The sequence below is a fragment of the Hemicordylus capensis genome, chromosome 1 (assembly GCF_027244095.1).
Source record: "Hemicordylus capensis ecotype Gifberg chromosome 1, rHemCap1.1.pri, whole genome shotgun sequence".
Classification (NCBI taxonomy): Eukaryota; Metazoa; Chordata; class Lepidosauria; order Squamata; family Cordylidae; genus Hemicordylus; species Hemicordylus capensis.
In genome coordinates, this window is record NC_069657.1 from 424,157,141 (window position 1) to 424,229,229 (window position 72,089).

Genomic DNA, 72,089 nt, shown 5'->3' on the forward strand with positions numbered 1-72,089 from the left:
AGCTATCTGCCTGGGATAACAAAATCAAAGCTGCTTCCAAGGACTTGGCAGGCCCCAGGACATGGTGGGTGGGGTGTGTACAACTTCTTTGATGATCACAAATTGTACAGGATTGAGACAGAAAGATACCACTACCTTGAACATTTCTGTTTTAGCATTTCTAATGATTTATTCAAGGCAATCTTTTAAATCTGCTGAATAAAATATGGCAGGGGGGGGGATAACTTCTTGTTATCTGATCTATAAATCTGGTGTTCCTGTCATTATCCAGCTGACACAAGACAATCCCAATTCATTTTTCTTCTGATCTGATGACATATTGTGATAGCATAGACAACGTATCATGAATGTTTAAAAGGAGATCACATTGTGATGCATCCATTATCTTTATTTTGGAAATTGAGGTGCCTTCATATGATCACAGGGACTCTTGGGTCTCTGTACCATTCTCTTATAGCAGAAAGAGTTGAAATGTAGGTCTAAGGAGCATTCTACATTTTATGAGCACTACTTGGATGCCACTTTAAATTACCCAAATAGTGGATGTTATCAAATGGGAAGTGACTGGAAAGAATAGCTCACTATCAAGCCAACAATTTTCTTCACGCCAGTGCAAGTGCTGAACATGGAAAAAACCACACATGCCATATGCAAAACAAATATCAGAGCTGTGGTCTGAAAGCACATACGCAAGCCTGGGTCTGATCAATGCTTGGATGAGAGACCACCTGGGAATCCTATATATGTTACCTTGAGCTTTAAGATGGGGAAAAGGCAGCATGTAAGTGGGTTACTATGTGATAAAAGCCTCAGTGTCAGCAGCATTTCTCTGAAGAAGCATAAGAACATAAGAACAGTCCTGCTGGATCAGGCCCAAGACCCATCCAGTCCAGTATTCAGTTCCACACAGTGGCCCACCAGATGCCCCTGAGAAGCCCACAGGCAAGAGATGAAGGCATGCCCTCTCTCCTGCTATTGCTCCCCTGCAACTGGTATTCAGAAGCATCTTGCCTCTGTGGCTGCAGGTGGCCTATAGGCCTCAAACTAGAAGCCACTGATAGACCTGTCCTCCGTGAATTTGTCAAAGCCCCTCTTAAGGCCATCCAGGCTGGTAGCTGTCATCACATCCTGCAGCAGAGAATTCCATAGGTTAATTATACTTTGTGTGAACAAGTGCTTCCTTTTTGCTAGTCCTAAATTTCCTGGCAATCTGTTTCATGGGATGACCCCAGTTATGAGAGAGGGAGAAAAATTTCTTTGTATCTACTCTCTAAACACCATGCATACATTGTAACCATGATGGCAGGCGTTTCTGCGAATAAGGCTACTATCTCTTACCCTAATCAACCTCATCATGTTGTGGGGCTAAAATAAGATAGTGTCATGTATGCTAGTCTGAGCTTCTTAGAGGATATGTGGGGTATAAATGCAGTGACGAAACTACACACATGCACTAATATTCACATGTTCATATTCCAAGTTTGTATGCATTTCTTTCCGACATCTCTATGCTTCCTGGTTGTAAAATATATTTAGTTCTAGCTTGAAAACTGAATCTGTAAAAATGGCACAGCAGAGCTCATTAGCTATCGCTCCACTGGTTTCCAGATCAAATTCCCTCACATCATTTCATTTCAGCACTCATGTCTACAAGCTCAGTGTGGGGCACAAAGCCAAAAGCACCATCTAATAATGAGGGTTCCCTCCACCCCGTGCCAAACCTCTGTCAAAACTGTTCTGCTTCTGACTGTCGGTGGGGCCTCGTGAGTGAAGTCCATACAAAACACTCCATCTACATAAGAAACTAGATGTCAGGGGGGAAGTCTTCTCTCTGACATGTTAGCTTTCTGTGTGCAGGAATTGTTTTTGTATGGAAGAATATTCTATTATATGAGCCTCCATCTGTTAACTGAAATGCTTCAGCCCCGACACAAGTGTATCGCCTTGGTGAGAACTAGGCCTCAGACCACCTTTCAAGCTTTACTGTCATATTTGTCTTAGGTTCATTGAGGCTAACAGGACTATCTGAGGACAGAGCCTTTGACAGCTGCACTCGAACTGCTGAACCAAAATAGGACCAACGCACTCTTAGTTTATTTGTCAGTAAAGAGGGCACACAGAAAATATCTACAGGGAATACATCTGTTGCATAAGAGGGGTTATCAGTATAACAGCTTCCTTTGGGAGCGAAGATGGGCTTGCACATACACTATATGCATTTTATTTGTTAACAGCCCAGTTCAAAGAGCCAGCCTACTGGATTATTTCAATACTGTAGCCCTATTCACATGTTTACATCCCATACACATATAATCTGTGTACATTGTATGCACATACAGATCGGTACGCACATACAGTTATTCACATATTATACTGAACACATACACAGTAGCATGCTTCCTATCTGTGCTCTGCACTGAAGAGGCCTGTACCCAGGTCGACTTTGAAAATGAGCACAAGATGTGGTCATTCACACAGACACATGTATAGACATCTGTATGTGTGTATTATATAGCATAATGTCTGAACAGGGCTCATATGAAGTTACTTTATATTTAAGTCAGTCACACCACTGGTCCACCTAGCCCAGTGCCGTCTACTCTGTCAGGTGCCAGCAGCTCTCTCAGATCTTAGCAGGCACAGTCCATGTTTTCTGGTATTTGTAACAACAACAACAACAACACATTACCCCTATTTGCCTTTGGAAAACGTTGGAACATAATTTTTATGTTGCAACATAATTTTTAAAACGATGTGCATAAACGCCATAATTTTTTAAAATTATGTGCATAAGATTTCTTCAGACTTCAGGCCCTCGGCCTTACCTTTGGTCTCTATAAATTAAATATATAGGAGTTCATTTATTTATTTAAATACTTATATCCTGCCTTTAAAAAAAGAAAAGAAATCAAGGCACCTAACAATAAAAAATCAAAATGCCGCAAGAGAAAAATCTAAAAAAAGGAATATATTGCAGCAATCAACTTTAAAACATTAGGAGTGAGAAAGTGTTTTTAAAACCCTACTAAAGAAGCCTTTCAGGCAGCAGAAGTAGCTCAAGAAACATTGAGAAAGGCTTGCTTGAATAAACATGTTTTAAATCATTTAAAAGACTCCAGGGGGTTGCCATTCAAAGTTCCAAGAGGTGTGTGTGTGTGTGGGGGGTGCTATCATCAAGAAGGCCTGCTTGTGCATTAGCAACAGCTGAACTTTGGGAGGGTGGTGGGATGCATAAGAGAGCCTCTCTAAATAATCTCATGGGGCTGGCAGATTCAAGCAAGAGGGGGGCAGTCTTTAGGTATATTGGCCCTAAGTCATATAGGGCTCTAAAGGTCATAACCAGCACCTTGAATCATGCCCAGAAAAACACAGAGAGGAACATAGGAAGCTGCCATATACGGAGTCAGACCATAGGTCCATCTTGCTCAGTATTGTCTACACAGACTAGCAGCTGCTTCTCCAAGGTTGCAGGCAGGAATCTCTCTCAGCCCTATCTTGGAGAAGTCAGGGAGGGAACTTGGAGCCTAGATGCTCTTCCCAGAGTGGCTCCATCCCCTGAGGGGAATATCTTGCAGCGCTCACACTTCTAGTCTCCCTTTTGTATGCAACCAGGGGGGATCCTACTTAGCTTAAGGGGACAAGTCATGCTTGCTACCACAAGACCAGCTCTCATGATCAGTGAGACCCGCCAGAGGGGGTTCTGCAGGGAGAGTGGGCTTAGCCTGCTCTCCCCACAGATGATCACTACTGCAACCCTGGGCGGCAGGATCGGCCGCCCATATGACTGCTGGCTCCGTCACGGAGCTGGCAGGGGCTGCAGGGATTGGGGGCTGCCTGGCCCCTGGAAGTTCCAGGATGCCCCGTGCAAGTGCGTAGGGCATGCTGAAGAGACCCCCAAGCCCAGGAGGCTGCTTGCCGGCTGGGGGTCTCCTCATGTGTTGCCGCGGCATGGAGCCGCACCACAGCAAAACACGATCAGGAAGCCCGGGTTAGCGGAGCTCTTGCTCTGCTAACATGGGCTAAGGGGAGGGCTACTTTGGCGAGCTAGCCACCAGGGAACCACCAGGATCACCTGAGAGCGCGCTGGTTCTCACGATGACTGGGAAGCGGGCTAATCTCCCTTAGCTAGCTTTCCAATGATCATGAGAATATCCTCAGTGTTAAACACATGTGAGTTAAACATATGAAGGGGTAGGTTGCATTGGTTCAGCTCCAGTCTAAAGGTGGGCAAATTGGATGGCCATCTGGGGCACCTACTTGAAGGAAGTGCCAAGCTGAGCTTAATGACTCACTAGGCCTTTTCACACAACCATCAGGATAGGAGCCTTGTACTCTGGTCTGCCTAGTTGAGTGAACTCATGAAAATTCCTCCAATTCAGTTTGCTTAAAGCAAGGTAGCCCAGCTTTTGTACCCTACTCACAACCAAGGTAGGAGGAAAGGAGAGCTCTCCTACCTTGCTTTTCTGATCATGTGGATCCACTCTTCTTCTATCAGCAGCAGGCCTGGAAACAATAGAGAGCTGCCATGCATGAATGTGCCACTCTGCAAAGCACGCTCAATGATCCTATACTTGCAGCGGTTTCAGCAGGGCTGAGCCTACCTGCTTCTTTGTGGCCAAGCAGAAGACAGCTGCTGATGTAATGAGGCTTTCCAGTCCACTGGCAGCACAGAGCATTCTGGTAAGACCTGTAAGGCCTTTAGAGGACTCTATGCTTCCAACCCCGATTTCAGCAATGGAGGCCTCACATGGCTTGCTTGTGTGTTTCCTGGGTTTGCGGACCCAAACAGAGGCTTTGATCATCTGTTGCTACTTGGATAGGAGCTCTCTATCTCCACCCCAGTCATGTGAAAGGCCTTACTGTTTATTGAATATGCTGTCTGTTCTAAACTTTAATTTCTTGTTCAAAGATCAACAGGTGGCTTGGTTACTGGGTATACCACTTTTCAACAAAAACAGTCTCAAAGCAGTTTACATGGCAAAAAGCATGAGAAAAATGTTCTCTGTCCCAAAAGGCCTCATACTCTAAAAAGAAACACAAAGGAGGCATGAGCAAAGCTAAGGAGAGATGCTATGCGGGGCTGAATATGGGCAGTTGCTCTCCCCTGCATAATACAAGAGAGACATCCTTTAAAATGTGCTCTTTGCCCAATTGTTGTTATTGTTATTATTGTTGTTGTTTATTTAATTAATTTATATACCACCCTTCCAAAAATGGCTCAGGGCAGTTTGTTAAAATAATATTTTATTTTATTGGGTTCTTTTATCAAAGCCTAACCTTGCCTTGCAGGATCAGATCAAGCCCATCTAGTCCTGCAATTTGTTTTTAACAGTGACCACATATCTCCTGAGAAACTCACCAGTCATAAAAGAGATGGTCATCTGTGGCTTCCAGCATGTGGAACTCCAAGGTATCCTGTTTGGGGTCATTTGAGGGACAAACTGGGGAGAAAAGATTGGTATTTTCAGTTTTAGGAGTGAGGAGAGAGATTGCATGGTTCAGGTGCAAGTATGGCCTCTTTCTGATGGAGAGGGAACAGGGAACAGGTGTAGGGTGGGCATGTATGGGAGGAAATCTAGGAATCTAGATGTCTCAGATTTCACTTGTCTCTTTGCTGCAGTTAAGAGGCTCAAGGTGCAGCCTCTGGATTCCAAAAGAGGATATTGTTCTTCTCCGCTTAATCCATAACTGCATAAGCTATATCCCAGCTGAACAATGTTGCATAAATTTGTCCGCTACTGTGGACTCATGTCATTAAAAAGCTGCTGCAGCTATAGCTTGTTTCATTTGTTCAAACTTAGCAGTTAAGAAGATGATGAGACAAAGAGATTACATCCTGCTTTATGTGTGTTTACACCAGGGATTCTCAAATCTGGGTCCCCAGATGTTGTTGAAGTACATCTCCCATCATCCTCAGCCACAATGGTCCGCTGCTACACATCACTGGCTGCCAATGCAAGGATAACACATCAGTATTTCTCAACATCCATCCATTCATTCATTTATCATTTATTTATTTATCATATATTTATACCACCTGATATATTAATCTCTAGGCTATGTCCCTTCCCTAACATGGAGGAAAGGCAGGAGGAACGCTACACAATATTTTCAGCAATAGGTCCTGTGCTCAGTGTAATGTCTTGTTCAGCCCTCAGACCATTTGGAATCTAACATTTAGAAACACAGCCTGTAGGTATCATAAGCTACTCAACAGGCCTGGTCACATGACCACTTGGTGATGGGTTGGAGGATTAGAGAGCTCCTATCCTAATAGCAGCATACAAGTAGGACTTCTGTTTGAATTTACAAACCCAGGAAAAACACAAGCAAGCCAGGCAAGGTGTCCATTGCTGACATCGGGACCAGCAAACATGGATAGTATTCCAAAGGCCTAGCAGGCCTTCCCAGCATGCTTTGCACTGCAAACCCTCATTATTATCATCAGCTGCCCTCTGGCTATGAAGGAGCAGGAGGTGGACCAAACCTTGCTGAAGTGGCAGCATCAGGATCACAGTGTGTGATTTGCAGAGTGGCACATCCATGGATGGCAGCCCCTGTAGCTACAGCTCTCTATTGTTGCCAGGTCGGCTGGGTTCTGGTGGCTGGTTAAGAGGTAAGTGGATCCACACAACTAGAAAAGCAGGGTAGGAGAGCTGACCACTCCTACCTTGGTTACAAACAGGGTACAAAAGCTGGGCTACTTGGCTTTAAGCAACCTGAGTTGGAGAGATTTTCATGAGTTCAAACCATCATGCAAACCAGAGTAGAATCCCTCCTGCCCTGATTTTGATGATTGTGTGAACAGGCCTAATGTATCTCAGCCAACATTCAGCTGGCCCAGTCATAAAACCCGAGGAAGAGCTCCTAAACTAGAAGGATCCACATAACAATGTCCTTTTCTGATTAAAAGCCCCACAACAGTACAAACAGCCTTTGGCCACTGTGGCTGGAGACGATGGGAGTTCTAGTCCAACAACATCTGGGAATCCAACTTTGAGAATCCCTGGCTCAAGGGCCAGACCACGTTATGTGGCAGCTGCAGGTAATGACAATCTAACAACCCCTTTGTCACGCCCTCGATCTCTGACAGTGAGGAGGAAGGGGAAGCTGTCAACTTTCCAGCCGAGTCAGGAGTGTCTGAGGGGCAGAGCCCGGCTGTCAGCGTTCATGAAACGGCTGTGGTAGATCCAACTAATGATTTAGAGCAGGCACAACAACCCGAGTCAGCAGAAGGCGTGAGAGACCAATCGGAAGAAGAACTAGGCAATGAAACACTGACACCACAACAACACAGGCGCAATAAAAGCAGAACGCAATTAGAATCTATTAGAAGGAGCAAACGCCTCTTGCTGAAGACTGATAAGCCATGAATTATTGCCACCTGGGAGCTATAGGCTTCCACTATAAATCCTGTCACCAGCCGTCTACTCCTTGCTGAAAAACAACGTACGTCATTCAGTCGACAGCGTTCAGCCAAGCCGTGAACTTCCCTGGCATTTGGCCAGACCTTGACACCCTTCTCCATTGCAAAGCACCCTCAGGAAAGGGCACCCTGAAAAGGGGAGGGGTGATTAATCCTTTCACTGCCAGTAACATTTCCTCTGATACTCCTTCTCACAGCTGCTGCACCACTCCCCCTGCCCTGAGTTTGACTGTTTTTTGAATATTATTAAGGAAGGGCATCTCATTGACACCTCACATTCAAACAGATGGCAATCTTTCCTTTACTGTGGTTATTATGGACCAGCAGTATGTCTAAACAGAGATGGACAACTTATCTACACCGCCCAGACACTTAACCATTTTCTGGTCCATCTGGTAGCTAAAAACTATGAATATGGGGATTCTGAATACATGGAGGAATTTGCATTGGCAGAACAGACAGACTGGTATCCGCAAGCTGTTGGGATGCTGGGATGTTTAAGAGAATGTCTTCTTCGCTGTGAACCACACCACCCATTGAGATCATCAGGAGAAGTTCATCTGCAGTTGCCACCGGCTCATCTGGTGGCTACTCGGGGACAGGCCTTCTCATTGCTGCCCCGGGACTTGGGAACGTGCTCCCTGCTGAAATAAGAGCCTCCCCATCTCTTACAACTTCAAGGCACATTTGTTCACCCAGGCTTTTAATTAGATACTGTTTTAATAGTTTGATGGTTTTTAATAGTTATAACGTTTCAAATTTTAAATTGTTGTAATGTTTTAACCTTCTTATTTGTTGTTTTTATTTTTTTGTTGTAAACTGCCCAGAGACTTGCATTTTGGACGGTATACAAATATGTTGAATGAATGAATGAATGAATTCCCTTTGTCTGCAGCAGGAATCTTTGTATTGTGCAAAAACTGCATGAGTTTCCAAGAGGAGTTGGAAGGTGGCATGCAGACTTTGTGGTCCTAGTTTGTCCATTGTCCAGGGCTTTTTATGCAAGGCCAGAAAACAGAGGTATATTCAACAGTGAAGACTTACAACATCTTTCTAATCTGAGCATCTGCCTACTGGAAGCAGGTAAAGTTCTAAAAGAAAAAAGTAGCAAACCCTCAGGACCTGACCTATATTTTCAAAGTACTGCTTTAGCCCCACAGTTCTTGATGCTGCTTCGAGTCCAGCTAAACTTATGCTTCTTTCCTCTGTCTCCACATTCAGAACAGCCAACTGCTGTTTCTCTGATCTTCCCACTAACTGAAGGGAGTTGCATTCCAAAGGCAGAGGAAAGACATTTCCAGTTATCAAAGAAAATGAATACCATCTTCTAGTTAAAAGAAGGTCAGGTTCATGTCCAAGATACTCCACAGCTCATCCTGTGGAAAATATAAATAGGCAGATTAACAGCAAAAGTATTTTTAAAACATGTTACAAACATACAAGGTGAAAGATACATGGCTACCTTTTTCATATTTTTGAAGGTGTTTTGATTTCCCAAGAATGAACAATCAATATTCCACCATTTAGACTATACTATCCCCCTTTAGACCATGACCATTAATGAAACAAAAATACAAGTCCTTTACCCTAAACCAGGGCTTTCCAACCTTGGTCTTCAAGTGTTGTTGGACTACAACTCCCATCACCCCCAACCACAGTGAACTTTGGCCATTGTGGCAGGGGATGCTGGGAGTTGTAGTCCCAGTAACTAAGCTGGGTTTTTTGCAGCCCCAAATACACACAGACATCAGTCAAGACATTAATTCCCAGAGGTTCTAACCCTCAACCTGCTGTTGTAGGGAAGTTTTCAAAAACATTTAATTCTAAAATAGTATACATTTCGTATATCCCTGCTAACTAGGCAAAGAGACACCTTTCAAAGTGGTTGATTGATTGATTGATTGATTAAGTGCTGTTAAGTTGGAGTTGACTCTTAGCAACTACATAGATTCCCTTCAGGATGATCTGTCTTCAACTTGGCCTTTAAGGTCTCTTAGTGGTGCATTCAATGTTGTCATAATCGAGTCCATCCACCTTGCCGCTGGTCGTCCTCTTCTTCTCTTTCCTTCAACCTTTCCCAGCATTATAGACTTCTCAAGGGAGCTGGGTCTTCGTATAATGTGTCCAAAGTATGATAATTTGAGCCTGGTCATTTGTGCTTCGAGTGAAAATTCTGGATTGGTAGCTCTCTTATATTTAGCAGGGGGAGAACAACTGGCCCAATCCAACCCCAGCACAGCGTCCCTCCAGGAGGCTCATAAGTTTTTCTACTAAATCTTTAGCTATTCCCAATTCCCCTGCGTTTCTTCTGTTGCAACCAATAATTTCTAACCAGTCTCAAATATTCAGCCTCTTGTTAGACTGCTACATACCCCATTCAAATTATAAATATGATTTGTGCACTCACTGAACACCATTCCCTTCAGCTGCATTTCTCTTTGTCTGGAGACTGTGCAGGAAGACTTCACCCTCGTGGCCATTGTTGCTGCTTGGCGAAGGAAGTCTGGGCATATCTCTTGTGTCCCAAACTAAGTGGGCCAGCTTGAACAATACTCCCCACCCCCACCCCACTGAGCCTTGCAATTAAGAAGGGTCGGGGGATGTGCCAAAGGCACTCCCTGGTGGTATTCCTTGCCATCCTGATGTCCTGCTGATGAATTCCTTCATTTCATGGGAGGCTAGTTCTTTGGAACCACCTCTCTTCACACAACCCCAATACTAGTTTAAAAAGTAATATATTTGAGTCATGTGTAGAGTGGCAATGTGCAACCAATATGCAATGAAGGATTAAGCGAGGACATCAGGATATCTGGGAAAGATGTCAAGACGGGCATGCTCTCATTATCTCTACCTTCTTAATCATGGGTGCCAGGGGGTTTTTTGGGGGGGAGGTGGAGTAGGGGATATTGTCCCAACCAGTCCATTGTCCCTCTGTAGAAGTGTTCCTTTGTTTGTTTTTGTTCTCTGGTTATCTTAAAAATAATAGCTGCATGGAGACCCAATCCAGACTGGGACTGTGGTGCATAGAGAGAGGGTGTTTCACCCTTTAATTCTGTATTTCCCACCACTGAAAACCAGGCCCTCAAAGCAGCGATAGGTCCCCAAACACGCCAGTTGCTGCAATGGCAACTTCAGGGGCCCAAAGCAATTTGGGAAGGGGAGTTCTGGTGGGGAAAGATTGCAGAATTAAAGAATTAAACACCATCTATCTCCATGCCACAGTCCCGAATCAGACAAGGCTTTTGCCCGCTGCTATATTTGTTAAAACAACTCACAAACCAGGTGATGATTTGTTTAAAGCCACATCTAGTTTAGCCCTTAGACTAGCAAAATGTTAAGAAGGCAAAAATAAGGACAGTGGTTTACCCATGGCAGGTTCTGGAAAAAAGAGATGGTCCCTAGTAAATAAGGGGACCTGGAGTGCATGATGCATCGATATAAAATTTCATTAGGAAATGTGTCAATCCTTCAAAAACAACATGGCAGTGGTTGCTAGGAACTGTACTACCTAATCTCTTGCTATAGGGCTGTTTGAAGGCTACCTCTAACAGAAGGCTACAGTTCAGCTGCAATTTTGAACAGTTACTGGGGAGTATGGCTCATTGATCATAGTGGGGCTTGCTTCCAAGAAATCTACTAGGGATTTCACCTCTCTCTCTCCCCCTCTCACTGATGAGGATGCACCATGCTGCCCTAATTATTATGCCCATTTCTCTATAACTATCTTATGCGTGTGACACATGGACACCAGGTGAAAAAGGTCTGAATAGCCATTTCAAAAGATCCTTAATATCCTATTCAAAATAATTTATTGTAATACAAAAACAAAATAAAGACAAGTAAGCAATTTTACATTCTGCAATGCAACTGCATTTTTAGGTATAACATACGTACTATTAGTATACATTAAATAAACATTCTGGTAGGTAAATAGCGCATCATATTCCTTATAATGGATTTGTAAAAACTACAAGCATGTTCCACGGAGAATGTCAAATGCTGAGAGCTCTTTAAATAATGAAATTTGTGCTGAAGATACTCTTGGATGGGTCCCATTTGCCTTCAGTGGCTCTAGTACAGAAGAATTCTGTTGTACCCTCTATTCTAAATTTCTTTATAAAACAACAGACACAATCTACCAGGAAATTTCCATGGTACAAGACACACTGGAGGTAAATCTGCTCTACTGATCCTTTTAGGAGGACAAGAAAACATTTTGTTTTCACCAGTCTTTTAAAATCTTGTTAAAGCCTTCCTAGCAAAGAATGCCTTGACCCTTTTCAATTTTCTTTTTAAAAGTGGCCAGTTGAATCTCCCTTGAGAAGGAGATTCAGGGAAAGCAGCCACCACAGATCTGCTTCGTGCAGGGATCTCCTTTGTAAGAGGTTTTCAGACAGAGGCTGGATGGCCAACTGTGAGGGATGCTGAAGCAGTTTCTTGAGCAGGAGGCTGGATTAGACTTTCTTTCCAACTCTAAAATGTAATGTTTCTATGACAATCCTGGTTTTGGTAAAAGCTTTGAATGGAAGGGAACCTATGGCAGGTCCTTTTCAGATCTCTCAAGGCATGGAGGGATCATATATCAAAAGAGGAGCTTCTTCAGGGATCACACAGCTGATCATTCAGGGCTTTAAAGGTCAAAACCAGAACTTTATTGTGCCCAGAAACTAATGTTAAGCACTTTTATGGGTATACACATGCATGCCTGCTTAACTCCTGTTGATACTAATGATACAAAAGCGTTAAGATGTATCTTAAATCCAAGGGGATGAAGGGACTATTAAATTTATCTAGGTTGCTATTTGATGTCATTTTTCATTTGTTCAGATATTGGGCATGGGCTGGACTCAGCAAAACTGAAAACTACAAACTCCCCTTCTGACCCAGGCAGAAGGGTCAGAAAACTCAACATTAAAAAACTAGAAGACGGAGAAAAGTGTATCAACATGATCACACTGTACTGCACGGTACTATGTATGAGAGCTTTGAGTTCGTATGTATTTTTCACTAAGTTTTAAAAACAGACTCCTGCATTTGTTTCTTTTGTTCATATAATGAGTATGTTGCTGAATGACTGAACACTGAGAGAGAACAGGACACAATATATTATACCCAGTCACGGTGTCCATTTCACAAGTAGTCTTCTGTATTAGTTATCAGTTTCTTTCCAGGCAACTGGATGTTGAATTGCCAATCCTTTCCCAGAAAAGGCTCTTAACAGTTGCTCAACAAGAAGAAAACTGGAGAAGAGCAGTTCTTTCCATCATGGAGAGAAGTGATGGGGAAAGCCACACATTGCTGACATGCAAGCTCTTAAGAGCACAAATGCCTCTGTAACTTTAGGAGGTTTCTAACTCTGGGCAAATCTTGAGTAAGCCCCATTATTAAAGCTTTAAGCATTGATTATTAGGGCTGCATAATAGTGATTATGAGCAAGAGTTTGCCTTCAAAAAGGTTTCAAAATTGCTTGTCCAGTATGCCTGTAGATGTTGAATAAATATGATTTTTCTTTTTAAAATGATTACATAGACAATGTTTAGGTAAATTTATTTTGGGGGATGCAGGCACATGAGTCTCAAAGCTACTACAGTGGTCACTGAGCATCCACGAGCACTCATCTTATTAGAGCAGTTACTTTGGTGCTTGTAAACAGCTCACACTTAGAACAGAATATGGTTTGAATATGGCTACTGAATGTGGTCCAGTAACATGGATGGCCTTATCTAGTGAGGGATGGATCTACTATTGAGCAAATGTGTGCAATGAACACAGGTAGCTACTAGAGGGAGCTGTACCCAGATTTTCACCTTAAATCATAATTTCCCCATAGGGATCAATGGGGAACTTTAAAATATTAATACCTCCCAAATGGCTGTGCAGAAAGCTCTAAAATTTCACATGGAGCTCCTACATGATGGTAGCATTAATTGTGTGGATCTTCAAGGAGCTCAGTCCACCCATTAATATTTAATTAATTTTTTTAAAAGAGTTTTAAACACAATTGATGCTACCATCAAATCCTTGAGAAATTTCGGGGCTTCTGCCCAGCCATTTGGGAGGTATTAATATTTTTGAGCTCCCCACTGATCCCTATGGGGAAATTATCCAATGGAACATAAATGATCCATGTTCAGTTCTTGCTCTCAGGCCCCTTCAGAGCTTATTATGCTATCTACTGTTTGGGCACACATGGGTTCACTCACCCCCTCACATGTGAAACTTCCCTGTGTTCTCTGGTGACTGATCAGGACCCTTGATTCCCTTTATTTTGCACATCATTTTAATTTTCCATATGTAAGCAAGTACTACAGTTGTGCATGGATGTGCACACAGACACATACAGTTTCTTCTGGAGTTAATTATGTAGGGCATAATTGGAACATTAAAAGCTGCCAAATACTGAGTCAGAGCATAGATCCATCTAGCTCGATACTGTCTACAGAGACTGACAGCGGCTTCTCAAAGTTACAGGCCGAAGTCTCTCTCAGCCCTATTTGGAGATGCCAGGGAGGGAACCTGGAACCTTTTGCTCTTACCCAGAGCGGGCACCATCCATGTTACAGTGCTCACATGTAGTCTCCCATTCAAATGCACACCCGGGCAGACTCTGCTTAGCAACAAGAACAATTCATGTTCCCTGCCACAAGACCAGCTCTCTTGCTGGGGCTACACAACTGAGACACACGGTAGAACTGTGCTTGAGATGATCATGACAGAAAGCTGTCTTGAGTAACGAGGATGTAAATAATATAATTTTAAAAACAGCTTCCAGATGCCAGGCATTCTCTCCTCACATTCTTAAAAAATGGAAATGCATACAAACAAGAAATGCTCCAATACATATTTACCATAAACATTTTGCCATTTGGGGGGGCCATATTTTTTGCCTTTAAAAATAAAAATTAAAAAATAAGGTGAACACATGAAATGCAAATATATAGAAGATTCTGAGTCCCTATAAAACAAAAAAAGGTTTCATGTCAACAATGTCTGTCAGCAGTCAGAACTGGCTTCACTGTAACTACATTTAATGTTTAGCAGCATAGATTTTTGTGAAAGCTTATCCAAGTCATAATCATGATGCCAGTGAGCAGTACTATATAAGAACAATAATTCTTTTATTCTTGTTCTACATTTACAAGAGAGTACATAATGCTTTTCACATAGCACAACTTACATTCAGCTAGAGAGCTCCTTTTTCCATATCAGTGGAGCTGTGTTTTAGTTTCATTTGTTCAGTCAATAAAATACATTAAAATAAATCAGTCTGCAATGGCTTCCTTCAATAAGGATTATCATCTAACACAGAGATAACAAATCCCATTTGATTGTGATATATAGAATATGTCTCAGAATATGCCAGCATCATGAAGCATAGCTAATGGTGAGTTTCAGTAAAATGTAATCCAACGTGTCTCAATTTTTTGAAGGGGCAAAATGTTACTGTTCCTGGTTGCAGAGAGGTGTGACTGGCTTCAGCAAAATGATTAGACGTTAGAGCAGGGGTAGGCAAGCTTGGATCTCCAGCAGATGTTGAACTACAACTCCCATCATTCCCAGCCACAATTTATTGTGGCTGGGGATGATGAGTGTTGAAGTTCAATAACAGTTGGACAGCTAAGGTTGCCTACCCCTGAGCCAGAGAATTTTGGTTACTTGTTATTAGTAACCAAAGTTACTTACTTCTTGTGGTTAGATTAGAACATTTGTACTTTGCAGAACTATTTCCCTACTGCCTTACTTCTCTGCAACATTTTACCTGGAGCATTTCCATAGGAACATAGGAAGCTGTCTTATATAGACTCAGACCACTGCTCTATCTATAATCTAGCTCAGTATCACCTACACATGGGATTCTCAATGTTGGGTCCACAGATGTTATTGGACTTTAACTCCCATAATCCCCAACCAAAGGCCACTGGGACTGGGGATTATGGGTTTTGAAGTCCAATAACATCTGGGGACCCAAGGTTGAGAATCCCTGGTCTACACTGACTGGCAGCTGCTCTCCAGGGTTTCAGGCAGGAGTCTTTCCCAGCCCTACCTGGAGATGTCAGGGACTGAACCTGGAACCATTTTCAATGCAAAGCATATGCTATGAGCATCCCGCTTTTTCAACATTTCAGACTCCCATGGTTTCCCTAGGCCTATTTGTTGATCACATTTGCTGTCCAGTTTATACTTGCCCAGAATCACCCACTGACTTTTATAGCTGAGAATGGAATTTGAACGCAATTCTTACACTTTATCCACTACACCGTTCTGGCAACTGCATGTGATTGTACATTCATTCTGAACAATCAAACTGTACATTCAAGGCTTTTGAATAAATGCCATCATACTGATGGAACTGAGATGGCAACATAACTCATGCTCAGTTGTAACTCACACAGTGAGTCCCCACTAAAATCATCAATCCCCTTCTCAGCAACCAAATTTTGCTCTGCTCTTTATATAAAATTTAATAGAGGTTCCCTCCCATAATTTTTTTTTCTCACTGATCCTAACATACTTAACTGGAAAAAAGTTCCATCACATCAATCAGACTTATTCCCAAGTAAAGTTTTTAGAGTTTGAAAGCTATTTTCAGAAAAGGCAAAGGCTGGTGCCACAGAAAACATATGGCAGAAGACAAATAAGGACAAATGTTCATCTCTGTTGTAAATCTGGAATTTGGTAGCAATACTGACCCCACTTTTGTTAATACAGATTTACTTGGCTTTAACAGACAACAGATTATACCCTCAGTTGGATGGCCTTGGGGGCATGGGGAAGGGTCAGAATTAAATGCAGCAACAGGTCAACTCCTGCTCTTAAATCCTTTGGGGACAAGAGGAGAGAGACTCAAACAACAATCTACCAGTAGTGGTCTGGTTTTTACATGCAAATAGATGATTAAGATTACTTTAGCCAGTGACTCAAGCATTTGTAAGGCAATGGTTTTCAAACATTCTATATACAGGAAACTCTGTGTACTGACACATCTGCCAAGAAGTCTCTGTGTATCAAGGGAGGAAACTGGGGAGTACTCTATGGAGAAATTCACAGGGACATGGCTAGGTCCATTAAGCCAATTCACTCTACATGAATGGAGAATTTGCCCCCTTCTGCCCTCACCAATTCCCTGTGGCTAAGGGTGTGTGAGCCAACTCGATTCGAGCCTGGCTTAACCTCACAGCATCCCGGTTTGATGGGCTGGGGGTTGAACCAGACCAGCCTCGGCTGGTCCGAGTTCAAACTGAACTGAGCCCAGTTCGAAGCAGGGGGCTGTCATAAGTATAAAGGGGATGGGAGGGGATAAATCTGTACTCACAAGTGGTGGCTGAGGCAGCCATGGAAGAGGGGTGGCAGTGGCTCCCCACCACCTCTGCTGGCCTCCCCCGGAATATTCAGGGTCGGCGGAGGCCATATTACTGACCTCTGTGCATGTGCAAAGGCCATTTGTGTGACCACATTTACGAACCAACCAGGCTTGGCTCAACTACCAAACCGGTTCGGAGCTATACTGGTAAAGGAGAATCTGGTGACAATTCCCCTTTACCAGCACAGGGCCGGGGGGCTGTCCTAAGTATAGAGGGGACAGGAGGAGAGTAAATCTGTACTCACAAATAGAAGCGCCCCCCCCCCAAATATCCAGGGCCGGTGGAGGCCCGGTTCAGGCCTCTACACACATGTGGAGGCCATATTAGTAACCTCTGCATGCATAAAGGCCATTTACATGACCACACAAATGGCCTTTGAGCATGCACAGAAGTCACTAATATGGCCTCCACACGTGCGCAGAGGCCCAAACTGAGCTGTCGCTGGCCCTGGCTACTCAAGGGAGAAGCCAGTGAGGAGCGGGGGGGGGCACTGCCTGTACTTGTGAGTACAGATTTACTCTCCTCCCACCCACTCTATACTTAGGACAGCCCCCCTGCCTTTGTACTGGTAAAGAGGAATTCTCTCCGGATTCCTTTTTACCAGTATAACTCTGTATGAGTTTGGTGGTCGAGCTGGACCAGTTCCGGCTCGACCGGCACCAAAACCAAGCCATGCCATGTCGGTTCGAATCCAGTCCAGATTCGAACCATTTTGTGCACATCCCTACCTGTGGCTGCACACTGCAAGAAAATATTGGCAGCAAAGCTAGCCCTATTCATATCTTATGTTCAACACGCATACAATCTGTGTACAGCATACGCACATCCAGATTATGCATACAATATGTTGAGCACATGCCCCGTAGTACACGTCCAACCAGTGTTCCCTGTAACAGGGATTCCCAGTCGTTGTTGACTACAACTCGCAGCATTCCCAGCTGCAATGGCCTTTGGCTGGGAATTATGAGAGCTGTAGTCAAACATCTGAGAATCCCTGTTACGGGGACACTGCTTGCAACCTACCCTGTGTTTGAGGGAGCCTGTACATCAGCAAGCTTTTAAAGTGAATGCATGTGCAGTCATTCACACAAAAGCACATAGATGTGTACAGTTATCTGCACACATGTACAACATAATATCTGAATAGGGCTTTTGTCTTTGCTTATCTGCCATTTCTGATGTGGTCATCTATGAACTTTGATTATTGTCCAGATCACTGTTTGAAAGCCACTTTTGTAAGGGGTTCTGATGTTAAGAGGAGGCCATGATTCATGTTTTACACTTGGCTAATGGAGAAAAGCAAGCACCTCTCAAGGGGAGAGCTGGAACTGGTATGACAGAAGGATCATTTGTTGTGGGTGCATACTCATTTCATTTCGTTGTCTCAGTAATGTCTCTGGTCAAACAGAGGTTTTTCCAATTTTTTTGAAGCACTTTGGTTTTGTCTTAAAATATTGCTTTTGGTGAAGGAAGTGACAATATGACAACCTAACTCACAGGGTTGTTGTGAGGATAAACACAACTATGCACACTGCTCCAGGCTCCTTGGAGCAAGAGCGGGATATAAATGTTAAAATAAAATAAAATAAAAGTGCTTCTCAGAGGAGACAGGAGGCCATTCCTGACAAGCTTCCAGGATTGACGATAACCCATAATGTACGTACAAGGACTACAATCCAGAGATTGCATCTTTGGGCATGCCCAGGGAATTACTCATAGTTTGTGGGATTGTTGACTTTTTCTGGAACAGAAGCATTCCCTCCCTATACTGTTTTTGCAAACCCTCCCCACAAAATTTCAAGAGTGGCTTGCCATGCAATATGAATTTAAAAACAAACAACCTCCCCCACGCATCTCTGGTTCAAAGAGATAACCACTTGGGGTCTCTAGATTGTGGCTGAAGTGTGTAAAACATATTCCTGAAAATATACCTGGAAGTTAAAATCAGCATTTTAAAAAAAGTTTTGAAAACTAGGGTATTATTGGAAAGATGTGCGAGTCACCCGAATTGGATATACCACCTGCAAATCCACAAGAGTAGGAACCTCTTGAAATTGAGAAAATGAAGACTTTAATTTTGCATCCTTGTGAATTTCAGTTACTACAGGGCAAAAAGTAAGCAGATATCCTTCAGGTAGAGACAGGAAAAGTCTTCTCCTATGGGCACGAGACGTTGCTCCTCAATTCACCAGTCACCAAGAACGGAAGGAACAAGGAATATCCTGTCAGTTGCTTTCACCGAAAAGTTGCAAAACGTAATTGCTATGATGAAATGGATTTGTGCTATTCATTAATTTAAGAATTCAGCAGAGAGGCTCCTGCTGTACCTAGCAGACCGGAACCTGAGCTCATGGTAACATTGCACAAAGCTGTGATAGATGAAAGTAATAGGCAGGGCCAGCAAAACAATCCCACTGACCACACAAATCCCTCCAAGAATCCTCCCAGGTATAGTGACGGGACATACATCACCGTAACCAACAGTGGTCATAGAGATGATCACCCACCAGCAGGCAGCCGGGATGCTGGCATAGCCCTCATTTGGTTCTCCCAAGTTCAGCCCATGTTCAAGGAGCTGGGAGAGTGCACTGAAAATTGCCATAGCAACACAAACAAAGACGAGCAACATTACCATCTCCCTATAGCATCGCTTTAAAGTCAGGCCAAGTGTCTGAAGGCCAATGAAGTGACGGGCAAGCTTAATCACCCAAAAAATCCTCATCATTCTCAGGACCCTCAAGGTGACTCCAGCTCTCTGGAGCTGAGAATTCTCCCCTGTAAAAACTGTCATCAGCACAGAGATGTAGTAGGGAGTTATTGCCAGCAAGTCAATGATGTTCAGGGGTCTCTTGACAAACTCACACTTGTTTTTGGAGACGATGAACCTCACAATGCATTCTGCAGTGAACCAGCCTATGCAGATGGCTTCTATTATCCTGTCAAAAAAACAAGAACAAAAACAAGCACAACAGTTCATTTCCTGTGGAAGCCTTAATATATTTTGTTGGTTTCTTTGTACATGGACATGATTACGTTGACATGGACTGAGACTTTTAGTAGACAACTTGCCAAAGACTGAATGTTACATGATTGGATTCCATTTCTAGTGACCATTAACAGACAGATTAGTTCTTGCTACATATCTCTCCTAACTAATCATGTTTTATTAAGGATTTATTTTTATATCTTGATATGGGGAAATACAATTTTTTCTTTTTAAACACAATGTGATAGTTGTTATTTTATCTATATGCATTTATTTTAAAATCTTAGACATGTTAGGGATGAGACTCTAAAATCTAGAAAACTGATCAATCTAAGACTGCACTGAGGTGAAGTTTCCTCTATTTTCCCTGCACAAAGTAAAACTATACATGTACATTGGAGCATGCATGTTCATGTGTGCTAGGCCAGGATAAGTGCTCCTCTATTTGGATTAAACTGTACTGCAGTTTGATTCCCCTTCGGGACTTGAATTCGTGCCCTTTTAAAATTCTTCCCCAGATGAATCAGCTGGAATCCAGGCCAGGCAGCTCAAGTGTGGCTGAAGCCACTGAACAGTCATCACATCCAGTAACTTAACTCAGCCTAACCTTCCTCACAGGGGTGTTGTGAGGATAAATATAACCATGTACTCTGGGCTCCTCGGAGGAAGAGCAAGATGTAAGTATAAAAATAAAATAAATAAAATTGTAGTATCAGATAATATTGTCATCAAGTGGCTGAAAAGTCATGTGAATAACGCCTTTAAAACATCATGAACTGGTTAGGCTGACTGAACTGAATGCCATACTCAAACATGGCTAGAACTTCAGATAAAACTTTTAATGGGCTTGTTCTCATGACCGACACCTGAGTGGGAGGAGCGTCCAGCCAGGCACCAAGCCCTGTGTGCACTCCTGAGAAATGTTTGTTTGTGGGCAAAAATCGAGATAGACTGGGGGGGGGGGGTGATTGTGTGCTATCCACAATCTGGGTAGGTTAGCGCGGGACGAGATTGTTTTCCCTCCACCTTCAATACCGTGCTGGTTACATGATGTGGGATGACCATTGCTGAGAACCCAGAAATGTCGTGTGGAGAATGTCAGATTCCCTTTGTCACCCGACATCTGTAACTAAGAGTTGAAGCTGGGCAGAAATGTCAAGGGTCAAAGGGAAAATGACATTTCCAAGTTGGCAGGACATGCAAGACGCCAAGGTACTGGGAGGTTGCACTTGCTGGGAACCAGCAGTTTTCTCCTACTTACTAGCTGCTGTGTTGTGTGAAACGGCAGAAAGAGAGAGAGAGAGAGAGAGAGAGAGAGAGAGAGAGATTGAGAGAGAGAGATGAATTTCTGTATTTTCTGAAAGTAAAGAAATAATCCAATCCAACATTGGCTTCTAATGGTTGGGTTTCATATAGGCACATCTCTATTTCACCACACAGAGGTGTATTTATAAGAAAACCACAGAGGACTTACAGGAAACTGTCACCCTATTCCTGTTTAGGAAACGTGCCCTCCAACTCCTCCATTTCCCCCTGAGGTGAGTGTCTATTTCAAACAGGCTTGCAAGACCAAAACAAAAAAACCCATGTGACAGGCACTATTGCTGGATCAGCCCTTCTCTACTTCACACAGTCCCAATTCACTAGAAGCTGTCACTGATGAAGCACCAATTCAAGGAGAAGGTTCACCCATGCACAGTGCTGCCACTTGTGGCAGCAAAGGGCACCTAATCCTGTGTACCACTATGCTAGTATAATAGAGGATTGTAGGAAAACTTCTGCGAGGAGCTTCAAAAGGATCTCTCCAAACTGGGGGAGTGGGCAACAAATGGCAGAAGCAGTTCAATGTTAGCAAGTGATGCATATTGGGGCAAAAAAGCCCAATTTCACATGGTAGGAGGAGGGGTCTGAGCTGTCGGTGACTGACCAGGAGCGAGATCATGGGGTCATGGTGGACAGCTCGATGAAAGTGTTGACTCAATCTACAGCAGCTGAGGGAAAGGCTAATTCCATGCTAGGAAGGGGATTGACAATAAAAATGCTAGTGTTATAATGCCCTTATACAAACCTATGGTGCAGCCACATTTGGGGTAATGTGTACAGTTTTGGTCACCAGACATTACAGAACTGGAGAAGGTGCAGAGAAGGACAACCAACACGATCAGGGGCCTAGAGCATCTCCCTTACAAGGTAAGGCTACAACACCTGAGGCTGAGAATACTATAAGCAGTTTTTACAATGGCTTGTCCGGCTCACATATGCATCCATGCAAACTCCTCAAATATTCCTAAGAAAGGGGCTGGGGGTGGTTGTGAAAGAAATGTTTAAAAGTGCAGCTGTACCATATGGTAAATTAACACCGCCTGTGATAAACACATATTTTAAAAATGGCTTCCCTGGCTTTGATATGTGCAATGGTGAAGTCAGGCATACGGTTGTAGTTCTATTTTAAGACTGGTAATGTTCTCCAACGGCCACATCCACAACACAATTAAATGGAAGCAACTGAGCTTAAGTATCCTTAATTTTAATGGAACTGAATAGACTTATAACTTTGTGCTTCAGCTTTGCTGGGGGTAGAGGTCATGCTTCAGGCTTCAATAAATTAAGACAATTCTGAGAAATAATTGAAGTGCCAGGTCCTAATCAGTAGCTAGTTATTCCAGCACACACGGTCATTCAATTTTCTTTAGTATTTTTTGCACCTGAGTTGAATGCCGATTTAGCCCTCCTCTAAAGCTCCCTAATTTAGAGTATTTATCAGCTTTTGTACGAGTTATTTTAATGCAATTCTTTGTCTGTTGATTCAAAAATCTAGGTGTCCTACAGTTTTCTTCTTTCTTACTGTAAACCAATCATTCTGTTTAATTTTCTGCTCTGGCTGATAAGTCCAAGCAGAAAAGCCTGTTTTACATATAGACTGGTTTAGAATGCTTCAGAATTCTTTAAAAATCACTAATAAGGCTAGTTTGTTATACTCAAAGTAATTACATTCTGAACTGTCAAAGCATCTTTCAGTTGCAAATTGCATTTTTCCTCTTCCAAAATTGTCTAAACTTCTTCAGCAGAATTTGTTGAGTACTAAAAATAGGGGGGAAATCAAAGGATTGGCCTCATCATCCACTAAATGTCTGAATAAAACATAGTATACAAGACAAGAAACATGAAGGAGAAAACAGAAGACAAGACAGCATGTGATTAAACTTGTCAACATCAGTTTGTGCAAAAGGATGCTTTTATTCCTGCATCAAAGAAGCACTAGAAAATATCAGTGCACTGCCCCCACATCTACAGTTGTTACTCAGGCAAACTCCCAGAGAATTCAATATCCAGCATTTTTCCAGTTACTTCAAAGCCTATGTAAGCTTGGGTTAAATAACACTCCAGTCTTAAAACATGAACTTGAAACGGAGTCCCATTCATTAGAACTTGCTTCCAAGGAGGGGTGCTTAGAGTGCAGTGGTTCATTAATTTTTCAGAGGTGCTACATTGATTTTTCAGAGGGTGGTCAGTCGCTCACTCTCTCGCCCTCCATTTCCATTTCCATGTTCATTCCTCCGACACCCTCTTTAATATGAAGCTACCTTATACTTGGTTCATCTAGGGCTCTGCTTGCTTACTATGACTTGTTGTGGCTCTGTAACGCAGAGGTGGGCATTAGGTTGCTCAGGAGCTATTGATAGCTCTTCTGATAGCTCCAGGCTTATCCTTGTTTATCCCTAAAAGGGAAGGGTGGGAGATGAGAAAACCAGGGGGGAAGGAAAACCAAAATATGCTGAATAAGCAGTTATGAATTGTATTCTGTTAAGGCCTTACAGAATAAAGTTAATATCTATTTATTCAGCACCTTTGGGTTTTCCTTCCCTTTTTTCCTGGCTTGTTTATCCCTCCCTTCAAATCTGTTTGTTTATAAAATTGTTTATACTTCCCTTCAAATCTGATTGGTTGGCTGAGTGGGGGCATGGCCATGCTCTAATCTCTCTCTTTTTAAGTCCTCAAAGTTGGCTTTTACTTTCACTCCCTTTTGTTCCTTCACAAAGCCTGTTGCTCCCCTCCTGCAGCAAAACTCTCTGGAATTCAGTGGTTTTGATTCATTGGTTAAAATCCCTGATTCTGCCAATATAGATGTTTGTACAAGCTGCCATTTTATGACTTGCTCCACTTCCCCAAACCAGCATGTTGTGATGGCTCCATACCTCCACAAGCCACCATTTCATGCTGATAGCTCCCAAGGTTCCTGCCTCCCCCCAACAAAAAAGGTTGCTCCCAGAAGCCTTAGCCCAGCTCTGCTTTTGTGGCTGGGGATGATGGAAGCTGTTGTCCAACAACATCTAAGAACCCAAAGTTCGGAATCCCTACTCTAAAGTCTCAGGTAGAGGTGCTTTTTTAAAAAAAAGCCCTAGTGAGATCATAGGAAGCTGCCTTATACTAAGTCAGAGCATTGGTCTATCTAGTTCAGTACTGTCTACACTGACTGGCAACAGCTCTCCAAGACTTCAAGCAGGAGTCTTTCATGGATCTACCTGGAGTTGCCAGAAATTGAGCCTAGGACCTTCTGCATAAAAGCAGATGCTCTAACACTGAGCTTATGTCCCTATTCCCTAAAGCAAATACCTTACAGCAGACTGTACTCATTTGTAGTCACCCATCCCAATGTAATCAAGGTGAATCTTGCTGAGCGAAGAAGGCAATTCATACTCGCTACCAAAAGGCTGGCTCTCCACTTTTGAGAGGGAGACAGATTAAAGAACCAACTTTTGTCCTCTCTTCAAGGCTCACTGCTAAGTAAATGCCACTCTTCCTCACTAGGTGGCCAGTCTTTAAACTGGCGCCTGATATAGAGCCTTTAACTGTGGATCCCTAATGTAATGTAGAGTTCAGGAAGCATACTACACTTTAGGAAGTCTCTGGTCTGAACGTTGTGTTCGCCATGAACTCATTAAGTCAGAGTGACCAACCTGAGAATCTTCAGCTGTAACTGGACTACAGTGTCTATCATCCCTCCCTGGAATGAACTGCAACTGGGGGTGATGGGAGATGTAGTCCAATAACATCTGAGAGCCTCAGGTTGGCCACCCTGGTACTAAATAGTCTACTCTTGACCAAGCTTCACAGGCTTACATCCATGTCTGTAATATGGGGAGAATGATAACTGCCTCACAAGGAAGTTGTAAGAATTACAAGACTATACTTGTGAAGCACTTCGAACACCCCAAAACACTTACCCCTGCTAATGGAGCAAAGAGGCGCCTTTTAAAGGGATTGCTCTCTTATATTTAGTAGAGGGAGACCAACGGTCCCTGGAGGCTTTTCACACAGGGCTTTTATTTCGAATCCATTCCTGATTGGAGTGTGCCAGTCCACATATTAGCTGGATTTACCCCGAGGTCCCTGTGGGCTGTCAGGGACCAGGACAGACAGGACTTTATCCCCGCCACCCCCGAATAGAGGGTGTGAATTCTGGCTTAGCCCAAAGTATGTTTATTTTTTAAAAATCCTCTAGCTTCAGAGGCTTTTGGGAGGGGGAAACCCAGGGCTTCTGTTTTGTCCAACAGTTTTCTCTGTTATGTTTGGGGTGATCATGCCAGTGAATCTGTGTTTTTCAAAACTCAATGAAGGGGAGTTTGACAGCTGTTTTGGGTATGATCTGTTCTAAGTCTGCTGGAGAGAAGGAGAAGAGAATACCATCTACCCCAGGGTGAGAGCCTGGGGTGCCTGCCCGGCTGCCTCTTCTCTTCTGCCCCCCTTGATTGCCATCTGCCTCCCCCCAGGACTGCTTGTGGAGAGGCTTTGCAGGACTGGGACTTCTATGTTTTGGATTTTTTTTTTTAAGATCGTGAGCCCTTTGAGACGCATATTAATTATGTAAACCATTTTGTAAACTTTTTATTTGAAAGTCAGTATATAAATATTCAAAATAATATTTTTTAAAGAGCAATAAGTTTTATATAAATTTTATGATCCTAAGTATATTTAAGTTTGCTGATTTCTACTGAAATCAGATGAAACAATAGGCACAGTTCAGAGGACAATATGGGGCAATTCCAAGGGTAACGGAATCAGGAATGTTTATCACTTTTTCTATTACTTTTGCCATAAACAATTTTTCAAGTTGATACAGGCAAGATCACATCTTCTATTAAAAACATGCAAAATACATTGGTAATGGAATCAGAAATAATGTTCAAATATGCTGATTCCATTAACAATGTATTTTACACGTTTCATACACAATCTATAATATTTAAGGATTTTGTAAAAATATGGCCTTATAGTAGGAGATGTTGGACCGGATCTCACGATCAGTGAGACCCAGTTTCGGGCAGTGAGCGGGAAGAGCGGGCTAAGCCTGTTCTCCCTGCTCATGAGCGGGCAGGGAGCCCTGGGCGGCCGGATCGGCCGCCCACACAATGGCCAGCTCCATGATGGAGCCAGCGGGGGGTGGAGGCCGTGTGGCCCCCGCAAGCCCCAGTATGCCCTGCGCGAGCACGCAGGGCATACTGGGGAGACCCCCGGAGCCCGGAGGCGGCTTTTCGCCTCCTGGCCGGGGGTCTACTCATGAGTAGGCATGGCGCGAAGGCACGCCACGGCTACTCACGATCTTAAAAAGCAGGTTTGCTGGAGCACTCGCTCCGCAAACCTGCTTTTTAGCAGGGGTTCTCGAGCGGGTTACCCGCTCAAGAACCACCAGGCTCAGCTGCGAGCCCGGTGGTTCTTACAGTCAACAAAAATCGGGCTAGCCTCTGCTAGCTCGATTTTTGTTGATTGTGAGAATAGCCCCATTGTCTTGTCAGTGGGTATCAACCTGAATATCAACCTGAGAAACTGCTTATGGTTACAGTCATAGAAAAAGTAGTAACTGATTCTGTTACACTTGGAATTGCCTTTTGGGCACAATTCAGCCAAGAGTGAAGTCCAAGCCTATGCATGTCTACTTAGAAGTAAATTGCACTGGAACATAGGAAGCGGTCATATACTGAGTCAGACCTCAGATTGGTCTATCTAGCTCAGTATTGTCTACACAGACTGGCAGCAGCTTCTCCAACGTTGCAGGCACGCATCTCTCTCAGCCCTATCTTGGAGAAGTCAGAGAGGGAACATGAAACCTTCTGCTCTTCCCAGAGTGGTTCCATCCCCTTAGGGGAATATCTTACAGTGCTCAAACATCAAGTCTCCAATTCAAATACAACCAGGGAAGACCCTGCTTAGTTAAGGGGACAAGTCATACTTGCTACCACAAGACTAGCTCTCCTCTCTACTGAGTTCATTAAGACTTACTCTCAGATAAGTGTGCACAGAATTGTGAACGTAAGCCTTTTTTTTTTAGTTCCACTGGTTTCAAGGAGAGATATTCAAGCATGTGCTTAACTCTCCTACTGAAACCAACTGGTCTTGAAAGTGCTTCAACACTGGCTGGATTGTGCTCTCCGCATGTTATCCCAAAGTTGTGGAATGGGACCTAATCGCATAACTGAGCACTTCAAAGACATTGATTTGAATGAAGCATAAGCAGGGACTAATTTTTTCTAGGCTGCACATAGCACAAATAAATGTTCATCACATTCCCAATTCATATGTATAAAGGGTTATCGCGAAAAATGAATAGCCTAGCAGAATAATCATATCCATATGTTTAAAGTTACGCCTATAGTTCTCATTATCCACCCACAGAGCTCTATTTCAAGCAGCTTAAAATTTAAGCCAAAAAAAGAGTGCTACAGGTTAGAACTTGCCAAACTGGCTCCTAGCCTAGATTTATTTTTTTTTAAATCTTTTTAATTTATGTTTGGGTGTTCTGAAGTTCTGCCTCTTCCTGGCATGTTTACTGGTGTTCTGAGCGAAACTTTTACAAAGATCAATTTTATAATGGAGATAAATGTTCTCTGTAAACGATAATGGGCAATGTTTGCAAAAGCAGAGGTTCGGGCTTTAATTCAACTTAAGAACCGCAATGGCTCAGCACCTGGAAATTTTGCTACACACGTTTAGAAATCACAATTTCAGAATATGGAGTTAAAAGTTGGCGGGACAGTCTGCTCTTGATGCTAACGCATTACCAATGCACATCCCAGGAAAAGTCTCCAAGAAGCATGCAAGATAGTTTTATTGACATTACAGAGTTGTCTCTTTTTGTTTTTTGTGTTTTTGTTTTAAATGGCTCTACAGTGTGAAATGGCTCCAAATGACCTGTTATGGTGAAGCTCTTGAAAAAGCTATCCCAAGATAGATTTTTCCATAGCATGTATTTCAGCAAGGCATGCCCAGGATTAATTTATAGTGGCATGCACAGTTCAGAAACTCTAAGGAGCCCTCGTCAGCCATCTGCTATGTGGGAGCAAGACGCAAGCCAAGAGGGGAGTCTAAATTTTCAAAAGCTAAGGAAGGAAAGGTTTAATTTAAATATCTTGAGCACAACTTTGCTTTGGGGCAAGAAGAACAATAGGGAACCTTTAAGATATGTATGTGAAAATAATGCATATTGATTAATAACTTCTGCTGTGTAGCTGTATACAGAACCACTCTGGTTTCCTAAGGTCGTGTTCACAATATAAATGTTTATCAGTTGCTCTATGCAGAGATGTGGATTTCTCAGAAAATTCTGATTTGGAGGCAGTTTTTCCCCTCTTTTGCATATTTTACCATGCAGAATTTACTATGTAAATTTTTTGAATGCCTTAAATAGACTGTAATCTGATCTGGTATGTTATTTCACTTATTGATTTAGGCTTAAAAAAACAACAACCACATTAACTTCCCGTGCTGTATCTCAAAACCTTTTCAAACAGCCAACTAGCTGAACTGAAAAATTTTATCGGGAGGGAGGAGGAATCAATACCAACACTTAATGCCGTTTAAATGTTATTCTGAAACTAAGGTTTACAATCTTTCAGCCGCCTGCTACAAATCTGCCTTTAACAGCAGCTTAATCTGCAGCAATTAGCAGTTAGTAATGTTTATTTCTATGCCATGAACACCTTCAGATGCTCATTTGTGCATATGAAACTGCTGATAAAAAGCAGACCGACAGTAGCTGATTAAAAAGTTGGTAACCTTACTCATTACTTCCCTCAGTGAATCCTGAAAAGAGAGAATGGCTATTAAACAGTTTTTAAATCTGTGGTGTATTTATCTCCTAAGGTAACTAGCATAATGGGATCCAGCCTATCTATAACTTTAGGTAACATATTTCTGTAAAATTCCTAGATTATCAGATCTAGAAATTTAAACTTCACATGAGGATAGGGTCATAGCTCAGGGGCAGAGCATCTGCTTTGCATGCAGAAGGTCCCAGGGAAGAGCTGGTCTATGGGAAGAGAGCTGGTCTTGTGGTAGCAAGCATGACCTGTCTCCTTTGCGAAGCAGGATCCACTCTGGTTTGCATATGAATGGGAGACTGCATGTGTGAGCACTGTAAGATATTCCCCTTAGGTGATGCGGCCACTCTGTGAAAAGCATCTACGTGTTCGCATGCAGAAGGTTCCAAGTTCCCTCCCTGGCATCTCCAGATAGGGCAGAGAGAGATTCTTGTCTGCAACCTTGGAGAAGTCGCTGTCAGTCTGTGTAGACCAGGGTTTCTTAACCTCAGAATTCCCAGAAACCTAAGCTGCAATGGCTTTTGCTTGGGGATTATGGTAGTTGTAGTCCAACAACATCTGGGGTCCCAAGGTTAAGAAACCCTGGTATAGACAATACTGAGCTATATGGACCAATGGTCTGACTCGGTATATGGCAGGTACCAATGAACTGCAGGAAACCTTGAAGAGCTGCTGTTAGTCACTGCAAACAATACTGAGCTGGATGAACCTATGTCAGCTTCCTATGTCCCGATGTACTGGTCCTCCTTATATACCTTTAACAGCAACCTTATAGGTATTTCGTAAGTAAGACTTACATGGCATGAACAAATTACTGGGAGAAAGTTTACTTCCTACATTTCTCTGTGTCAGGCTTCTCTAATGGTCAAACTAGACATTTGAGCATGTGAATGGGGCTCATATATTCAGCAAAGGGCAGCCAAATCAGGCTCCCATAGATCAGGACTGTGGCATGGGGCCAGAGGAGTGGGGTAGAAATCTTACTTACTTATTTATTTAAGTGGCTCAGAGCGGTTTACATTAAAATAAAAAACAAATAATAAAATAATTGGAATTTTTAAAAAAATATTCAAAGCAGATTAAAACTCACTGAAATTAAAATTAGGTATCATTAAAAGCCAGGCTTAAAAAGGTGGGTCTTTAAGGCTCTCCCACCGGCCTCCAAGAAAGACAATTTCCATTTCTAAAATTTCTATTTGGCTACTTGAAAAACTTTTGAGATACTGTGAGGGGAAATTAATATGACAGAGGTGGGTTTTCTTCTTTCTCCTTTTATTGTATAAATAATATGGGGATTATGGAGATCCCTCCTCCCCTCCTGTCAGCCAAGCAGCCGCGGCTGACACATGAGCAGATAAACTGGGTTCAGGTCACTTGATCTCCTAGCCCTGTTTAGAAGGGAGGCTCCACAAGCGGGTTTGCTGCCGTGGTGCTGCTGGGATTGTGTGCAATCCCAGTGGTTAATACAGGCATGCAAAACCGGGCTTGACTCCCTCAGCCCAGTTTTGCACACGGGTGTGAATAGCCACCAGGTTTACCTAGGCAGCTGTTTACTATTGACTCAGATTGTTGATCCACTTAGCTCAGGACTGTTAACAGCAACTATCCAGCATTTCAGATGGAGTTCTTTCCCTTGGAGATGCCATGGATTGAACCTGGGACCTTCTTCGTGCAAAGCAAATGCTCTAGCACTGAGCTACAACCCTTTGGTGCCAATGGGAGCTCTTCCCCCCCCCCGGGAAAAATAGCAGCCATGCGGGGTCCAACCCAGACCGGGACTGCAGAAGTAGCAGAAGGTGGCCACTTTGCCCAGCTCTTTGCATGCTTTAAGGCTCTCTGTCTACCACAGGGACACAGAGAGGAAAAGTACACCCTGCTAGTTTCTCAGCTGGGAAGCATCCCCAATTGCTAGTCAGGACTGAGTAATAATCTGTTACATTTCTATCCCCTTCCTTCAAGGCGGCCAATAGAGATGTGAGTTTTCTGGAAAACGTTTCCCATGCAAATTTCCCCCTCATTTGCATAAAATATGCATTAATCATTGTAAAAAGAGATTACTATGCAAGTTTTCCTGATGCCATATCTGATTTGGTGCTCTGATTTGGCATGTTATTTGATGTATTTATGCTGTAAAAAGAAACCCACCTCAACCATATCAATTTAATATGGTGTATATTGACCATATTAATGCTCCAGCTGCCAGGCTCCAGAAGCCCATGTGAAGGTGGGGTCTGGGGGCTTTTGCAGGGGGGCTTTAAAAGGGGACCAGGGCTAGCAGGCGGCAGTGAGGAGAGGGCTTGCTGGGATCTGTTCTTTTAGCAGCAGAAGTTCCCTTTGCTTGCTTGAGCTGGGAAGTTTGCAGAGCTGACTCTCCCTCCCTCTGGCCTTCAGGAAATGGTATATCTTCCCTCTGGGCTCATAAGGAAATGGTATATCTTCCCTAAATACCTGCCTGGAGACAATAATGGGCTGGATGAGGGATAACAAACTGTGCAATCTTTTTACAACAGCTGATTAGGTGGTCCACAGTTTCATCTGCTTCTTTACAAAGGCAGCACTTGCTGTTTGTTGTTGATTTTTCTACTTTTGCTCGTATTGCATTTGTTCTTAGTGCCTGCTCTTGTGCAGCCAGTATTAAACCCTCTGTTTCTTTCTTCAAGTTGCCATTCTTAAGCCATTGCCAGGTCTTGGTGATGTCTGATTTTCCACTTACAGTATATTGTGCAAATATTGACCATGCAGGGGCTTATTTTTCCATTCTTCTGCTCGGTTCTTGACTTGTTCTTTCTTGTAGGCCTGCTTTGTTTCATTGGTGTTGAATAGTTTCTCATTATTGACCATCTGAAGTGCATCTTCTTCACTGTCCTTGATATATTCTTCAAGGCCTCTTTTCTCCTCCTCTACTGTTTGTTGGACTTGCAGCATTCCTCTTCCACCTGAGCTGCAAGGGAGGTATAGCCTATCTACATCACTGGGGGGTACAAATTATTATTATTATTATTATTATTATTATTATTATTTCAATTTAAGATGGCTCTCTGTCCGCAAAGGGCTCACAATCTAAAAAGAAACATAAGATAGACACTAGCAACAGTCACTGGAGGTACTGTGCTGGTGGTGGATAGGGCCAGTTTCTTTCCCCCTGCTAAATAAAGAGAATCACCACGTTAAAAGGTGCCTCTTTGCCCAGTTAGCAGGGGTTTTAAAAATAATTTTAATAATTTTAAAATTAAAATATTTAAAATATTTTTTAAAAAATAATAATTTGTTTTATATTGTTTTTATTGTGTTTTATATATTTTAATCTGTGGTTTTTAATATTAAAATGTGTACATCACCTAGAGATGTACATATCAGTCAGTATAAAAATATGATAGATAAATAAATAAATTTCCCATTACTATATCTCAAAAGTTTTTCAAGCAGCCAAGTAGGAATTTTTAAATGGAAAATTTTCTACAGAAAATTCTTCAAGTAGAAATGATTTCTACTTAATTTCTTCAAGTAGAAATGGAGAATTTTCAACAGAAAAATAAGGCACAGAAAACTTTCCCAGAAAATTTTCCACCCCACCTCTGGAAGGGGAAGTGGGAGGAAGAGCCATGTATACCTCCTCACAGTTCAAGGAGGCATACATGGCTCTTCCTCCCAGCTCTATCCTCACAACTCTGTGAGGTAGGTTAGGCTAAGAGATAGTGATTGGCCCAGGATCATCCAATGAGTGTCATGGCTGAGTAGTGATTCGAACCCAGGTCTCCCCAGTGCAAGTCTAACACTCTACCCCCAATATCACATCAGGTCAGAATTCACATTTGCTTCTGAGTGTCTTCCTTCCAATAGGATTACCAGCACATAAAACAGAATAAAGACGGGGCTGCATACGCAACCTAAGATGAATACAACAGTGCCCAATGTCAGCGCACACTCTTTCTCTGGAGTCACTCGTACAGCAAGCAGTGGTGTTTGCTGGCTACCTACACAGCTTGGGTAGTTTTTCATTTAGGTCCTGGCTAGAAGCTACTACTAGTTGCTCCAAGGAGGAGTGGCAAAACTGGAAGCATGAATGTATCAAAGGCTGGGATTCTAAAGACAAATTTGAGGACCAAAGGTTTTGATCTTTTGTTTATGACTTGAGGCAATTTGAAACTACAATGAGGTTTTGTCTAGTAGCATTTAAACAGATTAATTCCTGTAAGCATTACCAGTTATCATGCTATCTCTATATTTCCTGCAAAAATACAGTCACAAACATTATGTGCTCTTTCTCAATTCTGATAATATTTTTACGGCTGAGCGAGAAAGAAGACAACCACTAATGGAAATATAACTGCTATTTTTAGAGACCATAAAGAAACCTAACACACTGATTCTCAAATTATTTGGGAGTAATTTCCACTGTGCTCCGTGGAACTCTTTTCCCAGTGGATATGTTTACAATCAGGGTCTAGGACCGCACTCCTAAAGACAACCATTCTGCTCTGCACTTTGCAATCTGTTCTGGAGGACAACTCTAAAAATAAATGTATTAACATAATCTTGTAATCTCATAAAAGTTGGGATTTTTTTCACTCATCTTCCTGGTAATCTGTTATATCCGGAAATCTGAATACAAAAAGAATGAATCTGAACTATTCACTCCTGAGTAGTCCTATTTAATGAATCTGTATTAAGAAGTAACTGAATAATATCCTTCCAACCTCCAAATAAGCTCATATAATATTTTGAAACCTACCATTTATATATTAAAACCCCATCATCAATACACTGAACCATGATGATCTGCTCTTGTACTCTTTTCAGTTCTCTTTTCAGTTATCATTTTAATATCCATTTCATTCCCTTCCAAAAATAGCGTTGTACTGTTTTATGAATCTTCCTGTCTCATGATTTATAAGCAAAATAATGATTTCATACAGATTCTCTGGTTTAAAAAAAACCCCAGACCAATCACATTTTATACCCCCCAAACTTTCAGATTCCCAAAATAAAGATAGTGTTTTCCAAAACCGTTTTTCAAAGCTGTTTCTCAAGCTAGACTTGAAAGCCATATATATTTTAAAAATGTATAAAACAAAGAAAAATTACTGAATCAGACTGTAAGTCTGTTAGTCCAATTAAGTATGATCTACTGACCACTAACTACAGTGATTCCTGCACTGAGTGGGGGAATGGATTAGAAGACCTTCCAGCAGGGGTATAGCTATAATTGAGCGAAGGGTTCAAAGAACACGGGCCCCCGGCTCCTGAGGGCCCTCCAGATCCATCCCTCCCTATTTCCTTCATTATCTCCCTCACTCGGGGGGGGGGCGCCAAAGAGAGGGATGAACATGGGCCCCCTCTCCCCTAGCTACGCCCCTGCCAGATACCTCCCAACTCTGAGATTCTTAGAGTTCTGTGTTCTAGAAACATCTGTGGGTCCCAACTTCCTGGGACGCACAGGCCCTGCTGAAATTCTTGAATTTGGGGACAGGACAGGACCGGTAACATGCAAACCTTGAGCTCCACCACTCAACAATGGCACCTCTATGGCCGCTGTGGGACTGTGTCTTAAACTAGCAAATAGAACGGGCACATCCAGGTAAGAAAGTGAGTACCCTCCAAAATGAAACAAGAATAAATGAAGATCTAAACTTGCAAAGATTTATATCCTCTCTAATAAAACGCTTGGTGTCCGTCCGTGGACGGACACCAAGCGTGTGTCCGTGCCTCCCTGCTCTGTTCTGCGCCTGCGCAAAGCGCAGGCCCAGAACAGGGCAAGGGAGACACGCTTGCCGGCACCGGCAGCCATCTTGGGCAGCCAGAAGCGGCCGCCCCAAGGAAGCCGGAGAGGCGGCGGCGGGGGAAAGTGAGCGAGGCGGCGGCAGAGCCGCCGCCTCAGCCAAAATAGATGGAGGCCGGGGGCGGAGCGGAGGCCATGTAACTTAAAAAAAACAATTGCTCCCGCGCCCGACGCTGCCGACCGCCCACCCTCCCTCCCAGCTGCCGAGTCCCCCTTACCCTGGCCGACTGCTGTCGGCCCAAGACTGCCCTCAATTTAAGAGGCAGAGAGGAGCTCGCAAGCAGAGCTCCTCTCTGTGCAAAGCCTCTTGCCGAACTGCCGCTTTGGGCGCTTGCGTCCCTTGCGCCCAAAGCAGCAGTTCGGCAAGAGGCTTTGCACAGAGAGGAGCTCTGCTTGCGAGCTCCTCTCTGCCTCTTAAATTGAGGGCAGTCTTCGGCCGACAGCAGTCGGCCAGGGTAAGGGGGACTCGGCAGCTGGGAGGGAGGATGGGCGGTCGGCGGCGTCGGCTGCGGGAGCAATTTTTTTTTTTAAGTTACATGGCCTCCGCTCCGCCCCCGGTCCCGGCCTCCGTCTCCCCGGCCTGGCGGGGGCAAGTGCCTGGGCCGATTTGGCCCTTAATGGTGGGGGGGGCATACGGCGGAGGGAGGGGGAATGGTGGCGGGGGGCCAGGAGCGCCATTACTAGCGCCCGTTATTCAACGGGCCAAAATTAACTTGTTATTTTATAAAACTGCACTTGGGGCTTATCCACCTGATCAGTCAAGACATTCTCAACTGCAAATTCTTAAGCAAAAGCAACAGTACCCTGGCCAGCACCTAATTTTTGGTGCCAGGGGCGTATTTTGAACCGATCAAGGCCTCCAGAATCAGCAACACTGATGTTCCCATAGACACAGGAAAAGGCTCTGTAACTCCTCCCTCCCCAGAATGTACAGCAGCAGAATGTACTTTTGCAGAAGTTGGCCTGTACACTCGTCAGCAGCCAATATGCATATAGGGAGAAATCTGACAGTGCCTCTGTTAATTATGCTGGCATGGAAGGGGCTAAAGAGACCTTTGCCTGTGCTGGTCTATTATTACATTATATTTGCCATAGGAGTCAGCAACCCCTCAAATTCTCCATTCCTACATGTAGCATCTGTTATGGGGCTGGGCATTATCTGAAGTAGGTCTCCAGGCATTAGGACCTGCTCCTCCCTCCTTTCCCTTCCAGCCAATACTGCAAATCTGATTGGCTAGCTGAGAGTTGGCATGGGTCACCCCCCCCCGCCCTATGTAAATGTTGTACAAGCTGCCATTTTGTGAATGCCTTCACCTATTTTGTGCTAGTAGCTCCCAAGGCTCTGGATAGCTTAATTAATTAAAATAATAAAATAGAAGTGACTGCCAGAAGCCTCAAGTTTCCCCACCCCTGATCTACCAGAACTTACTCATTGTGACTCCTGAGGATGTGGACAAGTTGCTCGGAATGGTGCGGCCTACTACCTGTCCACTTGATCCTTGCCCAACACCATTGCCGGATTAACATAGTAGCAAATGTAGCATTTGCTACGGGCCCCGCTTTTTCTAGGGCCCCGCATGCCTGGCTTGAACGTCTGCCCCTTCTTTTGCTCTCTATTTGGTGCTCTCTGCTGACTCTCCTCATTGCCTGCTGCTGCCCATTCTCTCGCCTCGCTCGAGGGCATTTAAGCAAGGTCTTCCTGGCACCATGGTGTTGATTGGGTTATCTATTATGTTAAGCAGCACAGGAGGGAGTAGTAAGAACAACAATAGGAACAGATACCTTGCAAAGTGGTCTCAAAGATAACTTAATTGCCAGGGAGTTGGTCCTTATTTGTTTAAACTGTAAAAGTTTTTAAAAACATACACAGAGAGAGTAAAAGAAATAAAAGCAGTTTAGATTAAAAAACAACCAACTATTAATGCTGGGCGGAAGAAAGGAAGCTAAAGAAGATGCTAGTTGAATGTTGCCAGCGTTTTCCGACTGACTGGGAGAGGGTAAAGATAAACAATGAGAATGTGTACCTTTAAGAGGAAAAAGAAAGCCGGAAGTAACTCAGATGCACGGCAAGAGGAGTCTCAAAGTTTAGTGGATCAATTGAGGGGAGCTTGGAGGGAGATTATATTATGGTCTTGTTGGGTAAGGTCACAAATCCTCCTTTAGTATCTAGTGCTGTTGGGAGGGAATTTGTGATCATTGCTTTTCAAGGAACTGCCAAATTTAAGGTGAGCTCCTTTCCTCTCCTCTAGAACTGAAATAACTACTGCTGCGTTGCCAACTTCATTAGCTTTACATTGGGATGCCAGTTGAAATTGTCCAAAGATAAATGGAGGCTGCAAACCTAAACACACTTACTAGAGAGTAAGGCTCACTGAGTTCAGTGGGACTTACTTCTGAGTAAACATGCTTAGGGTTGCACTGAATGATTTGTGCATTTCCTCCTTTTAATATTAAGCATGTTAGTGTAATTTAGATTGAAAGAGGCTGTGCCTCCTGCCAAAAGATTATCTTTGGGATACTTCTGTTTTCATGGAAGTGCTAATGTACCTCATCATAATCACATTCATTTGCAATGCATCAACTATTTTAAATATACATCTGCTTTCCTGTCAGGCTTGCACAAGAGGTTAAACATATATTCTTAATATTCTCAAATGGCCCTTTTAATGTGATGGCTGCTGGGATCCAATATGTTCTGCACACATTGGAATCAAACATCCACTGTTGTGTGCCAAAATTGCTAATAGGTTCAGATTTCTCAAAGTACAGAATTCCTGAGAACCTTTTAATTTAAACATTCAGAGTTTTGTTCCCCACCCCTTTTCTCTTTGTGAAAATAACTCCAAAGGAAAACCCATGGTCAGGAGTCACAAAAGTGTGTGTGTGTGTGTGGGGGGGGGGTGTTTTGCAAAGTTTGTTGACTGGCTGGCTCAGCTGAGTGGAGGCATGGGGCGGTTGGTGGGGGGCACTAGGCAAATGGAAAAAATTGAATTACTTTACTATGCAAGAAAATAATTTATGTTTCAATATTTATGTGCATTTTTTAAATTTGGGGCCCCTTCATAACATATGCTACAGGCCCCACACTAGCTTAATCCGGCCCTGCCCAACATGGCTTATACTATCCGGCAGGGAGGCTGTTGAAGAGGGTCTGGAAGATATTATAAATGCTTCTCTGAAGGAAGGCAGGATGCCTCCTTGACTGAAGGAGGCAATAATGAGACCACTTAGCCTACCTTGGATCCCTCAGAGTTAAGCAACTACAGGCCTGATTACCACCTCCCATGGCTGGGCAAGGTGATTGAGAAGGTGGTGGCCTCCCAGCTCCAGTCAGTCTTGGAAGAAACTGATTATCTAGACCCATTTCAAACCAGCTTTTGGGTGGGCTATGGGATGGAAACTGCCTTGGTCAGCCTGATGGATGATCTCCAACTGGGAATTGACAGAGGGAGTGTGACTCTGTTGGTCTTTTTGGATCTCTTAGCAGCTTTCGATACTATCAACCGTAGTATCCATCTGGAACATTTGAGGGGATTGGGGGTGGGAGGCACTGCTTTGCAGTGGTTCCACTCCTACCTCATGGGCAGATTCCAGATGGTGTCCCTTGAAGACTGTTGTTCTTCCAAATCTGAATTTTCCTATGGTGTCCCTCAGGGCTCCATATTTTCTCCAACGTTGTTCAACATCTTCATGAAACCACTGGGAGAGATCATTAGGAGATTTGGCACAGAGTGTTGTCAGTATTCTGATGACACCCAAATCTACTTCTCCATGTCAACTTCATCGGGAGAAGGCATAACCTCCCTAAATGCCTGCCTGGAGGCCGTAATGGGCTGGATGAGGGATAACAAACTGAGGTTGAATCCAGATAAGATGGAGGTACTTATTGTTCAGGATCGGAACTCAAGAGACGATTTTGATCTGCCGGTTCTGGATGGGGTTACGCTCTCCCAGAAGGAACAGGTATGCAGTCTGGGTGTACTTCTGGATCCGAACCTCTCCCTGGTGTCCCAGGTTGAGGCAGAGGTGCTTTTTATCAGCTTCAGCTGATACACTAGCTGCGTCCGTTTCTTGAGATGAACAACCTCAAAACAGTGGTACATACGCTGGTAACCTCTAGGCTGGATTGCTGCAATGTGCTCTATGTGGGGCTGCCTTTTATGTAGTCTGGAAACTAAGTTGGTCCAGAACGCGGCAGCCAGGTTGGTCTCTGGATCATATGGGAGAGACCATATCACTCCAACTCACTTGGAGGCTACTCGGGAACGGGCCTTCTCCATTGCTGCCCCCGGACTTTGGAATGTGCTCCCTGTTGAAATAAGAGCCTCCCCATCTCTGGCAACTTTTAAAAAGGTGCTGAAGATACATTTATTCACCCAGGCTTTTAATTAGATTCATTGTTTAAATTTTAATGCTGGTTTTAAATGATTTTAATGTTGGAGTTTTTAATGTTTAAATGATTTTGTTTAATTGGTTTAGTTTTGATTTTAACAATTAATTGATTTTAATTGTTTTTATTTGTTGTAAACCACCCTGAGCCATTTTTGGAAGGGCAGTATATAAATCAAATAAATAAATAAATAAATAACCATATGAGCCACTGTGTAGTGAGTTTCCCCAACTCCAGTCCCATCAATGATAATGGCTATCAAAGAATGTTAATTCCCATTATGACTGTCATTTCTAGACCAGCTCCTATAGAGAATGGCTAGGGTGAGGGATCTGACAGAGCCTCTGTTGCAATTCCCATAGGGTTTAAGAGCCTTTTATGTCTCTAAGAAAGTGCCCAAGGGAAATAATAAAGTAAAGATTTTGACAGAATGTCTGCAGTTCACATCGGGAAGGTACCTACTTGTACCTTTTATCTCATTTGCTTGAAATAAAAATCTGGTTAATAAGACGATTGGGAGTCCCTTGGGATCTAGGAATGCTCTGGGGGCCAAATAAGTTGACCCTGGGTGCCAGACTGAGCCTGTGGGTCAAATCTCTATCCCTACCACAGAGCAATATTCATGGGAACATAGGAAGCTGCCTTGTACCGAGTCAGATCATTGGTCCATCTAGCTCAGTACTGTCTACACTGACTGGCAGAGGCTCTACAAGGTTTCAGGAAGGAATCTTTCCCAGCGCTACCTGGAGATGTCAGGGATTGAACCTGGAACCTTCTCATGAAAAGCAGTTACTCTAACACTGAGCTATGGCCCCATCCCCCATTCAGTCCACAATGGATTGGGGAAGGAAATCGCTTGGTGCAAGGAGACACCCATCTAGTTGCTAACACCTTTTTGAAAATTTAGAGCAGCCCTACGCTACGGTGCTGTAGAGGAGAGCGTGAACAGCTTTTTTAAAAAAGCAAAACATTCACAAAATGGCAGGCCATTGCAGCAGAAGGAGGAATAGCTGTGCAAGTTCACTAATTTTTTAAACTCTCGATAAATGGGAGATATTCAGCCTCTAAAACAGGAAAATGTGAAGCCCCCTTCTAACTGAGCAAAGAGACATCTTTCAAAGTGGTGGTTTTCTTTATATTAAGCAGGAGGGGAGCAACTGGCCCTATTCAGCCCTAGGACAGCTTTCTTCCAGTAGCTGTTGTTGATATGTATCCTGTGCTTTTTTTTTTTAGACTGTGAGCCTTTTGGGGATAGGAAACCATCTTCTCTTTATTATTCTTTTCATATGTAAAAAGTTTGAGAACTTTTGTTGAAAAGCAATATATAAATATTTGTAATAATAATAATACTAAAATGTTTCGAGGGTTCGAAAATGATGCAGGCTTTGAGCTGATTAATAATTGTGCCACAGACACTAGCCAATAGGGCAGAAAAAGATTCCATAGAGTATTTGCAAGAGCAAAAGATGCACAGCTGGTGGGGAAACTGTATTTTCCCACATACACACTATCACAATTCTTAGTACCCACAAATTCTGATGCCCTAACAGCACCACCACTAGCTTGAGAGAAGTTGTGCAACAGACAACGTTTGCACATTTCTCCCCTGAACCAGCAAGGGAGATTCATACAGGCAGCTGATGCAGATGGGATCTCTAATCATCCATAACAAGCACAATTAAAGCTGAATCAGCACCATATAGCATGGTGGGGGGGCCTGGGGGGAGTGATCACATTGAATTGCCCTGAGGTTAGTGCTAATTCCGGATGACTATGCTTTTAAGTAATGGATTGGAAGAAACTGATAATGCAGGAATACCCTGTGTTAGAATGCGTCACATTAGCAATCCGCTTAAATGGGTTGTAGACAGACTGTTAGTACCTTATAGATTGTTTGTGCTTTCTGAAATAATTTTGCAAATTTGTATGAAAATAGTGAAATTTACAGAAGTAAAACTATTTATTATTTTGAACATCTGGCCGTGACACTCACCTAATAAAAAACAAAACAAAACAGGTGGTTTTTAATAAGGTGAAATAATGCTTGAGCAGAACACAGTGATTACTAAAGCGTGTCCAGAATTTTTCCTGTTTCTTCTGAGCTTGGCAGTTCAAAATCAGTGAAAATTTTCTCAATTGGACAGAAAAAACAGAATAATATTGGACTATTTTTCTTCTTTTTCAGCAAATTATTTCATGAAGAGATTAAAGACTTTGCTTTTTTTAAAAAAAAAGCCTTATTCAAGGAACAGTCATAAGAACAGGCCTGCTGGATCAGGCCCATGGCCCATCTAGTTCAGCATCCTGTTTCACACAGTGACCCACCAAATTATTATTATTATTATTATTATTATTATTATTACATGTATATCCCGCTCTTCCTCCAAGGAGCCCAAAGCGGTGTACTACATACTTGAGTTTCTCTTTCACAACAACCCTGTGAAGTAGGTTAGGCTGAGAGCGAAGTGACTGGCCCAGAGTCACCCAGCTAGTATCATGGCTGAATGGGGATTTGAACTCAGGTCTCCCCGGTCCTAGTCAAGCACTCTAACCACTACACTACGCTGGCTCCCTATTCCACTGGAATAGTGATAATGCTGCTGGAAGCCTACAGGCAGGAGTTGAGGGCATGCCCTCTCTCCTGCTGTTAGTCCCCTGCAACTGGTACTCAAAGGCATCCTGCCTTTGAGGCTGGAGGTGGCCTATAGCCCTCTGACTAGTAGCCTAGTAGCCGTTGATAGACCTCTCCTCCAAGTCATTTTACATGTTGCAACAGAAACAGGATTAAATGTTACAGAGTACTGTGAAACTCCTCACTTCAAGCCAGCTACCTGTGAAGATTCTTTAGGTCTTTTCCCCCACTGCCCATGCACTGTGGACAGGAAAAAGTATCAGGAAATCAGAGTCACAACTTGATTTCTGCAGCTTATTTCTAAGGTGTACACATACTATTCTTCATATCTTAATGGCACAAAAGTGGCTCTACATTAAATATCTAATGTGTAATCCACTTCTATGTAATATGTGAATTAGCTCTAAGTCAGGCCTTGTCCAATTTTCTTTGGATCTAAGAGCCAGCCGCAAAATATAGGAGCCAGGCAATGACACTTGACAAAATTACCAGACTTAGTGATGGACATTGTGGTGGGGGAGGGTAACAGGGCTCCTCTTTATTCTCTTTACAAGTAACATACTAAGATCAGAAACAGAGCTGTCTGGGACAAATTAAATAACTCGGTCTCTGAATATCCTAATCTAGGCACCTTGGTTAAGTTTTTAGGCACCATGGCTCCCTAGCACCTGGGATTTGTCAAGCCCTGCTAAGTGTTAAATTTGACTCAAGTTGGGAAATCCTGGTGTTGTGTTTTAGGGGTAGGAGAAGGTAGGAGCTTTAATCAAACTGAAACCACTAGAGCATCCCAGCTCTAAGAACCACTGAAGGCCTGGGGTTGTTTCATAAGCGCAGCTTAAAACAGACTGAAGTCAATGGTGTTACAATACTGTAAACCACTCAGCAATGGAAACTAGTATGTGGAGGGTCCTGCCTTTGGACAAGAGCCAAAGTATCATTTGATCTCTCCCAATCCAACTTATATTATCAGTTCCTCTTACTCCTATGCATTACCATATTTCATTATGACACTTTGCTTGTATTTCATTTATAAAATGCCACCAACCATATTTTAAATAATGTCTTGCTTAAGATTAAGTGTCATTGGTTTAGATATCTTTAACATTCTCCACTTGTTTCCCCCCCCTATTGGGATATGTTCTGAAGGATATCATGTTTTTTTCTACCAAATATATAGCCTGAATCAGAAAATATGCTGGTTACAATGTAAACAGATATGCGTGTGTATGACTGGGATCTTATTAAGGATTTTAGACACTCGTGGGAATATCCAGAATACCCATGTGTCACTGATACCAAGACTCTGAGAATCTACAAGGCAATGCTGGAAGTTGGAGCAGAGCATGACCGGTTGGTGACTGCTCTAATTATAACCAGTTTGGTGCAGATGCTGATTCAGGGGCGATGGATACACAAGTCCTCTCTGCTTACTTTTCCAAATGTAAGAGAACCTCCATCTTCACCTTTTCAGAAAATGGAACCAAGGGAAACAGAAGGGCAATTTCCAAGGGCCCAGGGGATATCTTCCTGAATTTTTGTCAGTTTTTAAGACCTCCTTAAAACAAACCTTGACAATTTTTCTTTGGATCTAGGCATCAGTCCAAAAATTTAGGAGCCAGATAATGGACTCTTAACAAAATTAACAAAATTAGTGATGGACATTGGGCGGGGAGGTGGGGGTGAGTTTCTCTTTATTCCCTCCACAATTAAGATAAAGTTGTGCCATTGAGTCAGTGTCGACTCCTGGCAACCACAGAGCCATGTGGTTTTCTTGGTAGAATACATGAGGAGTTTACCATTGCCATCTCCCTCACAGTATGAGATGATGCCTTTCAGCACCTTCCTATATTGCTGCTGCCCAGTATAGGTGTTTCCCATAGTCTGGGAAACACCTAAACATCCCAGTGGGGATTCAAACCAACAACATCTTGCTCATTAGGCAAGTCATTTCCCCAGTGCGAATCAAAACAGGGCTGCCTGGGACAAATAACCTCTGGATATTCTAGTCTAGACACCACAGTTAAATCTCTGGGTGCCATGGTTCCCTGGCTGGAATTTGTCAAGCCCTGTCTTAAAAACATACTTCCTTATTAAGATGTTTGGCTGTACATAACTGTTTGTTTTAACTGTTTTAATTTTATTTATTGTTGTTTTAACCATTTATACATTGCCTAGAAACTCATATATGGAGTGGCATAAAAATGAAATAAATAAATATGTTAAATGCTCCTTAATTTGAAATATACTTTGTTTTGGAGGCAAGCTCTTTTTTTGCAGAATCATCACAACAACCCTACTGTTTTAAACAGGATTACTCATTTAATGAGGACTATTTCTAGGAGTAAAAATTGCTGGCTCCAAATGAAGAGTGATGCATATTATTATTATTATTATCATTATTGTTTACATTTTATATCCCGCTCTTCCTCCAAGAAGCCCAGAGAGGTGCAATACATACTTAAGTTCCTCCTCACAACAACCCTGTGAAGTAGGTTAGGCTGAGAGAGAAGTGACTGGCCCAGAGTCACCCAGCTAGTTTCATGGCTGAATGGGGATTTGAACTCGGGTCTCCCTGGTCCTAGTCTAGCACTCTAACCACTACACCACGCTAGCTCCACATGTGAAAGATTGGGAGTAAGATTGTGAAATATGACTTCATGGAGTTTCTTCCGGGGCCATATAAAAAAGCAAGTATCCTTTTTCACAGGTGAGACTTTCTGCCAAAGCTTTATTCAGACAAAGAAATAACCCCAGAAAGTTTCCTCTACAATACCTAACTTCATAGCTATTAAATGGAATGCATCTGTAGATGTGGGAGGATTACTTAGTCACTCTTTGCACCGTCTCACAAAATGAAGACAGTTCTCTAATAAAGATGTTTCATAGGTCTCCAACCTCCCGCTAGGGGTGGGGGAGAAAGGAAAGTTAGCAGTGGAGTTCTTGCTCCTTCAGAGGCAGCAGGTCCTTATTTGTATAGCAAAGAGACCAAAGCTTTCCCTCTCCTTTTTGCTAGTGCAAAGCCATGAACACAAGACTGGAATACAGTACAAAATCATGGCGAAGTGCTGAGAGACTGAAATTTCCATGGAGATATTTTAGGGCTGCAGTTTCGGAAACAAAGGGTGTCCATTATGTTGTGCAGAGCATCAGTTTATGAGAATAATAGACCATCATTTGAAACTAGCAAATCTGGCTTCCTTTCCTCTATCATTTGAAATGCGCAAATAATTAAGATGACATTGGTCCAACTTCCGCTGGTAGGAGTGGAAGCAAACTGCCACCATTTCACAGAATTCTTCATTGCTCCCTAGACTGTTTATTGTTACACTGACAGAAACTGTCCTAACAAAATAGATCATATTACCTATTTGATGCTACTTATTCCAGCATATACACTCAGCTGTCTATGTCTAAAAGAGGAGAAAAGTTTGTCTAATGCATTTTGTTGTGGGCCAGGAGCCTCTTAGGAGCAAACCCCTTCCTTGAAGCTTTTTGTGAAAAAGATGGACAGGAATTTGTTAGAGAAGCAATGGGCCATTCTGTTTAAGGCCAAGAGGTTTGACTGGGGGGTGGCTTGTGGCAGGGAGACATTGCCCAATGATGCAGTAGTGTTGACTGGTTGCAACGTGGAAATTGGCGCTGCACCTTTAAGCTCCCATTGTGCAGTGGGAGATGAAACAGCCATTGCTTTGTCGTTGCCATTGCTTCTCTGGCTCATTCCTTCCTGATGTCTGCCTCCCTCCCTTGAGACCTGCTTGTGAAAGCAGGCCAGGATGCGGAGGAAGTGAATAACAGGACTGGGGCGGGGAAGCTGTAGCTGAAACTTTAGAACTTTCTACCTTTATGGAAGCTCTCCCACAGCAACTCAGCTGAAGAACCCCTGCAAATCTGCAACAGATCCCTGGAGGATTTGCAAAGAATTCTGGGGTGTGTTTAGGGAATACACTCACTAGGCAATGGTAAGGTGCTGGGTCTCACCATGAGCTTTCCCAGGGAGCAGGCTTTACCACGGGTATTCTGCGAGGCTTTACTGGGAGTTCAAAGTTGTCCCTATTTTTCAACCCTGGATATAAATTAGGCTACACTCTAACACGCAAGGAAAAGCCAAATTGTGTGTGAAGTGCTCCCTGATAACTCGCAGGGACTTTGGGGTAAATTTGGCCAATATGTGAAAACACACCTTCCATTCTAGAAGTGAACTAAAATGAACTAAAAGCCGGGGTGAAAAACTTCCATAGTTTATCATGAGCTCAATGTGCTGCCTAGAATATACCCACCGCAACCCTACAGGGAGAGATCAGAAGTGTGGGCAAGCTATTCTCCAGGGAAGTTTGTCTACTATTGATGATCTTCTTGTTGACAAATCTTTAACAGGCTTTGAAGGAACCACCAGGTTTTCCTGAATACAATTACGAAAAGGCTGACAGAACAAGAGTTTCCAAACTTGGGTCTACAGCTGTTGTTGGACCCAACTGCCATCATCCCTAACCACAATAGCCAACAGACAACAACATCTGGGAACCTCTTGTTACAAAGCACTGGACATCCCTTCCCAACTACACTTGGAGTGGGAGCTCCTGTGGGTGTGTGGGCAGGGGTGTCTCTTGGGGGACTCTGGATGTAGAGCTGGGTCTTGGTTTGTGTGCCCAGCAGCCGCCTGACTGGCTCCCTCACATTCCAAGGTATATACAAAAACACCTTGCTGAAGACCAGAGCTGATGGGGGAATATCATCTGGTGGGATTTTTGAAGTGGGCAGTAATACATCAAACAAAACAAAAATAATAATAAAAAAATTAAGGGGGGGAGAAGTTACAAGTTCTGTTGCGCAATTTTACATTAATTTATCATAGTAATACTTATAAATATAAAGCATCCTAACACCCTGAATCAGAGCATCCACAACAGATGCTTCTCCAATGTTTTCTTGAGAAACTTCAGAGGAAAAAGAACATCTCCTCCCATGATGTCAAAGAGTAGCTTCTTACTGAAAAGCCCTTATAAAATATTGTAATTTTCCTAGGCTCAAGCATCAACCGTTGCAGTTTGTACATGAAACTTCAATTCGGTACCCCAAGGAGAAAATGCTCCCTTAGGCAAGGCTGGTATCTATGCATGATAAATTGTGTTCCACACCCCAAACCACACACAAGGCTGGACCCTAAAAATTTGATGCCTAAAAAGTTTGATGAGAACAGTCAAGCACCTCAGATGGTCGACATCCGGCTCCCCACCCAATTCTCTGCACAAGGCTTGCACCTAAAATTTTAATAACAGCTCCTTTAAAAGTGGGGGGAGCAGTATCTAGGGATTTGATATTCAGCTTTGCTTTTAAGGAGACCCTACGTTTGCTGGGCAGGCATTCCTATCTGGGTCTATGTGTTTTGCGAAGTTGGATGGGTATGTCCGGGCTGGTGTCTCAGAAGTGTGGCATAATAGTCACAAGAAAACCAGCGATGAGCGGCTCAGGAGGCGCAGTGGAGGACAAGAGACGGGACACATTTGGACGGGACACTGAGGAGGGGGGAAAATAAGCGATTCCTCCTACCCTGAAGGCTCCCTCAATGAGTCTGCTGTGTACCTGCTGTGCTCCTCCAGGCTTCGGTTCTCCGCCGCCCGCCACTCGGGCATGGTGCTGGCGCACAGCACCACCATGGAGACGATGACAAAGAGGATGGAGACCGTGGCCAGGATCTGGGCGGCTAAGGAAGAGGTGGGCTCCTCGAAAGTCCTCCTCATCCTCTCCAGCCATTTCTTCTCCTCGGCTCCAGCCGGGGGCGCTGCGGGGCTGCTGCCCTGGTCGGTCCCTCCTCCTCCTCCTCCTCCTGCTGTTGCTCGGCTCTGGTGGCAGCTGCTGCTACTGCTGCTGCTCCCGCTCCAGCCTCCCGCGGGCTCGGCCGCCTGGAGGTCTTCCGCCGAGTAGAAGGTGTAAGTGTCGGACATGCGGTCGTCGAGGCGGCGCTGGCAGCAGTAGTCGAGGTGGGAGCACTCCAGGCCCCAGTAGATCATCTCGTTGTAGAAGGAGAGCTCGCACATGTGGGGCACGAAGCGCAGGTGGCCGTAGCGCACGTAGAGCATGATGAAGCCGAAGGCTTCCGAGTGCCGGTCGAAGAAGTACTCGTTGCGCTCGCGGTCGTAGTCGTCGCAGACCTCCAGCACGTCCTGCTCCGACAGGCAGCCGTGCAAGCGGCTCACCCGGCGCAGGGGAAAGTCCTTCAGCACCTCCCGAGAGAAGGAGTACTTGGTGCCCCCCACGTTCAACACCACCACCGACGGGACCCCCCGGCCAAAGTTCATGGCTCGGGGGGAGGAAAGAGGAGAAGGGCGCGAGCGGGAAGCGGCGGCTCGGGCTGCGGGGAGGGCGGGGTGCGGTTGCCCACCCTTGCCGCCGCCCGCCTCTTGCTCAGACTCAAACTGGCGCCTTTGGCGGCTCTCGCGCTTATTTGCCGTCTTCTTCAGCCCTCTCCGTCCCCTTCTCGCTGGACGAGGCAATGACTATGGCTCCCGACTGAGTCCCTCCTGAGAGCAGGGCGGCGACGGCTCTCCACCGTCCCGTCAGAGAGCCGAGCGCGCGCGCCGTGCGCCCCCTCGAAACCCCCTCCCCCTGAGTCTTGGCGCCCGGGGAAAGCCCGCGCGGCAGCCTTCAGCGCGGAGCGGCGGGCGAGTCCGTGCGCCTGCCTCGCGCCGCGGCTACCGAAGCCACCGGGGCTGGCTGGCGAGAGGCGCTGCTGCTGGTCTTGCAGCCAGCGTCGAGCTGAAGGAGCGCGGCAGACGCGGAGGGCATGGTTGGGCAGGCGAGGGGAAGTCCCGCGAAGTTTGGAGGGAGAGCCCCCGGACTCGGCAGCCCTCGAGGCGTCGCGCCGGCGCTCCCTGTGCAGTGCGCCTCTGGCACCGCAGCTCGGAGGCAGAGAGACACAGCGGCTCCTCGGCGTGAGGGCAGAGGCGGCAGCGAAGGGACACGCCTCCTCCTTCCCCTCCCAAAGCAGAAAGAGCGGAACTGCTGCTCTCACTCCCCGATGCGCCGGGAGGAAGAGAAGAGCACCTGCCCAGGGAGAGGGTTTCTTTTCTTTTCAAGCGCCTGTCTGTGGAACTGGTTTCGACCCTCTCTGATAATTATAACTGTGCTGCAGAGATGACAACCTTTCCATACAACATTTAATCTTTTCTTTCTTTCTTTCTTTCTTTCTTTCTTTCTTTCTTTCTTTCTTTCTTTCTTTCGCAACCCCTGATAAATTTCCTCTGCAATATCCTGCTCACCCTTCCAATTTTGACTGGCTGACATCCTGACTAGTGTGTCAGGATGTCAGCTTTGCTGATTGCACTAGTGTCACTAGTGCAATGTTGAGCAAATCTGCACGCACTTGAGAAGTTTGCCGAGTTGTGTGAAATTGCGCTGCTTTGCAGTGCTGCACAACCGTGGGACACAGACAAGACTGTATACTGCGGTCAACATCTTCTGCGAGTGCAAGAACTCATCCGGAACAAACATGCCATACTTTGTCATGCCATACAATGTCATGACGCAACATCGTTTTGCTACCGCAACAGCATGACATTGGCGCAACACTAGTTTGGATGTAAGCCGTTGCAATTAACTAAAAGGGTTTCCCTTCTCCACCCCGCCTCCAAGCCTGTTATAAAAGGCAAGGCAGGGCTGCCTGAAAACCTCAGAGTGAGAAAACACTTTAAACTGGCATGCCTGCAGGGTTTTAATGCAAGTATGCCAGCTTAAGTAGCTCGGTGATTAGAGCCCTGGTACAATTTCCTTCCACCTTACTCTGCTCTCCTCTGTATGATCAACATGAGTGGAAAGCACAATTTGGAAGACTGAAGGGCAGACGGTGACTCCAACAAAGATGGTGGCATTGAACCTGTCAGATTCCATGTTCTGCCACTGATGGAGAAGGAAGGGAGGGGAATGTTAAACAAACCCTTTGTTTTCTTACAGTGCAAATATGGAGAAAATACCATCAAGACTAGGAATAGTTATTCATCTAGCAAGTGCCTGAAAAGTCCTGAAGCAGAAACATTTGCTCACTGGCATACCTCCTGCTTGCTTAAAGCATCTGGATATCCAGGAGGGTTTGTGTATACAGTGTATTTTCATTAGCCTTGCCATGTCCCCCAGAATTTAGCGTAGCCGAAAATTTTGGCTCCTCCATCCGGCTGCTGAATTCCACCCAGATTTATCTGGATTTCAACTGTGCTGCCTGGATTTTACTCTGGATCCAATCATATGGGAGGGCAGAGAAGGAGTGGAAAGTATACAAATCTGTATAATAATAATAATAATAATAATAATAATAATAATAATTAATGCAAATTAGTTGCTGCATAATTTGCATAATATGCAAATTAGGCCACCCAGATTTGGGAAGCTTGAATATGGCAACTCTAGTTTTCATATTCATATGAGGTCTGAAGTGCATGCAACAAAATGGAGACGGGAACTGAGAACTCATTCTCCATCCTCTTCTTCTGTTTGACTGTTGCACGCACACACACACGCACACCCTTTGGAATTCATTATTTCTTATATTTTTCTTTCTCCTTTCCCCTTTGAATATGTCCCTGAACCATATTTTGGTGAGCAGACAATATCACCAAGCTATTTCAAAAGTACAAACTGTGCAGAGAGAATACAGTTCAAAAGTCTTCTTTCTGCTCTTCTTTTATATTTGTAGCCCTTATGGCTCCACACATTTTGTGCTTTGCGTCATCGTTTTTCATCATATTTACATATTTTTGTTGCTCACCTCACCATTAGTTTGCCCATTTATACCATCACTATACCATACTATCAGGTTCCCAAGCTGGGTCCCCAGATGCTGTGGATTACAACTCCCATCATCCCCAGCCACAATTTCCATGCGAGGGTTGATGGGAGTTGCTGATTCAAATTTCCTCTCAGTCTTGAAGCTCACTTGGGCCAGTCACTAGCTCTCAGCTTAACCTACCTCACAGAGTTGTTGTGAGGATCAAAGGATGGGGACCCTGAGCTCCTTAGAGGGAGAATGGGATAAAACTGTAATTAAATAAAGAGGTGTGAACTTGGTATCTTAACAAGACATCTCCAAATTGATGCCAAACCTCTGGGAATGATTCCCTGCTATGTGCTGCATGAACAGACGATGAGCAAAATGAACTATATAAACAGAATTATTATTTCTGTTTAGCTGTTCTTATATGCTTATATGCTGTCATTTAAATATTTATGTTGGTAGTGCTTTTTGTCACTATTTTGCTTTAGAAAAACATATAATGCATGTAGGATGTTGAAAAGTGCTGGGGGGGAGGATGAAATATTCTTGTGGGTTTTTCTGGAAAAGAGAGGATTTCAGGAACAAAAGAGGTGATGGAAATCCTGTGCAATTGGGGAGTGAATCAGAGTCCACTTCCAAGACTTTCTACAGTATGACTGGGCCAGAGGGATCATGGAATTGCAGGGCCAATGATAATCCCATACTGAGCCAAATACTATAATGTGCATAGGATGGGGCTCTAGCTCACTGGTAGAGCATCTGCTTTGCATGCAGGTCTTAGGTTCAGTCCCTGGAATGTCCAGGTAAGGCTGGGGAAAAACTCCTGCCTGAAACCTTAGAGAGCCACTGCCAGACAGTACTGAGTTAGGTGGACCAAAGGTCTGACTGACTCGGTATAAGGCAGCTTCCTGTGCTCCTATTTTCAGAACACTGACGAGCCATTTGGGTAGACAATCAAACAGCTCACAGTTTGCACATTTGTTGCACTTATACCTTGGGCCAAACAGGTGGTACCGATGTTTGTGTTGTTTTAAAACCCTGCCAACTTTACTTGACTAAAGGCAGCAGTGGGACAGAAGAAAGGTGTGTGTGCATCATAGAAAGCACTCTGAAGTGACTTTTGATTATTTATTACTTGTGGATCCCATCTTTTTTCAGTAGCGCTCAGGGCTGCATGCATAGAGTTCCCAAGACATTTCCTATCCAGGCCCTAACAAGTCACAGACTTGCTTACCTTCAGCAAGGTTGCTGTGTGTGGTGCGTCTTCTTCAGACTATAGCCCTGGCCTCAAAGACTTTTCTTGTCTCCTCCTGCTGCACTAAAGCAGATGCTATGTATTAGAGTCACTTCAATTTACAAAATGGGCTCCTCCTCACTCCACAAATAAGCTATCTTATCCCGTCTGCACTAGTCTGCAACAAACAGCATGCAAGATCAAACAGCATCCACTGTGCCAGGTCAGAACATCACAGCCTTCTGGAAAGAATTCTGTAAGAGTAGTCACTTTCATGCTTCATTGCATCATGTCCACTAGAGGTCATAGTTAGAGCCATTTTTATCTGTTAATTTAAGAGTTCATTGGTTTTTACTTGGAAAGAGGATGGAAATCAGCCTTCATGCTTCCCAATTAATTTTATCTCCTCGGATCTCAATGTTCATTTTCCAGATTCTGAACAGATAACAAGCCTTGCCCAAGTGTTTTGAAAATTGTGTGTGTGTGTGTGTGTTTTAGTTTTGTTAATTATGGGAATTTTAATTAATAATAACCCATTTTACCTTTTTTACATGTATTTCACAAATTCATTGACAATTTCCATGTGGATTAAAGGTCATTTTGACAAAACTGTAAAAAAATGCATTGTTGGCATCACTTTAATGACAGGGAATCACTAATGTTATGTGCAGTTCTTCATCTTGATTGCCCTTTCTGAGTGATACATAAATCAAAGGGACTAGCACAACAGCCCTCCCTTTATTCAGCTGCTTGTTCAGGGAGTTGGCAGGGCTTTCAGCAAAGGCTTTGCCTACTACCCTAGGATCAGTTCTACATTACAGGAAAAGGTAAAGTGTGTCGTCAAGTTGATTTCAACTCCTGGTGCCCACAGAGCCCTGTGGTTTTCTTTGGTAGAATACAGGAGGGGTTTACCATTGCCTCCTCCCGCGCAGTATGAGATGATGCCTTTCAGCATCTTCCTATATCACTGCTGCCCAATATAGTACCAGCGGGGATTTGAACCAGCAACCTTCTGCTTGTTTGTCAAGCATTTTCCTGCTGTGCCGCAATAGGTAGATTGCTGCATATAGAGACCTTCTCAGGAATTGAAATTGAGAAAGCCATGGGACCATGCTTTCAGCACCAGATGAAGGAATCACAGCTTAAGTACATGCTCCCTCTCTCTTGGGGATCAGAACAGGAAACTGCAATCAGTCTTGTAATGAATGGAAATGCCCAATGGGAAATATGTCAAAGCTAGATATGCTGTAGAATGTGCCTTGATTTCCAGAAAATAACTACGTACCAAATGTAGCCCAACGCACTGCAATGCTTCTAGTGGGGAAAAAAATGCTACAGGAATTCCTAGGAGAAGCACCTTCCTTGTCAATTAAACCGAGGGGCATTAGCATATGCACTTAAAGAGGGAATCCCAAGATAAAATTGCTTTTGCAACCTCTTCCCAGATTGTTCCAAATGATGCTGTTAGAACTAAATAAAGCTACAACCATTTTGCAGTAACAAGTGGGCTGCATTCTGCTTTTCTTGCCTCTCAGTCCCAAATACAGTAGTCTTCTAGAACAGTGTTTCCTTTTAAATAGGCAGTACACCCTAACTTCTGAAAGAAGTTCAGGTTCAGGTAAGAAGTTCAGGTTTTCACTTTTCAAGTGGATATTATTTTTAGAGCAATTTGTGCTATATGTTGGAAGAAGGACTGTGTATACAGGTGAAACTCAGAAAATTAGAATATCGTGCAAAAGTCCATTAATTTCAGTAATGCAAATTAAAAGGTGAAACTGATATATGAGACAGACGCATTACATGCAAAGCGAGATAAGTCAAGCCTTAATTTGTTATAATTGTGATGATCATGGCGTACAGCTCATGAAAACACCAAATCCACAATCTCAGAAAATTAGAATATTACATGGAACCAAGAAGACAAGGATTGAAGAATAGAACAATATTGGACCTCTGAAAAGTATAAGCATGCATATGTATTCAGTACTTGGTTTGGGCCCCTTTTGCAGCAATTACTGCCTCAATGCGGCGTGGCATGGATGCTATCAGCCTGTGGCACTGATGAGGTATTATGGAAGACCAGGATGCTTCATTAGCGGCCTTCAGCAATTCTGCATTGTTTGGCCTCATGTCTCTCATCCTTCTCTTGGCAATGCCCCATAGATTCTCTATGGGGTCAGGTCAGGCAAGTTTGCTGGCCAATCAAGCACAGTACACTGTATACTTTTCAGAGGTCTGATATTGTTCTATTCTTCAATCCCTGACTTATTGGTTCCATGTAATATTCTAATTTTCTGAGATTGTGGATTTGGGGTTTTCATGAGCTGTACGCCATGATCATCACAATTATAACAAATTAAGGCTTGACTTATCTCGCTTTGCATGTAATGTGTCTGTCTCATATATCAGTTTCACCTTTTAATTTGCATTACTGAAATTAATGGACTTTTGCATGATATTCTAATTTTCCGAGTTTCACCTGTATATAGGGCTGTGATACGACATGGTTGAACGAATGTGAGTAGGATTGCCACCTTTTACACAGCCAGGGGAACCTCTGTCAGGGGTGCACAAGTAGTATGTACCTGGGCTAGAGGTGATGTTGGCCAAAACTAAGAGGGCTAAACCACTGCACTCTCCTTTCTTGCATTTTCTTCACTGTGCTTCTTTCCCTTCTCCCCCTCGTCCCTCACCCCTTGTATGCAAGCATGCAGGTGCTCTTCCCAGAGCGGCCCCATCCCCTAAGGGGAATATTTTACAGTGCTCACATGTAGTCTCTCATTCAGATGCAACCAGGGCAGACCCTGCTTAGCAAAGGGAACAATTCATGCTTGCTACCATAAGACCAGCTCTCCTCCCATTCACTGGGTGACCTTTGGCCAGGCATTTTTTATCAGTCTAACCTAACTTCCCTGAATATAAAGTGATGGGGGACGGGTGGGGGGGGGTAGAATGAGAGTTGTTACTGCCAGGATAATTGAAAACCCCAGAAAAAGTTATATTAACCACCACCACCCCATCAAAATTCCAGTTCATAAGACACTTCAGAAGGATGCATTCAACATCTGAGAGATAAAAGTATCTGAGAGATAAAAGTCCAAGCTGTTTTGCAACAAAAGCTTCCTTTGAAGTGATGTAATCTTTAGGACCAGCCTTGAATTATTAACTATTTTGTTCCAAGTTTTGCTGCTCATGCCACTCCCTTAATGGATGGCCTGTAGAAATCACATCAGCAAACAGAATGAAGTTGCACCCAAATACCTTATTCTGAAATGAGCCTTAGCCAAATTCTGAATGCTACCACTGTAAAGAGTTTCTAATACAGCAAATGCCTCCAGGCAGGCACTAGAGTTAGTAGCAAAGAAAGACCTATTGCTTTTATTACCCACATGCTGAAATCCTATAGGTTACATTATGCTGCCATTAAAAAGAAAGAAAGAAAGAAAGAAAAGAAAAAGCAAAGTCCTAGCAATAAAATGGGTTGCTGCCTCTTTCTGTTGGCTCACAATTAATACAAAAGGAACATGAAGGAAAGGGAGTTGGAGCCAAAAAAAACCAAGATTGTTTTCTAGGCTGAGGAGGATTGATTTTATTTTTAATTCCACCATTCCTCCAAAAAGCGGGGGCATCAACTTTTCATAATCCTCATCCCCAAAATGTATCCTCATAATAACCCTGTGAAGAAGTCAGGCTGAGAGAAAGTGACTGCTCCAAGGCTGCCCAGTAGGGTTCATACCCAGTAGGGATTTGAGCCAGTCTTCTAGGACTGGTTCTCATGATCAGTCTGATGTCAGTTTTATTGGGGATCTAAAGATTCCCACCCTGACCTATATCAAGTCAGATAATCTCAGCAATCTCAGCTCGGCACCATGTCAAACTGACATGAAGACGAAATTGTCAAGTCAAGTTCAAATCTAAGATTACCCATCATGTCGGTTTAGTACAGTGCCAAGCTGAAATAGCCAACATTTTCTGAGTTCATTATTTGTTTGTTTATTTATTTATTTGAGACATTTAATATACCGCCCACTCCGAAGACTCTGGGCAGTGCACAATAACAAGCAAATAGGCAGCATTAAAAATTACATTCTAAATTGAAAACTAAAGCAACTACCAAAGAACAGAAAAATAAACTAGAGGGCAAAAGCCTGGCAAAAAAGAAAAGTCTTCAAAAGCGATTTGAAGATCGGTAAGGAAGGGGCTAGCCGGATCTGTAGGGGGAGAGAGTTCCAAGGGAGCGGGGCAGCAACCGAAAAGGCCCTTTCACGGGTCCTAGAGCCCCGAACATCTCGGAAATCAGGGACTGACAGAAGGGTCATCTGAGATGATCTAACCGGACGGGATGTGACTGGATGGGAGAGGCGGGTCTGTAGGTGACACATTCCATGGGAGGGTGCAGGAAACTAGATTTCCAGCAAACCCACCTTTAGACCAGTCGTGAGAACCTGCCTGTCGAATCAGAATTAGGAAGTTCTCTAGTCTAGTCCCCTGCTCAGTGCAGGAAACACACTTCCCTCAATGATACATTACATCAGCAGACAGCTGCCTCTGTCCTTCAACAGCAGGGAGTCATCGACCACCACCATCTTCCTTGGGGCAATGGCTGTATTCCTCTGATCCATGGGGGACGAGTGTCTTCCTCCCTGTTCATAGGAAATTGCCTTGTACTGAGTCAGACCATTGTTCCATCTAGCTTAGTGATTTCCACACTGACTGGCAGCAGTTCTCCAAGCTTATAGGCAGGATTCTCTCCCAGTCCTACCTGGAGATGTCAAGGATTGAGCCTGGGACTTTCTGCATGCAAAGCAGATGCGATAACACTCAACTATGGCCCACAGAGCCTGGGATTGCAAACCTTGTCCAGGTGACCAAACAGGAAGAGCCTCATACTAGTTGCTGAGCTCCAGTGGCATTGAACGTCTTCTGATGCTCCTGCTTCTGTGTGTCATATGCTTCCATGTGCCTGCCTCTTTTGACATGATTTCTTCAGCCTTTGTGGAAACCTCCTTTTGTTGTAGTTCTTGGAGAGCTTCTTGAGTCCTGTCCAGGAACTCCTCATCTTCCCAGATAAGTTGCAGTGTAGAAAGCTATGCCTCAAACCCTTTCACATTCACTTCTAGCAGGTGTAAATCATATTGGTGTTCAGACAGGAAAACAAGCATAACCCATTCTCTGTAGGTCACCACTAGGGGTGTGTGCAAACCAGTTGGTGCAGTTTGGTCCAAATTCAAACTGAGTCAGCATGAGTATGCAGACCGGTTCAGTCAAACCGATCAGCTGGGCTGGTTGGTTCAATGAACCACCCTCAACTGGTTTGAAGCAGTTCACAATTGAACCACTTGAACCGGCCCAGTTTGTGACAGTCCGGTTCAATCGCAAACTGGTTCTGCACATCCCTAGTTATCACATTTCCCTCACTGGCCCATGTTGCTTGGAACTTCTAAATGCTCCGAGTCCCTCCCCTACACACTTCTCTGCTAAACTCCCTTGGGTCCTAGCAGCACAACAATCTGATCACTACACCACAAACAGGATAGGTTCCTGCTGGGCTGTGATACAGTCTACCATTTGTTGAGGCAGATGGGCCTGGTCTATCTCTCTTCTCCTTCTCTTAGCAAAAGCGTTCTCAGCCTTGGTCCCGCAGATGTTGTTGAACTACATAAGAGCCTTGCTGGATCAGGCCCAACATTTATATAGACCAGCATCCTGTTTCTCGCAGTGCCTCCCCCCAGATACCTCTGGGAAGCCCACAAGAAGGTGGTGAAGGTATGCCCCTTTGCCTGCTGTTGCTCTCCTGAAACTAGTATTCAAAGGCATCCTGCCTCAGAACTTAAATACTGCTCATAGTGGCTTACAACAAGTTTTGGTCACAGGTTACATAGGAAGCTGCCATATATCAAGACAGACCATTGGTCCCTCTAGCTCAGTAATGTTGTCTACACTGACTGGCAGCAGATTTCCAGCATTTCAGACAGGCATTTCCCAGCCCTACCTGGAGATGCCAGGGATTGAACTTGGAACCTTCTGCATGCAAAGCCGATGCTCTACCACTGAGCCATTGTCTTTGCCCAATGTAGTTTGGGATGCTGGGAGTTGTAGTCCAACAACATTGGGGGACCCAAGGTTGATAACTTCTGCCTTAGCAGAGCAGTTTCTCTGCTGCTCTAGATTCATGAAGATTGAGGAGAGTGGCTCAGGAGGAGTGAGTTGTGGGGGTGGGGGGTGGATGAGGGAAGGATTAAGCATGGCCTCTACTGCTTTCCATTTCTATTGCCCTTGCCTGTGCCCTCAGGGTCCTGTTTATAAGGCAGTTCACATGATTCTAAATCGGGTAGGACAAGGGTCCTACTCAGCTTCATGAGCTGTTTCCCGATTTTCAATTGTCTGTTAGCAAACATCTAGGTAGGAAGATGGGAAGAGTGACCATCTGCAAGAGAGGAACGGAGTAGGATGGCTTTTCCACCCACCCAATTAAAACTCTGGGAGCATGTGCTGATCAAGTGCTGTCCTACCCAGCTCCTCTCTCACAGACAGTCATTCCCTGCTCCTCCTACCTAGCTGTTGGCTAACTGATGGTCAAAGATTGGGAATGCGCACAGCTCCTGAAGCTAGGCAGGATGCTTGTCCTACCCAGTTTAGGATCATGAGAACTTGCTGACTGCTGTACCAGCAGGACCAGATTATAACCTGCTGAGGCCCTAAGCTATGTTGAGCTATAGCATTTATATATCTATCTGTCTCTGCCTGTACCGATCTGTAGCTTATAGTTTTATACTGTATATAGCTTTAAATGTAAAGTGTGCCATCAAGTCCATTTCGACTCCTGGCACCCACAGAGCCGTGTGGTTCTCTTTGGTAGAATACAGGAGTGGTTGACCCGTGCCTCCTCCCGCACAGTATGAGATGATGCCTTTCAGCATCTTCCTATATCACTGCTGCCTAATATAGTACCAGCAGGGATTCAAACCGGCAACCGCTTGTTAGTCAAGCATTTCCACGCTGTGCCATATAGCTTTACTATTTCTAATTTCATGTTTAATTATTATTAGAAATAGTAAAGCTTTATGTTTATTTGGCAAGGTTGCAATGTAAAACTAATAATCGAACACAAACAGTTATCTTGCAATAAGCCTATCTGCGTTAGAAATGCATTTAAACAGAAATAGATTATGCAAAACTTGAAATTTAGTCTCTCTTTTTAATTATTCAGGAGCCCCTCATAATGTGAGGCCCTAAGCTGTAGCTTACTTAGCTTGTGCCTAAATCTGGCACTGTGTACTTGTTCTTGTTGTCCTTGGGGCCCCAATGCTTCAGCCATTATGGGTCCCTGCCAGTTCATTTAACTGGTACTGTGGCATGGGACCAGCATAGCCTTTGCAGTCTACATGATGACTTTGTTGCACTGAGCACTGGAGTGTTCCTGGGAACAGGGACCTGCCTTGCTCTGAGCTGTCTGATGCCATGCCAAACTAGCAGTGCCTCATCTGCCTTCAGCTTCTCGTACTCACTCATCACTCACTCACTCCAATGTTGCTTACTCTAGGCACTGAAACTGAATTTTAGTTCTAAGTGAATAAAGCAGATTATCACTGGCTTCTTCTTTGTTTTTTACACCTCTGAGGCTAGAGTGTTGAGGGGAAAAATAAATGCCATCCATCCAGCAGCTTCCTCTTCTAGTCTCAATTAAGGTGTTAGTTGCACTTTAATGAACTCACAGAAGGAACAGAGCATCAGCTAAAAGTGCAGAAGCATTCTTGTTAAGAGAGTTTTAATGCTCATGGAAACTTAACTCCCCTGTTCTTGTTATAGTATTCACTGGCATACCAAAAAATAAAAACTGGGGTGGGGGAGAGAAAGAGAACTAATGGCAGAAAACAGAACTTTCTGTTTCCACTTTAAAATGGCAGACAAATGGCATCCCATTAGCATTGCAAACATGCAAGGGAAGCCTAACAAATGACCAAACGATGGTGTGATGGAAAGAAAATGGTGAACTGAAAACACAATTGCAAGCCACAAACACTGATAATGTAATAGGTTAGGCACAAAACATATAAGATCCTTTGTTCCATATTTTCCATTTTGGAAGCTGTATTTCTAGACTCACATGCCTGTTCAGTACTGAAGCACTAATCCAAAGCAATAGCTGAAAAAATAAATATTATGCACTGTGCCACCCCCATAATTTGACTACAGCACTGCAGTTTTCCATTACTGAGTTCCAGGGGTGTAGCTATAATTGAGCATATGGGTTCAAAAAACCCAGACCCCCAGCTCCTGAGAGGCCCCCCAGCTCCACCCCTCCCTATTTTCTTCCTTTCCTCCCTCACTTCAATGGGCCGCTAGGGAGAGGGGCAAACATGCCCCCCTCTTCCCTAGCTATGCCCCTGCTGAGTTCTTTAAGCACATTTGGGAGGGTCAGTGCTGCTGCCATGTGACAGATTTGAGGATGCAAACTTGGGTATGCTTAGTCCAGTGTTTGGCTTCTGGCTTTCACAGACACAGGAGCCCTATTTGTGTGTTATGGTCAACACTTATTCAATCTGTATATAATGTACACACAGGTATAAGTTACCCCTGCTAATGTTGGAGATGAACTTCCAGTGCATCAACCTTTTGCACCAACTGTCCTAATGACCACTAGGGACATTGGGAGTAGAGACAGTGAGTCAGGGTCTCCCTATCTGTCCCTACTCTATGACCCCTGAACTGACTCTGCAGCACTTCCTGTGCTGAGTCACATCCTTCCTTTCCTCCTAGAGAGCAGATGGAAACATCTCTCTCTCTCCTTACCTATCCATTATGCAGTCCTTTAGATTAGAGATAGGTCTTTCCTATCTAAGTGTATTTAACCAATAAATATTTAGTGTTTAGTCATACAAGGATCTCCATGTGTTTTCTCTAAACAGCTGCAATATCCCAACCATCCTCTGCTACCTACTCTGTAACTGGAGTGTGTGCTCATTCCTTAGTGCTCTGCTGTTTTACCTATTGTGGGTGAAAATCAACAACCTCTAACAGCTAACTGAGCAAAGAGACACCTTTTAAAGGTGGTGATTCTCTTTATTTAGCAGGGGGAGAGCAACTGGACGTATTGATCTCCAGCACAGCATCCAGAGGCGTAACTATAGGGGGGGCAGGGGGGGCACGTGCCCCGGGCACCATCTTTTCGGGTCAACGGGCGCCACGGCGGGCGCCTTTCATGCTGCTCACTGCGCCTGCCCGCCCGCGCTCCCCCCATTGCTTTGCTGGCGGCCAGTCAGTGGCCTGGCTTGGCGGCAGGCGCCGCGGCGGGTGCCTTTCATGCTGCTCACTGCGCCTGCCCTTGGCTGAGGCTCGCTCGCTCCGTCGCTTGCTTAGTCTGGAACAGCCAGAAAGAGGCCCTCTAGTGGCTTGCCAGCCAGAGGGTCTCTAGTCAGTGACGCACATGCGACTCAGCCAGCGTGCCGAGTCGCGCTGTGCATGCGTGCGGTGCATCCGTCCTCTGTTCGCCGGCACGTGGTGGCGCGGTCGCCGTTGCGGAGGAAAGCGTCGTTGCTGGGGCTGGGGCTGCACTGCAGCAGGCGCAGGCAGGACGACGAGGAAACACACACGGACACCCGGTGGCGGCACGGAAGAAAGGATTCGGCGGCGGGCGGGTGGAAGCAGACCAAGTGTCAGGGTGAGAATGAGTTGCAAAAACTACAGAAGCCACATGTGAAAAAAAAACATATTAAAGAATCAGGCTTTTATTTAGCTGCCCAACTATGGTCTCAGGTGCCTAACAGGTGTTAATGTTTGCATTATACGCTCCTCTCTCCGCCCCAAAAGAAAGAAAAACAATCATAAAGATTCTTTGGCACTCAATCTTAAATGCATGCATGTATATGGAACTGAGAGTCAATTCCCACAGCCTGGGTAGTACAGCAGTGTGAGTTGACTCAAGCAGTGTAACATAGCTGCCTGTGCATTGTTACAAGGTGTTTCAAGAGAGTTTTACCATGAGTTCTGCTTGCTGGCATGCTCGTTTTTGCACTGTGAAAGCTTGCCTTGTGATCTCAGTTTACGCTGAAGTGCTCCTATAACAGCTCCATCTCAGAAAAACCTGCAGTGTTAGCTTTAACAAGTGCCTGTGGTATCCTGCTAAAGACGCAAAGTTTGGCAAGAAAAATGGGGGAGGGGGTTATATGCCAGGAGCTTTGGAGATTGTCTCTTGCTTGTGAGGAAAAACCAAAGTATAATGTGGTGTGTATCATCATTGCATCATAATTCTGTTGTTTGAGATACAAGCCAACTCCACAGGGTTGTTGCTTGTGAGGAAAAACCTATTGCATTTTTGGTTATTTATCGCATTTTTGGTTATTTATCGCATTTTGAAATTTTTGGTAATTTTTGTAATTTTTTAAATTTTTAAAATAAACGTTTTCTGAAACATGTATGTCAGTCAGATGTATGCTGGGGGGGCGGCGGGGGGGCACGGCGGGGGGGCACAATTTCAGTGCTTGCCCCAGGCGCCATTTTCCCTAGTTACGCCTCTGGCAGCATCCCTCCAGTGGCTGTTGCTGCTTGTTCTATCTTTTTTTTTTTTTTTTTAAGATTGTGAGCCCTTTGGGGACAGGGAGATGTATGTATGTATGTATGTATTTTGTAAACCGCTTTGGGAACTTCTGTTGAAAAGTGGTATATAAATATTTGTCGTATTCGTATAGATCTGTACACAGGTGCAGTTATTCATATGTTATGGTGAATAAATGAATAAATCATGTTCCTTGAGAGTGAACTTATATTTGTTAAACTGAAGTTACTGTTTGTGTGTGATAGCAGCCTTTCTCCCTCCTTCCCCTCTTCCTTCTTTTTAATGTGCTTTGAGCCTGTGAAGACGTCTGGGTGACTGGCTGGGTTTCAAAAGAATCAAACAACATCTTTACATTACATCTTTAGCGCAATGTGTTCTTGGCAAATTCAATACACCATATAACTTTGTTTCTTGTTCCCTTTGATCTTACTTTTATCTAACATTTTTGACAGTTCAATGCTAGTAAATCTGATCTTTCAGAAGAAATAAACAGAAATGTTTAACATCAACTACCAGGGAAAGGTTGGAAGCCTCTTCTCGTAAATACTTCCTGTAGTGAGCCTTTGAGCTCCTTGTCCTTCCTGGACAGTGCTTTTCTTTTACGAAGAGGCACCTTTTAAAGTGGTGGCTCTTTTATACTTAGCAATGGGGGAGGAACTGTCCCTGTTCATCCTAGCACGGTACCCTTCCCAGTGAATGCATCTGGTTTCTCCCTTGTGTTTCTTTTTAGACTGCATGAGCCCCTTTGGGACAGGGAACTGTCTTCTCAGTTCTTTTGCTATGTCAACCCTTTTGTGATTTTTCTTGTTGAAAAGCAGAACACCACCACACACATCAAGGTATGCTGCAGGAGAACACTGCTGCTCCTGGCAAGATGTCCCACAAAGCTCTACAGCTTCACTGCCATGGCAGCTATATGGCATTGCAGATCCCTAGACTCATCAAACCTTTCCTTCATAGGTTTGCCAGTGGGATGAGGAACAACTAGCACCACTGGCAGGCAAAGGTGGACTTTGGGAGATGTGTAAATGATGGTGGCCATTCTGATGTTGCCATCGTTGTCATCATCAGGGCGGAGCTATAACTGAGTAGACAGGTCCATAGAACCCAAGCCACCCAGCTTCCAGGAGCTGCCTTGCTCCCCTCTCCCAGCCCCCTCTGGCTGGCAGGAGCTTCTGTTGTCATTGTTGCCATTGCCAATGGCCGCCTTTGTGGCTTGCCCAGCTCCAAGTCCCAGCCTCCTTCCATCAGTTGGGGGCCTGCTGGAGGATGTGCATGTGCCCTCCTTCCCAACAGGTGCTCAGAAGGAGGATGGGCCTAAGAGTGGCAGGATGGGTGGCAGGTGGCCAGCAATGGATGTGGCGGTGCCGGGGGTGCCAGGTGGGTGGGTGGTCAGCTTAAGGGGTGAGGGGTGGTCTCCATCACCACCACCACCACCACCACCATCATCAATAATGTAAGAATACCCAGAAATATAGGTTTAATTCACATAAAGATGCCATTGTTTTGTGCCCATGAAATAGGGTTGCCAACCCTCCAGGATGAGCCTGGTGTTTCCAGGAGTCTGCATCAATCTCCAGGTGACTTTGAAAGCAGTCCCGGAGATTTTCAAACAACACCACCCCTCTGCATTTTTGGGGGAGGGGGGAAGCCAAATGTGTTGTTCCAGTCAGGAATATAGATGCAGCTCATAGATCTATATTGGTATAGTTATGCAAGTACTTATGTCTCTGTTCCTGCCATATGTCCTGTTTAGTATAAAGCAAGTGTGTGTCAGCATCATTTGCTCTTACAATAAATTGCCTTTAATTTCCCATTTCCTACCTCAAAGAGCACTAATGCATTTTCCATGATGCTACCAAATGCAGGGGAAGGTTCAGTCTGAACAATCCTTTGTGGGCTTAGAAGCTCCCTCGCGTAATAGCACAGGGCAACCTACACAACCTACAGTCTCTAGGAAAACTATGACTCCATTGATCTGCCCACCTCTTATGCAGGGGCATAGCAAGGCTGAAGTGGGCCCTGGGGGGACAGTGAAGACGGGCTTCTGCCTCCCTTTGCCCCCTTTCCCACCACCTTCTTTGGAGATGCAAGAGTAGCAACCTGCCGCTCAGCTGGCAGGGCACCCCGCAGGGAATCAGGGACATTTGCCGTCGCCACCCTTGCTATGGCTGCGCCACTGCTCTTATGTCCATTTTGTATAACCTGTTGCTGAGGTGGTCAAGGGAAGCAGCACCCCAGGCCCTTGAGCTTCTGTTTGCAGTGGCCAAGGGGAATATCTGCAGGGATCCCCCTCCTCTTAAAATCTAGGCTACATAAAAGCAAAGCCCTACTTTAAATCTAATATTATATTATATTATCACATTTGTATCCCATCTTTCCTCCAAGGAGCTCAGGGCAGTTTACATGATATTGAGGCTCTCCACACAAGCAGTGTGGAGGAGAGCAGGATGGGGCTAGGTGGGGAGAGAGGGCCAACCCCTGCACACGAGCACCCATGGAGCCCTGGGTGGCCGAATCGGCCACCCACATGATTACCAACTCTGTCACGGAGCTGACAGGGCCTGCGGGGATTGGAGGCCACCCGAGCCCCAGAATACCCGGCACGAGTGCATGGGGCATCCTGGGCTTGCTTTTGCCTCCCGGCAGGGGATTCCTCACAAGTCACTGCGCTGTGGTGACTCACAATTGCCAAAATGGGGTTAGCAGAGCGCACTCTCTGCTAACCTCATTTAAGAGAGGGGCTTAAGCGGGCTAACCGCTGGGAGCCACGTGGTTCCCGGCGGTTCCCACAACCGCAGGAAAGAGGGCTGGGTTTCCTTAGCCCGCTTTCCTGCGGTCGTGAGAATAGCCTCATTATTTCATCTTTTCCTCACAACAACCCTGTCAGGGAAGTTAGTTGAGAGACAGACTGGCCTATAATCAGGCAGTAGGCTTCATGGCTAAGCAGACTCCTGAAGGCAGGTCCTGCTGGTTGAAGTCAGATACATTATATGCAGGGGTAGGTAGACTTTAGACTCCCAGAAGCTCTTTATTTTGTTTTGTTTGGTCAGAGCTTTGGGAGCTACCACCATTAAATGGCAGCTTGGGGAGGCAAAACTAAAATGGTGGCTTTGGGTGGTGGAACCATTTATAAAATGGCAGCACGTACAAACATAGAAAACCCTGTATTTCAGGAGAATGCTATTGCAGAGCAGGAGGCAAGGGTGTTATTAGTGGGTGGCCCACTGGGCACGCCCCCAGCCCCCGCAATGAATTGCTCAGAGCCCTGAATCTCATCAGCCACATGGGACTGGTTTATCCATTGGCACAACATGCACAGTGCCTGGGGCCTATGAAGCTCCGAAGAGCCTACAAAAAGGTTTTAGTTTCCCCCAAATCTCAGAGGACTAAAAAAATGAGAACATAAAACTGCTAAATCAAACTTAATTGCTTTAATTTAAGTACTTTCACACCATCACAAAAAGGTACAAAGTAGAGTGTTGGATAACTGAATTCAGTTTAACTAGCTTAATCTGCGCAGAGTATCTGCGCGCTAGTACTTGATTGCTAGTTAAATTTAATGCTAGTTAAACCCCCTGCCATAGCTGCCCTCACCTCAGAGATCTCTCCACCCTCACCAGAGCCGCACTCCTGCTTCCCCTTCTCCGTCCCTTTACTCCACCCCTCCTCACCCCTCTTGATTGCAGCTGCAGTGTTGCTGGAGCCTGTTGGCCAAGCTGCAGCCTCCTATCCCCAGAGACCTCCCCACCTGAGCCCCACTCCTGATCCTCCCCACAGGAGCAGCAGCAGTGGTTGAACAGGCCTTTCCTTGCTGCCACCGCCACCACCATGGCCGCCTGTTCCCCTCAGGCCACTGACAGGCCCGGGCCCATCCCTTGCCTGCCTGCCTTCCTCTGACAATGGCCTTGGTAGCCCCAAACAGCAGCAGTGGTTGACTGGGCCCTTCCTTGATGCCAGTGCTGCCATGGCCACTCATTCCCCTCAGGCTGCTGACAGGCTCAGGCCTGTCCCTTGCCCTTCCTTCTGTCTCTCTTCCCCCTCTCTTCTTTTTCTCTTTCTCTCTCCTCCACTCGCTCTTCCCCACTCTCCCCCCCCTTCATGTTTTCTCTCTCTCTCTCCCTCCCTCCCTCCCTGAGTTAACAGATCTTGTTCATCTTGTTTCCTCATCTAATTCACACAACAGCATCCTCCTTCTTCTGAAGGGGCTCTTTCCTCCCTCACGACCCCTCTCTTTGCAGACCCCTTCCTGCTATCCTATTATATCTATATATTTAATTCTCCTGTGTGTGCCTTCAAATGTGTGTACCATCGCTCAGCTGATTGGTTGGGCGGCGGAGACGCCTGATTGGCTGAGACGCACCCAGGAGAATTGGCTGGCCGGGTGGCCACAGAGGCAAGGCGACAGGCCCAGCGCGGCAGCAGCAGTAGGCCATGCGGCGGCGGGCCAGGCCACGGCGGCCTTCGAATGTGCGTCCCGCTGCTCAGCTGATTGGCTGGGCAGTGGAGGCACCTGATTGGCTGAGATGCACCCAGGAGAATTGGCTGGCTGGTTGGTCACGGAGGCAAGGTGACGGGCCCAGCGCGGCGGCAGTAGTGGGCCAGGAGGCTGCAGGCCAGGCCACGGCGGCAGTCCGTCCTGGCCACAGAGGCGAGGCGAGAAGATGGCGGCAGGCCCAGATGCGAGGCGGCGGTGGGCCCAGCTGCAGTGGCGGTACTCGGCCTGGCAGCCTGGGCCTGGCACTTGGCCTGGCTAGAGACTGAGGTGGTGGGGGGAGAGGTAGCCGGCCCCAAAGAGCGGACAGATGCTCTGTGCGGGGGTCAGCTTGTATATATAAATTCCTATTCTCTACAGTCAAGAACATCTTCCAACCAGTAACAGTTGCATTCCAACTTACCTTAACCATCACAGGCTCCTCCTCCCTATCTGCATATGGAATCCCTACTGCCCAATCACCACGGTGCCACAGGGTCCTCCTCCCTATCTGCATATATTATTATCTATATATTTAATCCCCGTAGACGTGCCTTTGTGGGGATGCATCCCAGCAACCCAGCTGATTGGCTGGGCAGCAGAGCGGAGGGACGTACCTGATTGGATGAGGCGCATCTGTGGTGGAGGACAGAGGCGGCGGGCCATGGAGGCCAGGGTGGTGGCGGGCCCGGCCCGGCCGCGGAGGCCGGCAGCAGCGGGCCCGGCCCGAATGCGGAGGCTGGCGGCAGCCTGGCCGGAGACTGGGGCGGGGGGAGAGAGGTTGCCAGCAGCGGGCCTGGCCCGAATGCGGAGGCCGCCGCCGGCGGGCCCGGATGCCAGGTGGCGGCGGGCCTGGCCGCGGTGGCGGCACTCGGCTGGGCCGGAGACTTGGGCGGGGGGAGAGAGGCGGCGGATCCGGCCCGGCGAGGAGTCCAGGCGAGGAGGCGGTGGCGGCCTGGCTGGAGACTGGGGTGGGGGGGAGAGAGGTTGCCGGCCCCAAAAAACGCACAGATGCTCTGTGCGGGGGTTGGCTTGTTGTTATTATTTCTTGTTTACACAGCCAGACAGGTGTCACTGAATGGTTTGTTTTATCCAGACATCAAGTCCTTCCCAAGGACCTGGGAGGGCTGCATTTTATTGTCAATTGTTATAGATATTGTTGCAGAATATAGGCTGTTCCCAGTAAAGCTACTTTTTGTAATTGGCTGATGGTGATTTCTGTGGCTTCTATGGTGTTGAGGTGCTCTTCAAGGTCTTTTGGAACTGCACCCAGGGCGCCAATTACCACTGGGATTATTTTGGTCTTTTTCTGCCACAGCCTTTCAATTTCAATTTGTAGATCTTTGTATTTGGTGACTTTTTCTATTTCTTATTCTTCTATTCTGCTATCCCCTGGTATTGCTATGTATATATTTTAATTTGTTTTACTTTCTTCTCCACTACAGTTATATCTGGTGTATTGTGTGGCAGATGTTTGTCTGTTTGTAGTAGGAAGTCCCATAATATTTTTACATCTTCATTTTCTTCAACTTTTTCAATTTTATGGTCCCACCAATGTTTGGCTACAGGTAGCTTGTATTTTTTGCAGATGTTCCAGTGTATCATCCCTGCTACCTTGTCATGCCTTTGTTTGTAGTCAGTCTGTGCGATCTTTTTACAACAGCTGATTAGGTGGTCCACTGTTTCATCTGCTTCTTTACAAAGGCGGCACTTGCTGTTTGTGGTTGATTTTTCGACTTTTGCTCTTATTGCATTTGTTCTTAGTGACTGTTCTTGTGCAGCCAGTATTAAACCCTCTGTTTCTTTCTTCAAGTTGCCATTCTTAAGCCATTGCCAGGTCTTGGTGATGTCTGATTTTCCACTTATATTGTGCAAATATTGACCATGCAGTGGCTTATTTTTCCATTTTTCTGCTCGGTTCTTGGCTTGTTCTTTCTTGTAGGCCTGCTTTGTTTCATTGGTTTTGAATAGTTTCGAATTATTATTATTATTATTTGATTTCTATACCGCCCTTCCAAAAATGGCTCAGGGTGGTTTACACAGAGAAATAATAATTAAATGAGATAGAACCCTGTCCCCAAAGGGCTCACAATCTAAAAAGAAACCTAAGATAGACACCAGCAACAGTCACTGGAGGTACTGTGCTGGGCGTGGGTAGGGCCAGTTACTCTCCCCCTGCTAAATAAAGAGAATCACCACATTAAAAGGTCCCTCTTTGACAAGTCAGCAGGAGCCTCTTTGTTAGATCTTCACTGCCCAATCACCATGGTGCTTCTGCTTTCACAGGCTCCTTCTCCCTATCTGCATATGGGATCCCCACTGCCCAGACAGGTGCTTCCGCTTGCAAACTCTCGAACTCTCGGGAGAGCTGTCACACATGGGATTAGCAATGGGTATGCCTAGGAGAAATAAATAGATAGATAGATGATATTAGCTCTGACTTATGTCATTGTACATTAAACATTGACTTCAGTTTGTAGCTCCTTTTGTTAGCAAAATCATGGACTACATCTTCCAGTTTCAATGTTTGCAAAAGCTCATTCTCAGCTGAGAGTAGTGTGACAGAAATAGTCGTTTCTGTCCAGTGGTTGAATTAAGTCAGTTCTTTATAAGTTTAAAGTTTGAAAAAGAGCGCTCCCCTTCACAGTTTCAGAAATGGCAAGACAAGATACATTCTAAAAGCAATGTTAACATTTGGAAAACCTGTCACCGAACTCTCCCCACCCCACCCCACAATATACCTTCTTGTGAGGAAATTATCTTAATGAATAATGCAGCCCTGCACATGCCCATTCTGACATATATGAGACATATTGGGGAACCTATACATTGTACACAACCACCTAATGGTGCAGTGGGGAAGCAACCTGCCTAGAGAGCAGGAGACTGTTGGTTTGAATCCCCACTGGTGTGTTTCCTAGACTATGGGAAACTCCTACATCGGGCAGCAGCGATATGAGAAGGTGCTGAAAGGCATCATCTCATACTGTGCGGGAAAAGGCAATGGTAAACCACTCCTGTATTCTACCAAGAAATCCATTTGGCTCTGTGGTCGCCAGGCGTCGACACCGACTTGATGGCACAACCTTTCCTTTATACATTGTACACAGTGCAAATATTTATAGCTCTATATCTTGGGTGCCTACGATTATGAGAGTGCCCCTAGGGTCTGCAAAGACTTTAATCTGGCCCTGCAGCCACCTCCCTCCTCCACGACCTCTTCCAGAAAGGAAATGCAGCAGTGGAGGCACCTGCACAGAACATGGGAAAGAGCTCCTAGCCTCACCTAGCTCTCTGCTGCTGCCACCTTCATAGGTGCTCTATTATAATATTGATATTGATTGATTGATTAAGTGCAGTCAAGTCGGTATTGACTCTTAGCAACCACATAGATAGATTCTCTCCAGGATGATCTGTCTTAAACTTGGCCTTTAAGGTCTCTCAGAAGTGCATTCATTGCTGTTGTAATCAAGTCCATCCACCTTGCTGCTGGTCATCCTCTTCTTCTCTTTCCTTCAACTTTCCCCAGCATTATAGACTTCTCAAGAGAGCTGGATTTTTGCATAATGTGTCCGAAGTATGATAGTTTGAGCCTTTTCATTTGTGCCTTGAGTGAGAATTCTGGATTGATTTGTTCTGTGATCTATTTGTTGTGGATTGTCACCCACAGAAACCTATGCAACAGTAAAAACCCCTGTGAGGGTAATTTCCCATTCTCTCCCCCCACACCCCCAATCAGTTTTTTTTCTGAGGTTTTCCAGACTTTCACATCACTAGCTGCCAGTTAGTATACAATACTCACCTAGATTGATCAATGGGCTGACTTGGATTATGGCAGCTTCCTATATTCATAGACTAAGGCTGCAATCCTATGAACACTTACTGCAATCGAGATTAAGCTCCACATTTTGCAGACTCTACAGTTAGAGAGCCAGCCTGTTTATTCAACGGGACCTTATTTGTTTGTTTAGAATATTTATACCCCACCCCTCCAGTACACTACTGCTTGGGACGGCTCACAACAATAACATAGATACAATCTAAAATAAAAGCAATAAAATTATCCAAATTAAGTAAACGAGTAATAAAATTAACCAAATTAAGTAAACAAAGTCGGGCTAAAAACCACAATCAGTATTAAGTTTCAAATTAAAAGTTGTTTTAAAAGCTAAAAATTGAGAGTTATAAAAACTAAGAACTAAAGAAGCTACCAGATATAACCAAAGATGGAGCATTTAAAAGCCTGTTTAAAAAGATGTGGGTTTTTGTTTTGTTTTTTAAAAACATTGAGGGAGGGAGCATGGCAAAGCTCTTCAGGGAGGGTGTTCCAAAGCTGAGGGGCCACAACCAAAAAGGCCCAATTTCTAGTCCCCACCAACCGGATCTCTGTTAGTGGCAGGGCCCTGAGCAGGGCCTAAGACAATGAGCAGAGGGCCCTGACAGGTTCATATGGGCAAATGCAGTCTGACAGGTACCCCGGCCCCAAGCCATGTAGAGCTCTAAAGGTCAAGACCAGCACCTGGAATCTATCTGGAAGTGGACCGGTAACCAACGAAGCTGCCGCAGGTTGGGTGTGATACTCATGAAGCTACTTCTATCAATGGCTACTAGTCAGAGGGCTGTGGGCCACCTCCAGCCTCAAGGGCAGGATGCCTCTGAGTACCAGTTGCAGGGGAGTAATGGCAGGAGAGAGGGCACGCCCTCAACTCCTGCCTGTGGCTTCCAGCAGCATCTGGTGGGCCACTGTGCGAAACAGGATGCTGGACTAGATGGGCCTTGAGCCTGACCCAGCAGGGCTGTTCTTATGTTCTTATGTACTTGTACCCAGTAGCATCCTTGCAGCAGCATTTTGGACCAGCTGAAGCTTCCAAACAGTCTTCAAGGACAGCCCCATGTTGAGCGCATTGCAGTAGTCTAATCTGGATGTTACCGACGCATGAAGAATTATCACCTTTCAGTCAACATGCAGAGACTCTGTTGCATGTCCTTGTTGAAATCATTAGGATGTAGGTTAGTTACCATTATTCCAGTTCTATGGATTTTAATAAGACTCCGTTGTGATCAGGGTTGACTTTAGGGGTTCTTAGTATTTTTGCACCTAAGGACTCCATAGATTCTAAAGAAGCACTGCAATTCTCTGTAGCTGTTCCTGGGCTGTGGAATGCACTCCCGGCAGAAATCCGTAATTTGAGTTCATTACTGTCTTTCAGGAGAGCCCTTAAAACCTATCTGTTTGGCCTGGCCTTCCAGGGTTTTTAAACTACTGTAAACTGTTTTAAATGGTTTTAAATGGTTGCCCTGGTTTTCCAGGGTTTTTAGCTGTTTGCATGTTTAATTGGTTTTATTCTGTTTTTATAGTTTTGATTTTAATGGTTTTTATCTTGTTGTAAACTGC

The 72,089-nt window shown here is 44.5% G+C and overlaps 1 protein-coding gene across 2 annotated transcripts; it reads right to left on the minus strand.

Annotated features, from left to right (window-relative positions):
* Nucleotides 1-11,218: 11,218 nt before the first annotated feature.
* On the minus strand, nt 11,219-48,919 carry KCNG3 (potassium voltage-gated channel modifier subfamily G member 3). 2 transcript variants are annotated; one of them, XM_053311411.1, is made up of 2 exons: nt 47,251-48,919; nt 11,219-19,724 (listed from the first exon to the last, which is right to left on the minus strand). In XM_053311411.1, exons 1-2 carry the CDS (start codon nt 47,964-47,966, stop codon nt 19,079-19,081), a joined length of 1,362 nt encoding a protein of 453 aa, XP_053167386.1. In that variant the 5' UTR covers nt 47,967-48,919; the 3' UTR covers nt 11,219-19,078. The 2 variants fall into 2 exon arrangements, with proteins under 2 accessions (XP_053167386.1, XP_053167378.1); XM_053311403.1 differs by having other exon boundaries at nt 47,218-48,919.
* Nucleotides 48,920-72,089: the final 23,170 nt, after the last annotated feature.

Coding starts and splice junctions, on each gene's coding strand:
- KCNG3 (XM_053311403.1), bottom strand. CDS start 47,966: ATGAACTTTGGCCGGGGGGTCCCGTCGGTGGTGGTGTTGAACGTGGGG. Junction 19,725..47,217: donor TCATTGAGGGAGCCTTCAGG/GTAGGAGGAATC, acceptor TTTTTTTGACAG/GATAATAGAAGCCATCTGCA.